Consider the following 72,089-nt stretch of genomic DNA (forward strand, 5'->3'; position numbering starts at 1 on the left):
TCTCACCCGTTTAACCCTTCAGATGCGGTGCACAATAGTGCGCACCGCATCTGAGTGGTTTTGGAGAGAGGGAGGGAGCTCCCTCTCATCCCACCGACACCCGGCGATACGATTGCCGAGTGTCTGTGTCTCCAATGGCAGCTGGGGGCCTAATAAAGGCCCCAGGTCTGCCTGGAGCGAATGCCTGCTAGATCATGCCGGAGGCATGACCTAGCAGATGCCTGTCCGTTTTAAACGGACAGGCAGTAATAGACTGCAATACAAAAGTATTGCAGTGTATTATAATAGCGATCGGAGAATCGCATATTAAAGTCCCCTAGTGGGACTAGTAAAAAAGTTTAATAAAGTTAATTTAAAAAAAATGTGAACAAAAATGAAAAACCCACCTTTTCCCCTTACAAAATGCTTTACTATTAAAAAACCAAAACAAAGTAAAAAAGTTACACATATTTGGTATCGCCGCGTTCATAACAACCCCGACTATAAATCTATTACATTATTTAATCCGCACCGTGAACGGCGTAAATTTTTTTTAATAAAAACTATGGAAAAATTGCTGTTTTCTGTGAATTCTGACTTAAAAAAAATGTGATAAAAAGTGATCAAAAAGTTGGCCCCGATACCCCTGAGGACGCTACATCGTAGCGAAACATGTCGGGGGGCTTCTACCTTTATTTTAATAATTGTCCTATTGACACCTTTGAATCTAACTAATAACTAACTGCATGTAGCGCTCTGTGGTTGTGGTACTTAACCCTTTCTAGACAGAGCTCTTACGTCTGGCACTGTGCTAATTGCTGTCAGAAATGGACATTAACTTTTACATTTCATGTAGTCTGTCCTTGTTGCAAATTGAATAAAAACTTTTTTATTTTTACTCTTTAATAATGGTTGGAAAACAGGGCTTATTTCTGCCGGCAGGCAGCCTTTTTTGAATTCAAAAAGTCGCATCTACTCCAAAATGGTACCAATAAAAACTACAAGTCTTCCCGCAAAAAAAAGCCCTCATACAACCGCATCGGCGAAAAAATAAAAACGTTATGGCTCTTCAAATATGGAGACACAAAAACAAATAATTTTGAAAAAAAAGCGTTTTTACTGTGTAAAAGTAGTAAAACATACAAAAACTATACAAATTTGGTATCGTTGCAATCGTAACATAAATAAAATAAAGTTATTGTGTTATTTATATCACACGGTAAACGGCGTTGATTTAAGACGCGAAAAAGCGTGGCAAAATTTCAGGTTTTTTTCTATTCCCCCCCCCAAAAAAAGTTAATAAAAGTTAATCAATAAATAATATGTCCCCAAAATGGTGCTATTAAAAAATACAACTTGTCCCGCAAAAAACAAGACCTTATACAGCTATGTCGTCGCAAAAAGAAAAAGGTTATAGCTCTTGGAATGCGACGATGGAAAAACGTAAAAAATGGCTTGGTCATTAAGGTTTAAATAGGCTGGTCATTAAGAGATTAATGTCGATAAATGTAAAGTAATGCACCCAGGACGCAAAAATAGTATTAATTCATATACATTTAATAGAATAAAGCTGGGGATAACAGAACAAGAGAAGGACCTGGGTATTCTGGTTACAAATAAGGTAAGCAGCAGTACTCAATGTCAAGCAGCAGCTGCACAAGCAAATAGGATTTTAAGATGTATAAAACGAGAGATAAAATCCAGTGATTCAAATGTAATATTATATTCTATAAATCCCTTGTAAGGCCACATCTTGAATGTGAAATTCAGTTTTGCACTCCATATTGCAAAAAGGATATAGGAGAACTAGAGAGGGTTCAAAGGTGGGGGACTAGATTATTATATGGGATTGGAGGTGTCGCTTACAATGAAAGACTAGAGAAATTGGGCTTGTTCAGCTTGGAAAAAAGACGTCTTTGAAGTGATCTTATTAATATGTCTAAATATATGTGTGGTCAATACAAAGAACTAGGACATAATATGTTTTTTTCAAGGACTTTACAAAGGACCAGGGGACATTAAATGCGTGTGGAAGAAAGTCATTTCAGACATCAATATAGGAAAGGGTTCTTTACAGTTAGAGTAGTCAAACTATGGAATGCCTTTCCCCAAGAGGTAGTGATGGCAGACACTATGTCAGCATTTAAAAAAAGGCTACATGATTATTTACTGACAAATTGCATTGGGGGTTATTATTAATCAAGCAATGGATGACGTGTCATTTATTGAGAAAGTATGAACTTGATGGACCTGTGTCTTTTTTCAACCTATGTAACTATTTTTGTTTATGAACAAATCCAATGTTGTAAAAGGTATATCATTGTTCTATAACTTATTTACAAACTGATATTTTCCTAATACCCTCTTATTTACTTAGATGAAAGGCATTTGGGTATCTCATATTCCTTATAACAATGGTTTGAATCCATAGCATTAGTTAAACTGAACTTTAAATTTGGAGATGTCCAAAAGAAAAAAATTTTTGTTGCCACCTTACACCCAGGGGCGTAGCTAGGTGAGGGCAGGCGGGGCATGTGCCCAGGGCGCAGCTTAGAGGGGGGCGCCAGCGCCACCTCCTCCTGCACTATAATTGTACCTGTGTCTATAGGACACAGGTACAATTAGAAGCAATGAATAACCGGGCACGTTCCGTGCCCAGCCGTTCAGCGCCTTTCTACAAGTGAAACAACTGGTACCTTTTGTACCAGTGAAGCTTCCGTCGATGAAAGGCGCTGACTGACAGGGAAAGTCATCCTGCCCAGTCAATCAGCGCCTTTCAAAGACGCTGCGTTCAACCCCCAGGAGACCTGCGCAGAAGAGAGCAGGTCTCCATTGCTGCCGGCCGGCACGGGAGCGGGATTAAGTTGAGTTTAAATTATTTTTTTTTTTAATTGTAATGAAAGTGTGGATGTATCTACATGGGGGACTTTATCTACGGGGGGACTTTATCTACGGGGGGGGGACTTTGTCTACACGGGGGGGGATTTTGTCTACACGGGGGGGACTTTGTCTACACGGGGGGGACTTTGCCTACACGGGGGGGACTTTGTCTACACGGGGGGGGACTTTGTCTACACGGGGGGGCCTTTATCTACAAGGGGGACTTTATCTACGGGGGGACTTTATCTACACGGGTGGGGGCTTTATCTACGGGGGGTGTCTATCTACAGGGGGGGCTATCTATGGAGCACCATATACAGGGGTGGGCTATAGCTACAGGGGGGCTATATAGTATATAGCCCCTTGTAGATATAGCCCACCCCTGTAGATATAGCACACCCCTGTAGATATAGCACACCCCTTTAGATATAGTCCCCCTGTAGATATAGTCCCCCTGTAGATATAGCCCACCCCTGGATATAGCCCACCCCTGGATATTGCCCACTCCTGGATATAGCACCCCTGTAGATATAGCCCCCCTGTAGATATAGTCCCCCTGTAGATATAGTCCCCCTGAAGATATAGTCCGCCTGTAGATATAGCCCACCCCTGTATATAGTCCCCCTGTAGATATAGCCCACCCCTGTATATAGTATCCCACAAATAGCTCCCCCTATAGTGCTCCACAGAAAGCCCACCCCTGTATATAGCCCCCGTGTACATATAGTCCACCCCTGTATATAGTGCTCCACAGATAGCCCACCCCTGTATACAGGGGTGGGCTATCTGTGGAGCACTATATACAGGGGTGGACTATCTAGTGGAGCACTATATACAGGGGTGGACTATATGTACAGGGGGGCTATATACAGTGGTGGGCTATCTGTGAAACACTATATACAGGGGTGGACTATATGTGGAGCACTATATACAGGGGTGGACTATATGTGGAGCACTATATACAGGGGTGGGCTATATCTACAGGGGGGCTACATACAGGGGTGGGCTATATTTACAGGAGGGCTATATACAGGGGTGGGCTATCTGTGGAGCACTATATACAGGGGTGGGATATATCTACAGGGGGGCTATATACAGGGGTGGGCTATCTGTAGAGCACTATATACAGGGGTGGGCTATATCTACAGGGGGCTATATACAAGGTTGGGCTATACGTGGAGCACTATATACAGGGCTGGGCTATATCTACAGGGGGGCTATATACAGGGGTGGGGTATCTGTAGAGCACAATAGGGGGAGTTATTTGTGGGACATTATATACAGGGGTGGGCTATATGGGCGCACTATCTACAGGGTGCACAGTGTGTGTGTGGGACACGGTGTATGGTGCTATTATAATTAGAGGTGCAGTGTATGTCACTATTATATTTAGGGGCGTAGTGTGTGGTATAATGAGAACTTTATATTTATTTATAGGTGCAGAAATGTTGGAAAAGTGAGAAGCTGAAGACATGTGAGCGGCAAACTGCAGAAATGGTCTATGACCGGGAGAAGTCATCATAGAGGTCTGGACCGGATGGAGAAAAATCACTAGAATCTGAGACGTCACCAGTGAGTCACTTAATGTAAATGTTTATTCTGCCTCTAATCAGCACTGTAGTCACTATATGATCTGCAGCGAGATGATGGGTGGTATGATTATGATATGATTTATTTTTTGTGAAACAGCATCTCCCAGCATATCCTAAGGCTGGGTTCACACGACCTATTTTCAGGCGTAAACGAGGCGTATTATGCCTAGTTTTACGCCTGAAAATAGTGCTACAATACGTCGGCAAACATCTGCCCATTCATTTGAATGGGTTTGCCGACGTATTGTGCAGACGACCTGTAATTTACGCGTCGTCGTTTGACAGCTGTCAAACGACGACGCGTAAATGGACTGCCTCGGCAAAGAAGTGCAGGGCACTTCTTTGCCACGTAATTTGAGCTGTTCTTCATTGAACTCAATGAAGCACAGCTCAAGATTTACGAGCGTCTCAGACGGCTCGCAAAATGCGAGGAGGAGCATTTACGTGTGAAACGAGGCAGCTGTTAACAGTCTGTCTTTTCACACGTAAATGCCTCTCATCGTGTGAACATACCCTTACCATTGTTCGGGCCATGCTGGAAGCTGTAGTTTTACGCCGTACACACCTATACGGCAGGGGTTGCACTAAATTGAGCTGTATTTGTGCTGGTGTTGTATTTATGTACTGAGCTTGGTTCTGGTGTTGTGTATAGAACTATATTGCTTGTAAAATGTACAAATGTTTTTATGCTCGCGTTACATAAAAAGAAATGTGGAAAAGAAATGACACGTCGATTGGTAGAGAAAACAAACACAGCGAGGGGGAAGGAGATGTCGGGAAAGAGGTTGGGGGGGGGAATCTTTGACCCGGGTGCTGGAGAACCTAGCTACGCCTCTGCTTACACCTGTACATATTGCTATGATGAGTCCTTCCTCTCCTGTCTTATGTTGGAGAGGTTGTGGCACCTGATGGGAATGTCCCTTTTTTTTTTTAAATCATTATGGACTGTAGTCCTAAATGAGATTGAACTGGTAACAGGCCTGAACTTATCTACCGACCTGGGTCTGGCTCTAAGCTTTATGGACTTAAAATAAGTATCGATGTTCGGCAGATCTATTCTAGATCACTTTCAAGTCTGGCCCTTGCACTTCCTGATTGCCAGACTATTGAGCTTCCTGTATGTGGTCTAGTTACTATCTGCTTCATGTTACTACAAATTGCCGTTTATCTGTGGAATAAACTTGGACTGTTTCCTGACCACGTCTCTGCCTCACCTAACAACCTATTGTTGTTTGTGTACCAAATTTGTAGGGTTTCCTGACCCCATCTCAAAGTCATGTAACTACATGTCGCTGATATCAGTGTACCGAACCTGGATTGTTACTTAACTACTATTGCTGTTTTCACCATCCTGTCTCATTATTTCAACCACTAGACTCCGAATCTATCCCAGTTTCCTGACACACATGGGACAAAATGTCAGCCAGGAGGCGAGGTCATTGCAGACTAGCTTGGGGAGTGTAGTCTTATTTTTAAATTTTATTTTAAAAGTAAATTTTTCTGTGAGGAAATTTTCTGAAGTGTGTAGATGAGATTTGTTATATTGCACCAACTTTTCTGCTAATGTACGGATATAGCCATCTTTATCTTGACTCTGATAACTTGCTGCAGCGTGTTATCACACAACAAAAGCCATTGAAAAAGTCCAGAAAAAGTTTCTTGACACTGTGTATTCAATGTGTCACATCTGTAATACGCTGCAGATTTTCTGCAGCAGCAATCACGTGACATGTGAACATAGCCTTATAACTGGGAACTTGTGTACTTTTAGATTGATACTGGCATTCATAACTTCACTGTTCCATTCCCGTATTCTGTATTTATTGAACGCTCAGAACATTTGTATATTTTTAAAATAATACAAAATTTAAATCTAAAAAGAAGAAAGATTTATCTATATTTGCTTATATCTACGTAATAGTGGACACTGTTTTAGAGACATTTTATATATATATATATATATATATATATATATATATATATGTATATATATATATATATATATATATATATATATATATAGTACTGTGCAAAAGTTTTAGGCAATTGTGGAAAAAATGCTGCAATGTAAGTGTGCTTTCAAAAATAGAATTGTTCATATTTTTTTAATAATTAACAAAATACAAGTGAATGAACAGAAGAAAATTCTAAATGAAATCAATATTTGGTGTGACCACCCTTTGCCTTCAAAACAGCATCAATTTTTCCAGGTACGCTTGCACAAAGACATAGATTTTGTAGGTTTATAGTCAGGTGTATGATTAACCAATTATACCAAACAGGTGATAATGATCATCATTTTCATATGTAGGTTGAAACACAGTAATTAACTGTAACAAAGACAACTGTGTAGGAGGCTTAAAACTGGGTGAGGAACATCCAAACTCTGCTACAAAGGTAAGATTGTGGAAGATAGTTTCATGTCAAAGGTCCACCATGGCAAGAATGAGCACAGCAACAGGACACAAGGTAGTTATACTGTATCAGCAAGGTCTCTACCAGGCGAAGATTTCAAAGCAGACTGGGTTTTTAAGATGTGCTGTTCAAGCTCTTTTCAAGAAGCACAAAGAAATGGGCAACGTTGATGATCATAGACGCAGTTGTCGGTCAAGGAAACTTAGTGCAGCAGATCAAAGACACATCATGCTTACTTCCCTTTGAAATCGGAAGATGACCAGCAGTGGCATCAGCTCAGAACTGTCAGAAACCAGTGGCACACAGATAAACCCATCTTCTTTTACGAGAACTCTGGCAAAAAGTGGACTTCATTGAAGATTCACAGCCAAAAAGCCATACTTTTAATGTGGAAACAAGGCCAAGCGATTCAACTATGCACGAAAACATAGGAACTGGGGTGCAAAAAAAGGGCAGCAGGTGCACTGGACTGATAAAAATGTTAAATATTTGGCTGTAACAAAAGGCAGTTTGTTCGCCTAAGTGCTGGAGAGCGATACAATAATGAGTGTCTGCAGGCAACAGTGAAGCATGGTGGAGGTTCCTTGCAAGTTTGGGGCTGCATTTCAGCAAATAAAGTTGGGGATTTGGTCAGGATTAATGCTGTCCTCAATTTTACATGGTTACTTGAAATGAAAGAATTTACAAATTTTAGACACAGGAAGAGATTTTAAATTCCCCAATGCATATAATGAAACAGCATATTGGATGAACAGACTTAAGAATGGCAGTTCAGTAAAAAAAAAAAATTAGAGCAGAGTCTACATCCATAATCAAGTATAGTTATTCTAAACGACAGACTACAGGAATTGCAGAAGTTAAAGGACACACACACACACACACACACACACACACACACACACACACACACACACACACACACATACACACACACACACACTCAGACACACACACAATTATAATAGTAAGAAATGTTTATTTAAGGCCACACAAATACTAACTTTATAACAGGCTTCAGGTCCATATAAACAGCAGTGGAGCTCTGCATCAGTCTTTGCCTAAGGAAACTACCAACGCCTGCTGTGGTCGCGAATCTGTTACATCTTGCTACCTCTGAATTGAGCTCCACCAGATATGACTCAGAGCACAATATTTATATATTTATGTTGGTATACAATAGTATAAAGGTACATAATTCGATTAAATTACTACAATAAATTAACATAATACATGTGTCACGGACCGCGACCTTAACTTATCTGCCTCCCGCAGTTCCACCTCGTTCCGTCGACGTCTTCCTCCCCAGAGACGTCGGCACATGTGTCTGCTCTGTGCCGTAGTGCTCACTAGAGGTATATCATGTAAATTTCTTGCCCGGGTAATAAGTATATAAAAAAAAAAGGTTGAATTTACTCTAATATATTATACTGTATTATCACATATAGCTTGAGTCTCCCCATAGTGTTCTTTTCGTTTCTAAAAAGGTAGACTGGTAGATAGATGTGATATGCTGAATACTGGATTTTAAATTGTTATTAATTTTTGTGATGTGATACATGTAGCAAAAGAATACATTTTTAAATGCTACAGAGTCTACACGTATAATTATATGAAATTATGGCTTTCATATTTACATTATTCACAATAACATTACTTAAAAAAAAATACATGAATTGGGGATTAGTCAACAGTTCATACTTCAATAAAATGTGAACATACCAATAAGTATAAGAGGTACTGTGCTTGCAGTCCTGTGTAATTTTGCAAGGCTTAAAGGCTATGCACACTTTTGAAATAAGTTTTTTTCTTTTAATAAATCAATGTTTTAATGTGATTTTAAACAAATATTTAAATTGACTCTTATTAAAAATGTTTTTTACATTTCTATGCTTCTATGTAAGAAGTATTCTGTATACATAAAAGCTGTATCGTTCTGTCAAAGCCGTGACCATCAGTTGTTCAGCTAACGGCTCGGTTGAAAGACTTTCCTGTGTGTCTCTGACACACAGGATCCAGCTCTTAACGATCACATCTAAGTTTGTAACATAGATGTGATTGTCATTAGCTGGTTCCTGTGTGTCAGACACGCAGGACCAGTTTTCAGCTGAGCCGTCAATTTAGCTCAACCTACACAATTAGCCCCACAACATAACAGTATGTTGCAGTGAGCGGTCATCACTACAAACTGCCATATTGTGCCATATTGTGCCCACGTCATCACTGGCGGGTGCCAGCTGAAATTACAGCCGACATCCCACTATAATGGCCGTTCATACCCTCTGGTCACTTAATCCCTATCAATAGTGACCGTGGCACCTGAAAAGGTCTGCCATTTGCCTATTACATTGACAGACACTGACAGGCAATAATATGCTGCAATATAAGAATATTACAGTGTATTATAGAAGTGATCTAAGGATTGCATATTCAAGTCCCCTAATAGGACTAAAATACATAAATAAAAAAAATAATGAAAGTTTATTTAACCCCTTAATCACAGCCTGTTTTCGCCTAATGGACCAGTGCATTTTTTTTTCAAATCTGACATGCCATTTATGTGGTAATAACTTTGGAATGCTTTTATTTTTTCAAGCGATTCTGAGATTATTTTCTCTTGACACATTGTACTTTAAGCTAGTGGTAAAATTTGGTCGATACATTTAATGTTTATTTGTAGAAAAACACCAAAATGTATAGAAATATTTGCAAACATTTTAAAATTTTAAATAGTTACTAGTTCACATATCCCATATGTCTACTTTATGTTGGCATCATTTTTTGAACATTCTGGTTTTTTTTCCAGGAAGTTACAAGTCTTAGAATTTTAGAAGCAATTTCTCACATTTGAATTTTTTTTTCGAAAGCCTTTTTTTTTTTTTACTAATTACATTTTGCAGAAAATCTGTTTTAATTCATTTTTGTCTGTAACACAGCAGGTTCTTACACGAGAAACACAATCAATATGTATTATATAGAAATATCCCACATGTGGCCTTAGTGTTGTAATAGACTAAAGCACCAGCCTCAGAAGCAAAGAAGCACCTGGTGAATTTTGGGTCCTTCTTTTTATTAGAATATATTTTAGGCACCATATCAGGTTTGAAGAGGTCTTGTGGTGCCAAAACAGAGGAAACATCGCCAAAAAGACACCGTTTGATAAACTAAACTCCTCAAGGAATATATCAAGGGTTATAGTAAACATTTTAACCCCACAGTTTTTTTGCTGAATTGAGTGGAATTAGGACGAAAAATAAAATCTACAGTTTTTCCAATAACATAGACATAAAGGAGAAAATGCACCCCAACATTTGAAAAGCAATTTCTCCCAATTACGGCAATACCCTATATGTGCTAATAAACTGCTGCTTAGATGCATGGCGGGGCTCAGAAGTAAGGAGCACCATTTAGCTTTTTTAGCTCAAGTTTTGCTGGCATGTTTTAAATGTAGCTTTAGCTCCGATTTTTCCACTTTCACAATAGATAAAGGACAAAAAATCACCCCAACATTTGTAACATGAACTCTTCTGAGCATGGAAATACCCCATATGTGGTGATAAACTGCAGTTTGGACCAATGGCAGGGCTTAAAAGGAAAGAAGCACCATTTGGCTTTTGGAGCTCAAGTTTTGCTATAATGTTTTTTCAGGTGTCATGTCGCATTTGCAAAGCCCCTGAGGGACCAAAACAGTAGAATCCCTATAAAAGTGACCCCATTTTGGAAACTACATCCCTGAAGGAATTTATTGAGAGGTATAGTGAACATTTTTACCCCACAGTTGTTTTGCTGAATTTAGTGGAATTAGGCCGTGAAAATGAAAATCTACCTTTTTCTAATAAAATGTAGTTTTAGCTCCAATTTTTCCATTTTCACAATAGATAAAGGAGAAAAAAGCACCCCAACATTTGTAACATGAACACTTCTGAGCACGGCAATACCCCATATGTGGTGATAAACCTCTGTTTGGACCCCCTGTGGGACCAAATCAATGGAAACCACCCAAAAGTTACCCCATTTGGGAAACTACACCCCTGAAGGAATTTATCGAGAGGTATAGTGAGCATTTTTACCACACAGTTTTTTTGCTGAAATTAGTGGAATTATGCTGTGAAATTGAAAATTAATGTTTTTTTTTCTGATAAAACGTGGAAATTATTATTTTTTTTTACAAGGAATAAAGGAGAAAAAGCACCCAAACATTTGAAAAGCAATTTCTCCCGATTATAGCAATACTCCATATGTGGTAAAAAAAAACTGCTGTTTGGGCACACGGCAGGGCCCAGTAGGGGAAGAAGCACCATTTGGCTTTCGGAGCTCAAGTTTTGCTGGAATGGTTTTCAGTGCCATGTCACATTTGCAAATCCGCTGAGGGACCAAAATAGTGGAAACCCTGCAAAAGTGACCTCATTTGGGAAACTACAGCCCTCAAACAATTTATTGAGGTATATAAGGAGCAGGTTTTGTTTTGCTGAATTTAGTGGTGTTAGGCCATGAAAATAAATATCACAATTTTTCCACTAAAATGTTGAAATTTTTCATTTCTACAAGGCTAAAGGAGAAACCCCCCCCCCCCAACATTAGTAAAGCAATCTCTTCCGAGTATGGCAATACCCCACATGTGGTCATAAAACTGCTGTTTGGACACATTGCAGGGCTCAGAAGACAGGAGTGCTACTTGGCATGAAGATTTTGCTGGAATGGTTTTTGGGTGCCATGTCGCATTTGCAAAACCCCTGCGTGACCAAATTAGTGGCAACCCCCCAAAAGTGACCCCATTTGGGAAACTACACCCTGAAGGAATTTATCGAGGGGTATAGTGAGCATTTTGACCCCACAGGCTTTTTACTGAATTTAGTGGAATTATGCCGTGAAGTTAAAACATTTTTTTTTTCTGTTAAAACTTGAAAATTTTTAAATGTTACAAGGAATAAATGAGAAAAGCACCCCAACATTTGAAAATCTATTTCTGCCAAGTACGGAAATACCCCACATGTGGTCATAAACTGCTATTTGGACACCCTGCAGGCCTCAGAAAGGCAGGAGCGCTATTTGGTATGCAGATTTTGCTGGATTGTTTTTTGGGCACCATGTTGCATTTGCAAAACCCTGAGGTACCAGAGTACAGTGGAAGGCCTCAAGAAGTGACCACATTTTAGAAACTATACCCCTCAAGGCATTTATCATTTGCCTGGACATATGACAGGGCTCAGAATTGAAGAGCACCATGCACATTTGATGCCTATTTTGGTGATTTTCACAGCATTCGCCCACAATTTCAAGGCTCTGAGGTCAAATAGTAATACAGCGATAGCAAATGTATATAGTTTATTTTTGTTTTGCAGTGTTTGCACAATAAAATTACTTTTTTTTAATTATTTATTTTTGTGTCATTATATTCTGAGAGCCATACATTTTTTATTGTTCAGTCAAAAAAGCTGTGTAAGGGCTTGTTTATTGCGGGACAGGTTGTAGTACATGTGACTTTTTTATTACTTTTCATGCCATGTTTTTGGAGGGGTGGTGACCAAAAAATACTGATACTGACATTTTTTTTTTTTTTTTTTGCGGTGTTCCCCATGTTGGAAAAATAACACTGTAGTCTTATAGTTTGGGTCGTTACAGACGCGGTGAAACCAAATATGTGTACTTTTTTATGGTTTTTTTTTTTTCTTATAGTAAAAGACTTATTATAGGAAAAAAAGGCAGTTTTTGTTTTTATTAACTTGAAACTTTTATTTTTATACTTTTATTCAACATTTTTATGAACTTTTTGCCATGCTTCAAACCACTAAGATGCCGTGATCACTTTTGATTGCGACATCTAAGGGTTTAATGGAAGGGATCAGAGCTAGCTCCATTCCCTGCTATTATTGCAGGGTGAGAGCTGTAACATACAGCTGACACCTGCGGCTGATGTTGCAGGCTCAGTTTCTGAGCCTGCACCATCTTCGTTTTGCGGCTGGAAGCCTTTTAGGCCCCGTCTCTGGGCGGGACCTAACAGGCTTTCGTACTTGGCAGACGGGAGGCCATTGTTCGGTCTACAGTCTGCCAGTGCAGCCATAGAAACCCTGCAATTGCATTGCAGGGTTCCAATTTGCTAGTAAACCCCATAGATGCAGTGCTCGCTTTTGAGCGCTGCATCTAAGGGGTTAATTGGCCATATTGGAGACTAGCTCCAGTCCTGGCCATTCAGCAGAGTGTCAGCTGTAATATACAGCTGACACCCGCTGGTGATGGTACGGATTCAGCTTCTGAGCACGCACTGGTGACACAACGTACCTATATGTTGTGTTGTGTTTGAGTACTAAATGACAACAATGTACTAGTATGTTGGAGGTTAACCAGGGGTTAAAAAAAATTAACATGAAAAGAAAGCATTTTTTTTCCATTAAAGATTTACTTATAAGGCAAAGCTCCAAAAAATTATAAAAGTTGATCAATTAGTTAAATGTATCTCAAAATGGTGCAACTGAAAATTATAACTGATTCCACCAAAAATAAGCCCTCATAAAGCTATAATGATGCAAAAAAAATGTTTTTTTGTTTTTCAAAAATGCTGAAATTGAAAAAGTAGTAAAGTATATTTAAAAAAACTACAATCTGATATTGGCGTTAACAAAATGACTAGAATAAAGTAAGAATAATATTTATACTTAAAAATATAACAAAAAAAACAATTGCTGTTTTTTCTCCCCCACCCTAAAAAATTTATAAAATTTAATCTGTTATATGTATATGTATATGTATAAGTAAGAGGTACTATACAAAAATATAACTTGTCCCACAAAAAAAAAAAAAAATGAAAAAACTTGCTGTGTCCGGAAGGCTAAAATTGGCCACATCCAAAGGCATTAAAAATAAAAATGTTAAAATATAAATTAAAATTGTAGACTCCTTATTAGAGGAGGTGACAAAATTGGGGTATATGGAGAATCAATCCAGTAGAAATAACATTTTATTTCATAACACATTTAAATCTGTAACTCCTGACAAACTGCATGAATTCTTAATTGTTCTTTTTTAATTGCAGCTATCTGATGACAATCCTCTGGATTTCACTTTAGACTGTTTCTTGTATACTGAAACCTTATTTTTTGCCATGGTTTCCATGGACACAATTGGAAGAATACTCTTTCATATACACATTCTCATAAATAAAAACATGAACGATTGAAGGGCCTTCTGACTTGTGGACCCTCCAGACCAAAAGAAGAGAATGTTCTTCTATGCATCCACTAGATTTAATAGGTGTACCCTACCAAACTACTCATATCAAAGAATGGCACAAAATCCATCCACCAAATTCCTTAGGAAGCTAAGAACTTTTTTACTGACCCAGAACTTCCAACACCTCACTTAACCAACCAAAACCCTATTCTGCGCTGATGAGAGCAACAACTCCAAACAGTGCTGTTTACAAATGGTTGTCTCTAATTTGGCTCAACCAAAATAATATGAGTCTGGATTCTGAGTCTGCTAGAATTAGCTGAGAAGAAAGCTTATATATAGCTATGTAAATCTTCTCAGACTTCTTTAAAAAATAAAGTGTTAACAGGTGCCAATTGATGTCTAAGAGAAAGCAATATTCCTTATAAACAGGTGTACCTAGTCTGCCTAAAGATGGTTTTACACGGGCAGATATTCGCTCATCTTTAAACACCTTAATGAGTGTCGATCGGCAAAACAGTTTGTCCAATGACGCTCGTTTACTTCATTTATATGAAGCAATGATCAGATATATGGGGACAAAGGATTTATACTGCAATTGTTTGTCTCCATTCATTTGCATTTTGTCTTTTTACACATTCAGATGAGCTGCTGACAAGTGACCATTTTTATGGCCGCATAAAAGATCCAATCAGCCGACAAAACAAGTGTTTGCTCGTTCATCAGCTGTTCCCTGCCCTATTTGCACAGGGTAATGATTGGGAAAGAGCATTCGTACCAATGAACGCTTGTTCACCAGATCATTAGCCAATGTCAAAGGCCCTTAAGGCTGGTAAACTGTTGCACACAATTTTTCACAAAAAAAAAGACAAACATTGATCACACTTTTGTTTACCAGCCACAGGTCCACTATTAACCCCTTCCCGCACCTTGACGTTAATAAACGTCAATGTGTGCAGTAACTTCGCGCACCTTGACGTTCATTAACGTCAGTGCTTTGACAGTTAACCGCCGCGCGGCGCTACACCGCAGCGGCGGTTAACTGTGCAGGGTGTCAGCCCTGCTCTCCCTGTTGCCGATCAGCGGCCTGTCGCCGCTGAAATCGGCAATTAACCCCTTCGATGCGGTGGTCGATTGCGATCCCCACATTGAAGAGGTTTACAGCGGATCGGCAGCCCCCCACATGTATTTGCGGGGGCTGGCGATCCTTATCATGGCAACCAGAGGCCAGACAATGACCTCCGGGTTGCCATGTACGGAAGCCTCGGAGGATCAGCCTCCGGCCGTTCCTCCGATGCTTCATGTCAGTGTGACAGTTACGTCACAATGACAGTTACAACACATTACACTACGTGTGTAGTGTAATGTGTTCCAGCAGCGATCAGAGCTGCAAGTCTAAGTGTCCCCTAGTGGGACAAGTAAAAAAAGTAAAAAAAAGATAATAAAAATGTTTTGAAAAAGTGTAAAAATAAAAGTTAGAAGTGATATAAACAAAGAATGCTTTTTTTCCTATAATAAGTCTTTTATTATAGGAAAAAAATTAACACGATAAAAAAAGTACACATATTTGGTATCACCGCGTTCGTAACGATCCCGACTATAAAACTGTAATATTATTTTTCCCGCACGGTGAACACCGCGAAAAAAATAAACGAAAAACAGTGCCCGAATCACAATTTTTTGGTTACCACCCCTCCCAAAATCGACAATAAAAAGTGATCAAAAAGTCGCATGTACGCCAAAATGGTACCAATACAAACTACAACCCGTCCCGCAAAAAACAAGCCCTTACACCGCATTTTTGACTGAAAAATAAAAAAAGTTGTCGCTCTCAGAATATGGTGACACAAAAAAGAATTTATTTTATAAATAAGTGATTTTATTGCACAAACGCTGCAAAACATCAAAAAGTTATATACGTATGGTATCGCTGTAATCGTATCGACCCGCAGTATAAAATATAATGGTAATTTATAGCCCAGGGTGAACGCCATAAAAAACAGTTTCAGAATTGATGGTTTTTGGTCACCTTGCTTGCCAAAAAATTGAATAAAACGTGATCAAAAAAATTTCTAGTACCCCAAAATGGTACCAATGAAAACTACAGATTGTCCCGCAAAGAATAAACCCTCACCCAGCTCCGGTGGAAAAAAAATAAAACCGTTCTGGCTCTCAGAATATGGCGATGCAAAATGTGCAGTGTTCCAAAAGCAGATAAGATCGGGCGCCTTTTATCAGTGCGACACCGGCCACATATCTGCGGATTATTATTTATTTACTGCATTATTATACCCTCTTATTATACCCTGATGTACCCCGCACAGATAACATGTACCCTGATGTACTCCGCACAGATAACATGTACCCTGATGTACCCCGCACAGATTACATATGCCCCCACATTATATATTGAGACACCAGTAAAACCCCAAACAGAACTACTACCAAGCTACATCTGCGCCCCAAAAGCCAAATGCTGCTCCCTCCCTTCTGAGCCCTGCAGCGTGCCCAAACACCAGTTTACGCCCATAGATATGGCATCGCCATACCCAGGAGAACCCCCTTAATATTTTATGAGGTATTCGTCTTCAGTGGCACAAACTGGGCATAACATGTAGTGCACTAAAATGGCATATGAGTGGAAAATTGTAATTTTTACTCTGCACCATCCGCTGCACATTAACCCCTGCGCGCACCACAACATAGCATGTCGTAGTGTGGGGGGGGGGTGATGCATGGAGCGTCTCACGTGAAAAATAAAGCATTTAAAACGGCAAAATCACTGTTTTTTGGTCACCTTGGCTCTACCTAAAAATGTAATAAAAAGTGCTCAAAAAGTTGTATGTACCAAAAAATGGTACCAATAAAAACGACCGCTCGTCCCTCAATAAATAAGCCCTCAAACCGCTCTATTGACTGAAAAATAAAAAAGTTGTGGCTCTTGGAACGCGGGGAGGAAAAAACTAAAAAGGAAAAGAAAAAAATGGATCAGTCCAGAAAGGGTTAATTACTTTCTAATGAAAAACCATTTATGACCACACGTGGGGTATTGCCGTACTCGGGAGAAATTGCTTTACAAATGTTGGGCAGCATTTTCTCCTTTATCCTTTGTGAAATTGAAAAAATACAACATTTTAGTGGAAGAAATGTTGATATTCATTTTCACGGCCTAATTCTAATAAATCCTGCAAAAGACTTGTGGGGTCTAAATGCCCACTATATCCCTAGATAGATTCTTTAAGTGGTGTAATTTCCACTTTTGGGGGGTTCCACTGTTTTGGCCTCTCAGGGGCTTTGCAAATGCAACATGGCACCCAAAAACCATTTCAGCTAAATTTGATCTCCAAAAGACAAATAGCGCTCCTTCCCTTCTAAGCTCTGCTGTGGGTCCAAACAGCCGTTTATTACCACATATGGCATATTTCCGTAATCGGGAGAAATTGTTTTACAAATGTTGGGGTGCTTTTTCTCCTTTATTCCTTGTAAAAATTAAAAATGGCTACCTTTTTTCAGAAAAAAAGTAGATTTTTACCTTTACAGAATAATTCCAATGAATTCAGCAAAACAACTGTGGCATCAAAATGCTAACTTTACCCCTAGAAAAATTCCTTGATGAGTGTAGTTTCCAAAATGGGGTCACTTTCCGGGGGTTTCCACTATTTTGTTCCCTCCAGTGCAATTCAAACGCGACACGGCACTGAAAACTATTCCAGCAAAATCAGAATTTCAAAATCCAAATGGTGCTCCTTTCCTTCTGAGTCCTGCTGTGGGTCCAAACTGCAGTTTATTACCACATATGGGGTATTGCTGTAATCGGGAGAAATTGCTTTACATATGTTGGGGTGTTTTTTCTCTTTTATTCCTTGAAAAAATAAAAAAATTCTACGTTTTTTTCAGAAAAAAAGTAGATTTTCATCTTCACATACTAATTCAAATACATTTTGCAAAAAAACTGTGGGTTCAAAATGCTAACTATACCCATAGATAAATTCCTTGAGGGGTGTAGTTTCCAAAATGAGGTCACTTTTGGGGTTTTTTATTGTTTTGGCCCCACAAGACCTCTTCAAACCTGACATGATACCTAAAATATATGCTAAAAAAAAGGAGGCCCCAAAATCCACTAGGTGCTTCTTTGCTTCTGAGGCCTGTATTTCAGTAAATTAGCGCACTAGGGCCACATGTGGGATATTTCTAAAAACTGCAGAATCTGGGCAATAAATAATAAGTTCCATTTCTCGGGTAAAAACTTCTGTGGTATAGAATTTTTTTTATTACAAATGAATTTTGTAAAAAAAAAATGACATTTGTAACTTTCACCTCTACTTTGCTTTAATTCCTGTGAAACGCCTAAAGGGTTAAAACACTTTCTGAATGCTGTTTTGAATACTTTGAGGGGTGCAGTTTTCAAAATGGGGTGATTTATGGGGACTTTCTAATAAATAAGACCCTCAAAGCCACTTCAGAACTGAACTGGCCCCTGTAAAAATCGGCTTTTGAAATTTTCTTCAAAATATGAGAAATCGCTGCTAAAGTTCTAAGTCTTGTAACGTCCTAGAAAAATAAAATAATGTTCAAAAAACGATGCCAAACTAAAGTAGACATATGGGGGATGTTAACTAGTAACTATTTTGTGTGGTATTACTATCTGTTTTACAAGCAGATACATTTAAATTTAGAAAAATGCTAATTTTTGCAAATTTTCTTCAAATTTTGGTGTTTTTTACAAATAAATATTGAATTTATCGACCAAATTTTTTCCGTAACATAAAGTACAATATGTCACGAGAAAACAATCTCAGAATCACTTTGATAGGCAAAAGCATTCCGGAGTTATCACCACATAAAGGGACACATGTCAGATTTGAAAAATCGGCTTCGTCCTGAAGGCCAAAACAGGCTCAGTCCTGAAGGGGTTAACAGCAATAATGTATCAGGCTACATCAGGTATGGGCTTAGGTGAGGTTTAACTGTGTGAGGTTAGGAATTACACAAAAAATCCAGCCATGATAAATGACCATCCGAATACAATTCTAAAAAGATGGCAATGATAAACAGCCTTAGCGTTAAAATGAATAAAGTTGTGTAAGTTATGAACCTTGATGTGTTGTTTATACCAATCATTTTGTTACCCTCGAGTAGCGCTTACTTCGTTTTTATTCCTGAAATATATTAAATTTTGAAACCATTATATAAATTAGGTGTATACAATACATATCACCTAGATTGGTCATATGCTCCGTTATTTACAACCTTTAAACTAAAGCTCTCGTCTTAGAGAAAAGTGGAAAATTTTCTTCCTTCAGACCATTTATTATGACTTTATATATGGCATATATAAATATAGTAACGAACATGCATTCATGTTCAACGTCTGCAGGCATATATGACATTGTGATAATGTTACCATCTGTTAGTATAAGCATCATTTACTGGACATACTGTAATGATTTCTGTCAATGTCATTATTACAAGTATGATCTCTAGCTTACAGTTATACAAGATGCCTCAAACCTCCAGCTTCGTCAGAAGACAATTGGAGCACAATAATTTCTTAGAATTGACCTAATGAAAGTGCCTAAGAACTGGCCAGAAACATCGCTAAAATGATATCTGACTCCAAATTGCCTTTCGTCAACTGGTTCCCTAGAAATAGATAAACAACTACCCTGACTAATGTATCCAAATACAAATAGCAATGTTAAATAACATGAGAACATTTGATTTAAAATTGTATCACAACTTCAAATACAATGATAAAGTTATAAGATATAGTTAGATATGGACATAGTTAGCTTGAAAAAAAGACACATGTCCATCACATTGAATCTTACTCAGATTAATTATACATAGTTCATTGCTACATTATTTATAACCCTCAATGCGTTTTGTCATTAGATAAGCATCTAAACCAGGGGTGTCAAACTCGGCCGGGTAAGTGGGCCACATATAGAAAAAATGGGAAGTTGATGGGCCGCATTACTTTCAAATTTGATACAATACAAAATTATTGTTAATCAATTAGTTATTTGAACTACTATAAGACTATATTACTATAATACTACATTACTATAATAATACCACTAGGTTTAAAATTTGAGAGATTTCTCCACGTGCTTATTTCAACAATCCAGTTTTCCAGTTTAAGTGTTGCTATATGTAGTCCGGCGGCTCAGTTAGCAGCGTTTGGCAGACACACATGTCAAGATTGGGCAGCACCTTTTTAGATAGTGCCACAGTGCCCTCTGTGGATGCTGCCACAGTGCCCTCTGTGGATGCTGCCACAGTACCTTCTGTAGATGCTGCCACAGTGCCCTCTGCAGATAATGTCACAGTGCCCTCTGTAGATAATGCCACAGCGCCCTCTGTAGATAATGCCACAGTGCCCTCTGTAGATAATGCAACACACCACTAGATAATGCCACAGTGTCCTCTGTAGATGCTACCACAGTGCCCTCTGTAGATGCTGTCACAGTGCCCCCTGCAGATGCTGCCACAGTGCCCTCTGTAGATGCTGCCACAGTGCCCTCCGTATGTGCTGCCACAGTGCCCTCCGTAGATGCTGCCACAGTGTCCTCCATAGATGCTTCAACAGTGCCCTCCGCAGATGCTGCCACAGTGCCCTCCGCAGATGCTGCCACAGTGCCCTCTACAGATAATGTCACACACACCCCAAGTAGATAGCACCATTGGGGCTCCCTCTAGGAGTGGAATCCCCAGCCAGAGCGTTGCCGACGATTTGGCTGGGGATTCCTCTACTGTTCGAGCCCCTGACGTCACTGTCCATACACAGTGACGTCAGGGGATTCTCCTGGACCGGAATGTGATATCAGGAACAAACACAGAGCCGAAGTCCCGGAGCAGAGCACTAGCACTAGTATGGAGCTAAATTAAAATTTTTCTCCATTTGTCTGACCATTGACCTCCAGTGGGTCTTTTTAAAAATATACAGGGTGGGCCATTTATATGGATACACCTAAATAAAATGGGAATGGTTGGTGATATTAACTTCCTGTTTGTGGCACATTAGTATATGGGAGGGGGGAAACTTTTCAAGCTGGGTGTTAACCATGGCGGCCATTTTGAAGTCGGCCATTTTGTATCCAACTTTCGTTTTTTCAATGGGAAGAGGGTCATGTGACACATCAAACTTATCGAGAATTTCACAAGAAAAACAATGGTGTGCTTGGTTTTAAAGTTACTTTATTCTTTCATGAGTTATTTACAAGTTTCTAACCACTTATAAAATGTGTTCAAAGTGCTGCCCATTGTGTTGGATTGTCAATGCAACCCTCTTCTCCCACTCTTCACACACTGATAGCAACACCGCAGAAGAAATGCCTCCCGATCTGACCCCCTTAGACTTTTATCTTTGGGTTCATCTGAAGGCAATTGTCTATGCTGTGAAGATACGAGATGTGCAGCAACTGAAACTACGGATACTGGAAGCCTGTGCTAGCATTTCTTCTGCGGTGTTGCTATCAGTGTGTGAAGAGTGGGAGAAGAGGGTTGCATTGACAATCCAACAAGTCCCAGGATTTTGGGAAGCATGTCCAAAGATGATAGAATAACAATAAATACTAAACCAGAACAATAGAGAGGACAATTTTGCTAGTTAGGACATGTATAATCATATGGCTAATCATGAAGTATTAATTATGATCACTATCAGGTACTATGAGACTTTTATATTGAGGGATTTAAGTACTATTAGGACTAAGAAATAGACCTAGAAATTTACGTTTAGAATTATTTTCCGAAGCAAACTGTCATGTCCATGGCCGTCAGGCTCACTCACCACCTGACGGCCGCAGCCATAGGTCTGCAAACGCTGGCACCAGCCTCCTCCACAGGAGATGCCAGCGCTCACTTCCGCTTACCTCGTGCCTGCTCTTAAAGGGCCAGCGCGCGCGCCTGTAGTTAATGTCAAAATTAGCCCATGAGTACCCTCGTCTGTGAGAAGGGCCCAGCCCCTTCCTCCCATGCCTGAGCGTTGTTGTCATAGCCAAAGTTTGTCTAAGCAAATGGTCTCCTAGTGTTTCCCAGTTCCCAGTGTTCCCCGTTCCTGTATCTGTATCCCGTGCTATCCTGGTTAAGTGCCGTGCTGAGCTGAAGTCGTGCTGTGATATATACCACGCCTGTCCTGCTACACAATGCCTAACGTCTGCCTGCTGTCTAGTTCCAGCCGAGCCTGTCTCGCTACTGTGCGAGCTGCCACAGGTACACATGAACTACATGAACTACAGACTGTGACCTGTGTCCTGTTGGCCAGCTGCCATACCGTCAAGGCGGTACGGCCCAGTGGGTCCACGTACCCTACGTGACAGCAAGCTCAGGTTGAACTAAAGTGTATTCATCTTTCTTACTCAAATTTTCTAAGGTGGAGACAGGAGAAAGAGAATTATGTTTATTTTCCATTTGTCTCCTTAATCTGCTATCCAGGGCAATGCATTCCCCTCTTATAACAGATTTTTGGGCTTCCTATCAGAAAGGTTTAGACAACTTGGGACTGTCAATCAATTGGAAAAATTGAGTAATGGCTTTGGCGAATTACTCTTTCAGTTTTCAGTCTCCTTGGCAGAAAGTAAAGGGAGACTGTTATAGAAGCAGGGGCGTGATCTGGTATAAATATAGAGCCTATTTTCGAGAGTAAAACAGTCTGCAAGCGTCTTTCAGAAATAAAGCTATAATCTAAACAATGGCAAGTAAAGTGAGTAGATTAGAACAAAGGTAAAAATTCTTCACGATAGAGTTATACAGTCTCCAGATGTCATATAGGTGAGTGGAGGCTAGAATCTTCCTCAATTTTCTCTCTTAAACTAAATTAAATGAATTTTTTTTTAAATTAATATAATATCAGTATTTTGTTTATTTAAGATGGTAAATATTTGACTTAGCCCACGAACAATAAAGGACATGATTTAAGTGTACTGTACCTATACATGTCTGGATATCAACTTGTATACAGCAAATCAGAGTTGTCCAATATAAGTAAATAAGAACCAAATATGTAATATGGGATAAGAATAAGCATTATTGTCAAAATAACACTACCAAAAAATTCATACTGAAAACTATATATAAAAAAGATAAAAAGGACAGGGAAAAACCAGGCAGGCAATGCATGGTACTTGCATAGCTTGAGTGCGGCAATATTAAGAGCATATAGGTATACAATGATTGAGACCTGATAAAGGCAAAATAAATATAATCATTTTGTCGATATACCAAGACATGTTTTTAAGGAAACAAACCTAGGAAGACAGCAAAGAACTACAATATCGGTAGCAATTTATGGTATACGACCTGAGAGTCCTTCAGACGGCGTAAGTCAAGTAGCTTTCTCAGAACCAGAACTGTGAACATCCCTCAACAACAGCTTATTGGGGTTAAACTTCATGGTTTTTTTTCCGCAGCTTTGGGGAATTGTGGATTTATTTATACTTGCTTACATTTCCTGTAACTGGTTGCTATTGCTTGAAGAGTATTGTTGTCATGAGCGGCAGGTCATTGCCGCATCAGGACGAGAATACTTGTACTGCTAATTGCTGGGCAATGCTGTAATTTTCACCTCTGATCTCTGCTGTTAACTCTTTGACTCAATGCTGATCACAGCATTTAAAGGGAAAGAGTAAGGGCGAATCCCTGGGATGCGATCGAGGCTTATAACTTATAACAGACAGTCCAGGAAGGTCATCAGCGCTGTCTGACTATATTTCCTGTTGTTAGGGAATACTTAGGTATCCCCTAGCAACCGCCTGTGTACTATCAGTACAGGCATATAGATAAATGCCAGTACACTATAGTTAAAAAATAAAGATTTAATAAAAAATACCCCTATGGGATTTGAAAAAAAGTTAAATGAATAAAAACAGTAATGCTAAATATAAAAAACAGTCATTTTTTTTTTTACATAATTGCATCTTTTTTACAATGAATAGACTTTATATGAGTTCCAAAACATAAAATAATATACACATATTTGGTATCGTCATGAATGTAACAGCCTGCAAAATAAATTTATAGCATCATTTATGGTGAACGGTGTATTCTGTAAAAAATAAATAAACAGAACAGCTTTTTTTCTGCATTTTTGCCCAAATAAAATATTATATAAATGAATCATTAATGTATATGTACATTAGGGGGTCTGTGTTAGTTTGGGGGTCTGGTCTCTGGCCTTTATTTAGGGGTCTGAGTTATGTATTAGGTTAGGGTGTCAGGTCTAGGGTCAGTATTAGTTTAGGGGGTCAGGTCTGGGATCTGTATTTAGGGTGTCTGGTCTTGGGTCTGTATTTATTTAGGGTGCTTGTTCTGGGGTCTGTATTTGTTTAGGGGGTCTGGTCTGGGCATTGCAATAGTTTAGAAGATCTGGGGTCTGTAGCTATTCTAGAGTCTGAATATATTGGTCTGAATAAAAGGGGTTGTCGGAGCACGTGGATAGGTCATCAGTATGAAAAACCGGTCCAAGCACGGACAACCCCTTAAATGTATGGCATTGGTTTCTGAAAGTTTCTATAGAGGCTAGAAGTGGCTGCATAAGTGAGGGGCAAATATGTCTCATCAGGAAACTCTGCAGTCATCAGGAGACGTCACCATAACGGTCTGTGTCAGATGGAGAAGAAAAGAGAACAACACCCATTAGAGAAGACATTATTTGTGAGTCATTGGATTTAGAGAGGAACTGTCACCTCTCCTTACATGTCTGTTGAAGGAAATGCTTTGATTCCACATAAAGTCTTTGCGTACCCAGGACTAATAGACAAATGTGTGATACCATTCCCATTGTCAACATGATGTGTCCCTACACAGTGTTATACTGTCAGCGATGGCTGTAGACTGTCAGTATGTAGAGAGACAGCCCTTTGATAATTGGAAACGTAACACCCATTTGTCAATACTCGCACAGAAAGGTGGTGTTCACTATAGACATGGCAGAGCGGCGGTGAGGAAAGGGGGCCTAAGTTTGGGTACCACCCAGGGCCTATGGTCTACTTAATCAGCCACTGGACACAGCTTCCTTCCCAATTATATATGCACGGGTCACAGAGCATGCCTAAAAAAATTCTCCCATAGAAGTCAATAGCTCCCCTTCTGAACATAGAGTCCTATATTATGGTCCATGTGGCTGCAGAAAAGCACATATCTAAATGGTGTTCAAAGCAGCTCAGGTATGACGGTTGCTAACATAATTATGCAAAGTAAATAGAATTTAAAAAAAATTTAAATTAGAAAAAAAAAGATTATGTTTCACTATCTGGTTTTAATTAGGAAAAACAATCTAGGTAAAACATTCCCTTTAGGTTCACCTCAAAAACAAGGGTACACTCCCTCTAACCTAAAGAAAAAAGGATAAATCTTCAATGATGTAAAGGGTTCTTTACTATAAGGGGAAAAAAACACATGAGGCAGCAGCTTCAAGCGACCAAAACCATGCGCCCCATAATGGCAAAATCCTGCAGCCATTTGCCACTGCAAGTTCTTTAATTTTAGGACATTCCCTTATACTTTGCCTTTGTCTGGATCTCCAAAGACAAACAAGATTTTTTCTTAATTTTTCTATTCCACACCATGTTTCCTCTGCTTGACAGAACTTTTTAAAACCATACAATGCAAGAGTTAATAACATTTACACCACATCCCCAAATTTTTGGATCTTGTCCTCTTAATTCTCCTAATTTAATGGTTCTTATTAATAGTAGTAGTAGGACAATAGTAAATATTACAGCTTAAAAAAATTCTAGCATTAAAAGGTATAAACAATTGCAACAATGAAAAACGAATACAATACAGCATGATATTTATTCCTAAATTTATATTTGCTTTATAGACAATTTTCTTGTGTACCTGAAAGAAAATGTAATGTTATTTGTAATAAAGTTATTTTGCTGACAGTCAGCAGTCCCCGAATGCATAATGTTTGCTTCATGGGACCCATACAAATTAATTAAAATTATTAAATCTAATTTACAGATAAGCAACTTTAATACAATGTAATTAAAATTCTCAGTATGTGTTTGGTTAATGTCATTTGTACGGGGATATTTTTAGACCTGTGAAAGCTAATAAATTTAGACAAAATAAATAAAGACGCATGCCTAAAGAAAATGTTATCCTCTCTCCTTGTTTTTATTCACTAAAATAACTTAAAGATTGGAAACGAAAAAATAGCAAATAGAATACTTTAGAGTATTTTGTAACGTTTAGACATTTATCACTTTATATAGATTAATATTATAAAAAATGCCTCAGATATTTAAATAAAAATGCATTCAAACGGAGCAAATGTACTACTGTGTAAAAGTTTCCCACATTTTGGTGCAAATTGTCACAGTTTTGTGCTATCTTGATGTTTGCACCCCACTTGCCACTTGTTCATGAAAGGGGCATGGCTTAAAATGCACCAATGTGTGCCAAAATGCGGCATAAATAGGGGCACAAAATTTAGGTGCAAAAAAAGCGAAATCAGAAGTGGTATAAGGAAGAGAAACAGGTCAAATTAGAAGTGGTATAAGGAAGAGAAACAGGTCATGCAAAATGCACCAAAATTATTATGCAGCCTGGTCTGGTCTTTGTTTATGCTGCCTAACTAGTAGATATAATTAGGCCCTTTTCACACGGCAGGGATTGTAAAAAATGGAACATGACCTATTTTGGGCTGTTCTCATAGCCATACGGCTCACATGGAACTCTATGGGGCTGTGTAAAACACGACCGTCACTTGGATGTGATCCGAGTGACGGCCGTATTTTCTATCGCTTACTGTCTCCTCCTCACAGAGCAGAGTGCATGTGAGGAGGAGGAGGTATTTTTGCCAGTAGTGTCAGACATAGGACTTGCAGAGGTTGGTAGGGGGCTGTGTGGTGCTTCTGTATATACATGAGACTGTGTTGTTCCATCTATAGGGGGGCTGTGTGACACTTTACATACTGAGTTGTGTGGTCTGCCAGGGGCTGGGGTGTGGTGTGCCAGGGGCTGTGTGGCACTGTACAGGGGGCTGTGTGGCACTTTTCATACTGGGCTGTGTGGCACTATTTATGGACTATGTGGTATTATGATGCATTATCTACAGGGGCACTGAGGCATAATCTACAGAAGGCAATGTGTGGCACTATCTACAGAGGGCACTGTGGCATTATCTACTACATATATCGCCTTACTCTAGTGATAAAGTGAGACAATACCTGCCTGACTTACAGAGCCTCATTTTTTTCCTGCAGTTATGCCTCTCTACATCGACGTTGAGTATCTCATTCCGCTGGTGCACGATCATGTTGCCATATGGGACAGTCAGATTAATCTCTACCATGATCGTTACCATAAGGAAGCGGCGTGGGAGGAGATTGCCCGGTACATGTATCCGGAGGAGTGCACAAGTAGAATTAAGGCAAGGGATGAAGTCGGTAAGTACAGCAAGCTTTGCTAGTTGCCCATTTTCCCACTATTGCACCTACACATATTCGGCATGTGGCACATGTTGTCACTACTTTATTTAGCTCTTGACCCCTTGCGACACATAATTTTTGTTTCCACACCCTATTATGTAAAAAGATATTGAGTTCCTAAATTTGTTTTTATCCTTTTTTTTATAGTGATAGGGAAGGCACGATGGTCAAACACTCGTGACCAATTCAGGAAAGATTTGCACAAGTAAGGAAGAGTGGAGATGCGCCTTCAAGTAAGCGTCCAACCCTGTTTTCATTACAGCTCAAATTTATGGGTCATGGATCTGTGTCCGTAAGTATTTATATTATTATATTTTTATGAATTTTGATAATTTGCAAAGGCCACTTTGGTCATTAGCATAGTGCAGGTACTGGTTGAGATTGCGTTATGGTAACACCAAATGCCAATTAGGTTGTTAGCATAGTGCAGGTAGCGGTTTAGATTGCATTATGGTGACACCAAATGCCAATTTGGTTGTTAGCATAGTGCAGGTAGTGGTTTAGGTTGTGTTATGGTAACACCAAATGCCAATTTGGTCATTAGCATAGAGCAGGTAGTGGTTTAGATTGCGTTATGGTAACACCAAATGCCAATTTGGTCATTAGCATAGTGCAGGTAGTGGTTTAGATTGCGCTATAGTAACACCAAATGCCAATTTTGTTGTTAGCATAGTACAGGTAGTGGTTTAGAGCTTAGTGTTGGGTGAAATTCAGATATATGTCTACTAATTTGTAAAGAATTGTATTTTTAACATTTTCTTTATTTATTTTTTAACTAAAAAAAGATCAATGAATAATCTCATAGATGAGCCTAAAGTCAATCATCTGCTGAAGAGGCTCCTGATTCAGATGTCACAATCATTGAGTAGAGTGAGGATGTCCTGGAGGTCACTGTAACACCAGAGAATGAAGAAAGGTCAAGCAGATAATCTACAGAATCTGTCAGGAGGGGATCAAGACATAGACATCGCCAGCCTGTCCCTGATGCCACCTCTGCTCCAGCAATGAAGGCGCTTATAGTTACCAACGTGCTGGAGCACCTAAACCATATGTCAACAGAGGGGGAAGAAGAGATATTTTTAAAATCGATTGCCCCTGTTGTGAGGTGGATCCCACAGGAGAGACGCAACAGACTGCATTTGTCAATGTTGTCGCTAATTGATTCATTCACTGCACCAAATAACCCTGGTACCATTGTGAGGGCATTACAGGCCTGGAACATCTAGGCTGACTAAACAATATTTGGCTTAGCACCTGCAAAGCATCTGCCCAATGGGACTTCTCCCAAAGTCAGGACTTCCCCCAAAGCCAGGACTGCTACTTTCCCTCTTCTACTCCTGTCTGTCCGGGCTATGCAGCAGGCCATTCTTATGGCCAGCATGGCCCTGTTCACTACAGTTGCCATTACAGTGGAGCTTCAACCAGTCATTCTTTTATTGCTACCTCCACCAGGCCTGCATTTACTCAGGTGGGGCCATTGTCTGGCTCTGACTTTACCGAATCTACTCCATCAACCGGGACATCCAGAACTTTTACTAACCTTATGAGACAGGACATGAATGATGGAGATCCCTCACAAGGCCGGTTTGTTGTCTAATGTTACATTTTGTCTTTGTTATATTTCAGTATTGCGCCATTTTGGCGCATTTGCACTTTATTTTTTGTTAATCTATTTATTAAAAACAGTTTTAATACCATAAACGTTGTCAGTGTTTTTTTTATTAGTGAGTGAGAGGTTTCTTGTAAGCAGGGGCGTAGCTAGGGGAGGGCAGGCGGGACATGTGCCCCAGGCGCAACTTCGAGGGGGGCGCCAGCGCCACCTCCTCCTGCACTATAATTGTACCTGTGTCTATAGGACACAGGTACAATTAGAAGCATGAATGGCCGGGTACGTTCCATGCCCATCTATTCAGCTCTTTTGTACGAGTCAAGTTTCCGTCTCTGAAAGGCGCTGAATGACAGGCAAAGTCATCCTGCCCAGCCAATCAGCACCTTTCATAGATGCTTCGTTCAACCCCCAGGAGACCTGCGCTGAAGAGAGCAGGTCTTCATTGCTGCCGGCCGGCATGGGAACGGGATTAAGTTTGAATAGTTGTTTGGCTGTATCTACAGGGGGGGCTTTATCTACAAGGGGGACTTTATCTACACGGGGGGGGGGCTTTATGTACAAGGGGGACTTTATCTACGGGGGGACTTTATCTACGGGGGGGCTTTATCTACACGGGGGGGCTTTATCTACAAGGGGGACTTTGTCTACGGGGGACATTTTATCTACGGGGGACACTTTATCTACGGGGGTGTGCGCTATATCTACAGCGGGCTATATACAGGGGTGGGCTATCTGTGGAACACTATAGGGGGAGCTATTTGTGGGATACTATATACAGGGGTGGGCTATATCTACAGGGGGACTATATACAGTGGTGGGCTATATCTACAGGGGGGCTATATACAGGGCTGGGCGATCTATGGAGCACTATATACAGGGGTGGGCTATATCTACAGGGGGGCTATATACAGGGGTGGACTATATGTGGAGCACTATATACAGGGGTGGACTATATGTGGAGCACTATATACAGGGGTGGGCTATATCTAAAGGGGGCTATATACAGGGGTGGGCTATCTGTGGAGCACTTTATACAGGGGTGGGCTATATCTTCAGGGGGCTATATACAGGGTTGGGCTATACGTGGAGCACTATATACAGGGCTGGGCTATATCTACAGGGGGCTATATACAGGGGTGGGCTATCTGTAGAGCACTATAGGGGGAGCTATTTGTGGGACACTATATACAGGGGTCGGCTATATGGGGGCACTACCTACAGGGGGCTCTATGGGGGCACTATCTACAGGGGGCTCTATGGCAGACACTATCTACAGGAGGCACAGTGTGTGTGTGTGTGTGTGTGTGTGGGACACGGTGTATGGTGCTATTATAATTAGAGGTACAGTGTATGGCGCTATTATATTTAGGGGCATATTGTGTGGTATAATGATAACTTTATCTTTATTTATAGGTATAGAAATGTTGGAAAAGTGAGAAGCTGAAGACATCTGAGCGGCAAACTGCAGAAATGGTCTGTAACCGGGAGAAGTCATCACAGAGGTCTGGACCGGATGGAGAAAAAGAACTAGAATCTGAGACGTCACCGGTGTCACTTAATGTAAATGTTCATTCTGCCTCTAATCAGCACTGTAGTCACTGTATGATCTGCAGCGAGATGATGGGTGGTATGATTATGATATGATTTATTTTTTGTGAAACTCCCAGCATATCCTTATCATTGTTCGGGCAATGCTGGGAGCTGTAGTTTTACGCCGTACAAACCTGTACAGCAGGGGTTGCACTAAATTGAGCTGTATTTGTTTTGGTGCTGTATATATGTATTGAGCTTGGTTCTGGGGCTGTATTTATGTACTGAGCTTGGTTCTGGTGTTTTTTATAGAACTATATTGCTTGTAAAATGTACAAATGTTTTTATGCTCGAGTTAGATAAAAAGACATGTGGAACAGAAGTGACATGTCATTGATTGGTAGAGAAAACAAACACGGCGAGGGGGAAGGAGATGTTGGGAAAGAGGTTGGGGGGGCGCCAAACTGAATCTTTGCCCCGGGTGCTGGAGAACCTAGCTACGCCTCTGCTTGTAAGGTATCTTCACACTCACCGCATACTCTCCAAATTCCTCTGTGTCAAGATAACCTAGAAGTAGCAACCCACAGGTTTGTGTATTCAAAAAAACTAATTGTAATCATTGAGTGTTATTTCTAAAGTATTTTGAGGCAGAAGGACTCCTCAAAATCCGCTAAAAAAACCATCATAGGAATAGAAATTGTTATTTATGGTTACATAGACGTTTCTACAGAGGATTCTGAGGCAATGTGGCTGTAAATCCTGACAATCTATGACAAGCTTTGGAACACACAGTTTAGTCATTAAGTGAACACACACAGACACTTTAACAATTTTATTTCTATGCACACAATCCTGATAATGAGGTTTTGGTATATCTTTGCCAAAATTGTTGATATTAATAATGTAAAAAAATAATTTTTAATTAAAATCTAGTCTATTATGCATTAAAATTAAAATATTTCTAAAATAAAAAATAAACAAATTTTTTTTTTACATAAATAATTAAGCTCACAAGCCTACCTCAAGGGTCCTCATTGTATTGTGAGTCCCTAAACTAGCTAATAAAGAAAAACAAACTAACTAAACATACAGCAGAAAAGATAACGTCCCAAAAATAACACAACCTAATCGGATTTGATCCTGCTGCCAGGAAACAGACCCCTCCGGGGTCAAGAAATATTCCGCATACAAGTCCCGAATTGCCAGGTCAGACGATCAAGGTCTTCCATCAGACATGTGGTCCAAAGGTACAGTAGAAGGGGAAAACTGACGTTCCACGTCGATGTCAAAGGTGACATTGTGAATGTGGACGAAGTTGTGGAATAACTTGGATGATATTCTCTGGATTCATCTGAATAGGAGAAAGAAACACCCTCCACTTTTTGGCAAGGATCCAAAAGCGCACTCCATGTACCGACTGGCCTTGATTAGACGGTAATTGGAGACACGTCTCTGTGTGTCCAATCCTCATCTGGGAAAAGGACGCATCACATGCCGTAAAAGTCCAAATCACTCGTCTGTCACAATGACGAAGGGGGTCGGTGGCCAGAAGAGCCGGGAAGGGGACGGGCTTCAGGTAGGAACAACTGGTTGTTAAGAAGCTGCTGACTCATTCTGGAAGCCCTGAAGATGCCAACGTCCGCAGTTCTCCCATAGGCTCCAATATCCACAATCATACACCACAGAGAAAAACTGCTTATAATTGTAGAAACAGGAGCCAGAATTCGACGGCTTCTTAACACGGATGGGGTGGGGTGCAGGCATCACAATGTCCTTGAGGGTACTTCAGATAAGCCGGCAGGTGGAACGGATGATCCCTGGTGGAATCCCCAAAAGGAATTTAGAGTGCAGGGAAGCAAATGTGTTGCCGGTTGAAAGGAATCTGTTAAAATGAAAAAAAGAAAATATTAAAACAATAGTACCTGTATATAATCCACTACAAAATACACTATGCTTTCCTCTTAGCTCCCCGGCGTCAAAGCTCCTTCACTTTTCTTTAGACAACGGTGCACACAAGACATAAGAGCCGGCACCTGGAGCAGAGAAGGTGCACAGAGTCAGATGAGCTAGAAAGGTATAGTAATGATCTACCCAGCACATACTTCCCGGGCCCTAAGGCCCTTTTAGACAGGCTAATGATTAGGCAAACGAGCGTTCATATGAACGCTTGGTCAAAATCATTGACTGATGTAAACAGGGCAACGATCAACCGATGAAGGAGCAAACGCTCGTTCATCTGCTGATCTGATCATTTATGCAGCTGAAAATATTCTCATCGTCAGCAGCACATCTCTCTGTAAACAGGGAGATGTGCTCCCAACATGATGGAAATGTATGTGGACGAGTAATCATAGTGGATTGTTCATCCCCATACATTACCATTTATAGCTCCTTGTGAAAGGAGCCAGGCCTGGCCTTTGTGGTGAGCGACCTGTGCGATCGCGCTGCACTGGCTCCCTCCCCTTGAGTTTCGAAGCCCCCTGGACCGGTAACTCTATAGCTGCCTTTCGGCTGGGCACTTGTTCTCTACTTCGGTACCAGCTTTTCACTGAAACTGACAGTGCAGCGCCGGCGCCTAAGCAGAGAAGGAGCGGTGAGTGAGAGCTAACCACCGCTCACTCCCCGGGCCTCCTGGTACAAAGACTTTATTTATACTCTGTGGGGGCACTTGGGAGATATTATACTGGGTGGGGTGGCACTAAAGGGGACATTATACTGTGGATGAGGGCAATAAGGAGCATTATACTGTGTGGGCACTAAAAGTGCCATTATAATGCGTGGTGGACACTAAAATAGACAATATACTGTGTGGTGAGCACTAAAGGGGGCATTATACTGCATGATGGGCACTAAAGGGGGCAACATACAGTGTGTGGGCACTAAAGGGGGGCATTATACGGTATGGTGGCAGTAAAGATGGAATTATACTGTGTGTGGAGTAGTAAAGGGGCATTATACTGTGGAAACACGTGGGGGATATTATACTGTGTGGGCAGTAAAGGAGGCATTATACTGAGTGGGGGGCACTAAAGGGAGCATTATACTGTGTGAGGAAGCTATGGGAACATTATACTGTTTAAGGGAATCTATGGGGGCATTATAGTGTATGGGGGAAAGAAAGGGACATTATACTGTGTGGGGGGCACTAAAGGAGCATTATACTCTGTGGGGGCACTAAAAAGGGGCATTACACTGTGTGGGGGCATTATACTGTTTTATGGGGAATTTCTTTTATGATGGTGGTGGGGCGCCAAAAGAAAATTTCACACGGGGTGCCATCTATCCTAAGTCCGGCCATGAGCAAACGAGCCACGACCACTATTAGCCCAGTGTGGACACTTTTAGTGCATTATTAATTTTGTTTGCTTACCTCAATGTCACGATGACCTGTTCTTCTGAAGAAATAGAACACCTCATGTTGGTCTCCTTGAGGGTGAGACCAGCCCACAGCAATTCCAGCAGCCTGTTAAAGGTCAGGATGGACATCCGGGAGAATGCATTCAATTTCTTTGGGTGCTGTCGCAGGTCCTGGTAGAGAGTGTGGAAGTGTCCCTTTCAGCAATGCCGCTGAGACACAATGGGGTGAACCAAGTACCGCCGAAGCTATGTCGACGCAAAAATAAAAAAATTGTAGATCTTTGAATGCGACGATAGAAAAATGTAAAAAATTGCTCGGTTATTAAGGTTTAAAATACCTTCGGTATTAAGGGGTTAAAATTGGAGTTTGTCTGTAAGCATTGGCTTTATTGGAACAATTAGGGCACGGCCAGACGTGGCGGAATTGCTGTGGCCGTTTTTTACAGTTGTTTCAATACATTTTTAGGCAAGTTAGTTCAGAAGTTGTGGAAAACTCAGCTGCGGACCATAGGCTGCAGTGCAGAATTTCCCCCAGCATGCACTGACTGTTGCGGAGAAGAAGCGCAATTTCACTGTGGATTTCAGCCTTTGCAATGCAAAAACTGAAATATGTAGCAAGCCCGTTGTCTTGTCTGAATTACCTGTCAAATATGCAAATGTTGGCGCAGATTCGTTGCATAATTGACCCAAATCTGCACCAACATTTGCAGCAGAAAAACTCTGCCACATCTGGCCGTGCCCTTATTGGTAACAAATCTCTGGATCAATAAATCCTTCCAGAAAGACATCCACACCCATTATTTTTGCATGTCTGGGTACAATAAGGCTGGATTCACACGAGCATGTTCGGTCCTTAAAGGAAGGAACGTATTTCGGCCGCAAGTCCCGGACTGAACACACTGAAGGAAAACGGGCTCCTAGCATCATAGTTATGTACGACGCTAGGAGTCCCTGCCTCTCCGTGGAACTACTGCCCCGTACTGAAAAAATGATTACAGTATGGGACAGTTGTCCTGCAGCGAAGCAAGGACTCCTAGCGTCGTACATAACTATATATCTAGGCGCCCGCCTCCCTGCAGTGTGTTCGGTCCGGGACTTGCGGCCGAAATACGTTCCGTCCAGTGGCGTAGCTATAGGGGTCGCAGCGGTCGCAGCCCGCAGGCCCCCCTCGCCACACTAACACCGACTGCAGGGCCAGGCTGCCTATCTGGCAAATGCCAGATGCCGATGTATGTAGTGGGCTGCTGCTGCTACCCGCCCACCGCTTTATCCCCAGCGGCGGGCCCTGCTCTGTAGTGTGACACATTTCCCCTCCCTGAGCAGCTCACAGCCCACTTGCTGGACGCTATACTACGCAGCCTGCTGAAGTCCAGCCAATTAGTGTGGGTCATACTGATTGGCTGGGCTGCACTAGGCTGTGTACTACAGCAGCCAGCATGTAGACTGTGCACTGCATAGGGGGGAATTGTCGTGGTCCTAGCAGCAGCAGGAGGTGAATCATGAGTCGTGGTGGACTTAACTTTTCAACCCCCCCTCCCCCGGTCCCATCATATTGCATCACGGCTCACAGAGCTGAGCAGAGAAATAGTCAGACTCAAAGGTAAGAGCCAGGGAGCACTGCAGCAGCTTATGAGAAAAAAGTGTACCCAGTACTTTGCAAAGAAACTACTGTCTGTTATGCCCTTCCCCTGCATGGGGAACTATAACTCCAAGCATGCCATGATACCTGTAGGTTTTCAGGACCTGCTGTGAGTTGTAGTTCTCCTCACCAATTGTATTCAACAAGTATTTTATTACTTTCTTAAAGAGGTATTCCTATTTACAGTATATGCCATAAGTACCACCCACTGGCGTAGCTATAGGGGTCGCAGCGGTCGCAATTGCGACCGGGCCCCGAAGCCAGGGGGGCCACAGCCCCCCGCACCACATCAATAAAAAGTTACTATAGTAACTCGGGCCGCGGGCCCCTGTTACTATAGTAACAGACTGTACTTAACTTCCTGGTTCTGGTTCGCAGCGGGGTCCTGACGTCACAGCCTTATGCGCCGCGCACAACATCGAGAGGACAGGACTTCTGCCGCGGCTGAAGAGGAAGGTAAGATTAGTAGCCCTGACTTCAGGGGTCCGACTCCCTGGACCCGCCAATCAGCTGTTTTGAAGGGGCCGCAGCACTCATACGAGAGCTGCTTCCCCTTCATTCCGGTCACAATGTGAATCGGTGTCGGCGATTCACAGTGTGAGCGAGTAGTGAAATGAAGGTGAAGCAGCTCTCGTACGAGCGCTGCGGCCCCTTCAAAACAGCTGATTTGCGGGTCCCGGGAGTCGGACCCCGACACATCAGCTATTGATGGCCTATCCTGAGGATAGGCCATCAATGTTTAGGGACTACACAACCCCTTTAAGCCTACGATGTAGGAGGCTTAGAGGGCCCATGAGACAGGATCACAGATTGTGTGATCCTGTCTGCTGGGCCCTGTATCTAAGCCAATCACATGGTAGGCTTAGATACATGGCCCATGTGTGATCCTGTCTGCTGGGCCCTGTATATAAGCCTACCACACTGTAGGTTTAGATACAGGGTCCAAGATTACTGTCTGCTGGACCCTGTATCTAAGCCTACCTTGTGGTAGGCTTAGATACAGGGTCCCACAGACAGTATCACACATGGGCCCTGTATCTAAGCCTAACACATGTGTTACTAATTGTTTTTTTTGTGTGTTTTCTTACAGGTTCGGTCATTGGACTACGTCGGATTCCAGGACTACTTCAATGACGGCCTTTTTTTTTATTATCAATAAAATGGTTAATGAGGGTTGTGTCGTTTTTTTTATTTCAATAAAATATGTTTTCTATGTCTTTGTGTTTTTTTTTAAACTATATTACTACCGCCTTAGTAATGGCCGCCGGCTGATTGACAGCATCCATTGCTAAGGCGGGGCTTAGTGTTAGGTGGTGCAGAGGCTAACACTAACCCCCTTTATTACCCCGGTACCCACCGCCACCAGTGGTACTGGGAAGAGCCGGGTACCATCCAGTACTTGACCATCTGTAGTGATGGTCGGCCACTGGGGTGGCCGCAGGCTGGTATTATCAGGAGGGGAAAGGCCAAAAACAGTGGCCCTTCCCACCCTGGTGATGCTAGGATGCTGCTGCTTTATTGTATCTGGCTGGTTATGAAAAATGGGGGGGACCCCCCGTCATTTAAAAAAAAAAAAAAGAAAAAAAGAATTGGAAAGAACGATGTGGGGTCCCCCCCCAATTTTCATAACCAGCCAAATACAACACAACAGCAGCAGGCAGCATTACCATGGTGGTAGGTGCCACTGTTTTTGGCCTTCCACAGCCTAATACTACCAGCCTGCGGCCACCCCGGTGCCTGACCGTCACTGCAGATAGTCGGGTACTGGTTCGTACCCGGCTCTTCCCAGCACCCCTGGTGGCGGTGGGTACCGGGGTAATAATGGGGTTTAGTGTTGGCCTCTGCACCTGCTAACATTAAGCCCCGCCTTAGTAATGGAGGTTGTCAATCCGCCAGCGGCCATTACTAAGGCGGTGATAATAAAGTTTAAAAAGATACAAGCACATAGAAAAACTATTTTATTGAAATAAAAAAGCACAACCCTCATTAATCATTTTATTGAGAATAAAAAAACGCCGTCATTGAAGTCCTCGTATCCGAAGTCCAACAACCGAACCTGTAAAAAAACACAAACACACAAAAATAATCAGTAACACATAAAGAAGCAAAATTATTAATCTTACCTTTCCTGGGTCCAGCGCTGGAGCCACAATGTCAGCGAGCTGAGTCCTGTATCTAATCCTATCATGTGTGATACTGTCTGCTGGGCCCTATATCTAATCCAATCATGTGTGATACTGTCTGCTGAGCCACTGTATCTAATCCTATCATGTGTGATACTGTCTGCTGAGCCACTGTATCTAATCCTATCATGTGTGATACTGCCTTCTGAGCCGCTGTATCTAATCCTATCATGTGTGATACTGTCTGCTGAGCCACTGTATCTAATCCTATCATGTGTGATACTGTCTGCTGAGCCACTGTATCTAATCCTATCATGTGTGATACTGTCTGCTGGGCCCTATCTCTAATCGGATCATGTGTGACACTGTCTGCTGAGTCATTGTATCTAATCTTATCATGTGTGATACTGTCTACTCAACCACTGTATCTAATCCTATCATGTGTGATATGGTCTGCTGAGCCAATGTATCTAATCCTACCAGGTTCTCCCAATGTACAGATGCACAACAATGCCACTGCCCCCTACGCAAAATTCCCTCACTTCACCCGACCCTACGCGTTTCTATACTTATCATCAGGGGTCTGTCAGTCTGGCCAGGATGCCAGCGATATATCTTCAGCAGCAGGTATTCTACTGCACAACACGGAAGCATGCACGAATAGATGTCAGCGGCATGCTTCACTCTGGGACTCTGAGTCACTATGAACTGAATACTCCGCCCCCTGGCTCCGGCAGCATACATCAAACAGCCAATCACACTGGCCCAGCACATCCATGATGCTCAACCATGTGACTCCCGGCTGTCAGCTGACATACCCGGAAGTAACAATGTAAACAACACAGAGCATGCTGACTCAATGGGAGGCTGTAGAAGTATCTGTTTTCTACACAAAGCCTCATGCTATTCAAGGATGGAGTATAACACTATTAGGTTGGATATATGTTGCGGATCAGCTCAGGACCGCAATTGGACTACCACGATAGGAGCACCTACCCTGAAAATACATAATATATGGATGGAAGAACGACGTAATTGTAAACCTCACATAAAACATATGACACACTCCTGGACTCAATTGCCATACCTGCTACTTATTGATTGATATATTACAAGTGACTACACTGGGACTAGGAATGCACTACCATACCCCCACCCAGAGGACCAAAAAAGCCCTATGACTTGATATGGATTGTATATTAAATTAAACCTTCAGGATGTATGCAAGTCAGTCTGTAGATCCATTGGGCCTCTTTACGCAGAATGAGGTTATCCCAATCCCCTCCCCGTTTAGGAGGACGTACCAATTCAATTGCCTGAAATTTTAAACATTCTGCCCTGCCTTGATGTTTTGCATGCACATGTTTTGATATGGAAGTATCTCTTTCATTTGTAACATCTCCAACATGTTCCCTAATCCGGCGCCGAAACTGCCGTATCGTCTTGCCCACGTAATTCAGTGGGCACGGACATGTGATTAAATAGACAACTCCAGCCTTTTTGCAGTTCACAAAATCTCACGGATATCATACTCAACCTTGGTGGTAACACTTTTGAATTTTTTTTTCCACTTGGAATGAAATCACAGGCTCTACAACTACCACATCTGTGTGTACCCGGTATCTGCCTGTCTAACCAAGTACCCTTTTGGATTATTGGATCAAAACAACTCTGCATCACCCTATCCCTGATGTTTTTACCTCTACGGAACGTGACTGAAGGCCATTGTGTTATCTGATCCGCCAAGTCCGCATCGGCTCCTAGGATACGCCAATACCTCTTGAGGATTTCCATGATCTCAGATTGTTTGGAGTCAAAAGTACCTATGAGCCTAGTGACCCTTTCCTCTTGACGTTGTTTAGGGACTAAAAGGCTCTGCCTATCTGCATCCCTCGCTCCCTCATAGGCCTTTCTAATTACCCCCTTAGGGAAGCCCCTCTCCTTCAATCTGTTTGTGAGGTCATGTGCCTGTGACTCAAAATCGTCCATTGAACTACAATTTCGGCGTACTCTCATGAATTGGCCTCTGGGAATCCCACGTTGGAGGGGATAAGGGTGACAACTGTTCCATTGTAGGAAACTATTGGTTGCTGTCTCCTTTCGGTGTACTTTAGTACGTATTGTGCCTTCCTTAGTTTTAATTATCTTAAGATCTAAAAAAGATAATTCCTGATCACTGATTTCACATGTGAACCTGAGCCCTAAATCGTTTGTATTAAGGGCTGCCACAAAATTATTGAATTCCTCCACTGTGGAATTCCAGAGCAACAACACGTCATCAATATATCTAATCCAGATACCTATTGATGAAGTCCACTTGACAAATTTATCCCCAAAGACCACTGTCTCTTCCCACCAACCAAGAAACAAGTTTGCATACGTGGGAGCAGTGGGACTCCCCATTGCTGTACCACGTTGCTGATGAAAAATACGGTCTTCAAAGATAAAAACATTCCTTTCTAACACAAAGTGTAATAATTGCAAAACAAGCTGGTTATGAGCCACATAGTGAGTGCCCCTAGATTTTAGAAAGTATTCCACTGCTTCACAGCCAAGTCTATGTGGAATGGAGGAATACAAAGCCTCCACATCCAAACTCGCCAGAAATGTATTTTGTTCCAAAGTGATACCCTCAATTTGTTTTAAAACATCCATGGTATCACGTACATATGATGTGAGACCTAGCACAAACGAACGCAGCACCTGGTCTATATATGTACTCACATTCTGGGTTAGATTATTAATACCTGATACAATGGGTCTACCACGTAGGGGAGGATAGCCCTTGTGGATTTTTGGCAGGCTATAAAAGCATGTCATAATAGGAAATTGAGGAAATAGAAAGTTGAATTCGCTAGCACTGATCAAAGACCTGCTCTTTGCATCCCGCAGGATAGCTAAAAGCTCCTTCTTGAACACTGCTGTGGGGTTATCTTTTAGAATGGTGTAACAGTCAGGATTGAGCAATATGTCCTCACACATTTTCTTATAGTCTTCTCGACTCATAACCACAATGTTCCCACCCTTATCGGATGCTTTTAGAATGATATTACGTCTTTTTTCCAAAGTGGTAAGAGCTACACGTTCAGACCAAGACAGATTGTTATCAATGCCCCTCATATCCTGACTCAAAGCTTTGATCTCTTCACCCACCAAATCTACGAACAGATCTACGTTGGTAAAATCTCCCAATGGCGGCAACTTCCTACTTCTAGTTCTTAGATTAGTAAAAGGACCCAGTCCTGGGGTTCTACTTGATTCTTCAAGTAACCCTTCCAGTGCTTCTAGTCCTTCTAAATCAGATTCCTCTAGACCCATTTCCAGACATTTTTTCCTGTTGTAATGTTTGAAAAACTTAATCCATTTTAATTTACGAGCAAACAAATTCAAATCCTTGATCCAGGTAAATGAATCAAATTTTACTGTGGGGAGAAATGAAAGTCCCTTCTCTAAAAGCATGATCTCAGATGGACTCAGATTATGTTCCGATAAATTAATTATTTGTAACTTATCCGTTCCTATTCCCTTTATAAATCCTTTTGTCCCCTCAGCATGTAGCGGGAAATGGGGGGATTGTTGGATAAAAAATTATTACTGCCACTGTTGGAAGAAGCTCTGGCTCGGCCTCTATTCCTACCTCTGGCACCTCCCCTAAATTTTTGTCTACCACCACCAGTCCCAGAGAATGGGCCTACTCTTTCAGAGTCTGTTGTTTCACTCCCAGATGTAGAGGGGTCAGATTCTCTTTGACCCCTATTTCCCTGCTGATGTTGTTGTTGTTGCTGATTAACAAAATCATAAGCTTTTTTCTCCCTAATTTCCTGCAGATCTCTCTGGAACTGGAAGTGCTTACGCTCTTTTAGATGACAAGTAAACCTCTCTAAGGATTGTTGCAAGGTTTTATCTTTTTTATCAAAACCTGGGGTATCAACCAGAGTCTTGACTGTCTCAATCTCTTTTTTCAGTTCCACACTGATGTGATCAAACTGAATAATCTTTTCCTCAACCAAAATTTGCATAAATCTCAGTGAACTCCCTGTAATCTCCTGCTCCCACCTCTCTTTAATGTTAGGTGTCTTTAATCTGGGGGCTGGGGTAATAGGGACTCTGAGGGCTCTAGGCACTATTTTGTTCTTAAGATAGTTCTCTAGACTCTGGATTTCCCACCAACTTCTTGTATAATCCTTGTGTAATCTAGTGAGGTTTTTAAAAGTGGATTTAAGGGACACACCCTGCGTTGTATACGCCAGTTCACACTCAGAGAAGACACTTTTTGCCTCACTCATCCATCCTTCTGTATTTAGGTCAGAGAGTGCAAAGGCTGCCATACCAAGATATATTAAATTGTATAATGAACTGTACTAATTCGTAATAATTCACTGTATTTTAACGATATATATTGTGCTCCCACAAATATGAACATTTGAAAATTCACTGAAGTGATAAATGAGTAAAATGTATAATTTTTATTTCATAGCTATCTAAAAACAGGGGTACAATCACCACTGTGAAAAGCCCAACCGTGTATTTAAAAACGTATTAAACACAATACTCCCAGTCCTAGTTCGTTTGCGAACCCTTTGTGACTGGGTATGTAAACAGAGATATCAAAATATGGAATCAGCGTATAACATTGGTAAAGCAGTGGTTTGGACCCTCGTTCACACAGGAGCCTGCGTTAACCGCACCAGATTCTCAAAATGTACAGATGCACAACAATGCCACTGCCCCCTACGCAAAATTCCCTCACTTCACCCGACCCTACGCGTTTCTATACTTATCATCAGGGGTCTGTCAGTCTGGCCAGGATGCCAGCGATATATCTTCAGCAGCAGGTATTCTACTGCACAACACGGAAGCATGCACGCATAGATGTCAGCGGCATGCTTCACTCTGGGACTCTTAGTCACTATTTGTGACTATGTGTCACTATGTGTAAGGACATATTGCTCAATCCTGACTGTTACACCATTCTAAAAGATAACCCCACAGCAGTGTTCAAGAAGGAGCTTTTAGGTATCCTGCGGGATGCAAAGAGCAGGTCTTTGATCAGTGCTAGCGAATTCAACTTTCTATTTCCTCAATTTCCTATTATGGCATGCTTTTATAGCCTGCCAAAAATCCACAAGGGCTATCCTCCCCTACGTGGTAGACCCATTGTATCAGGTATTAATAATCTAACCCAGAATGTGAGTACATATATAGACCAGGTGCTGCGTCCGTTTGTGCTAGGTCTCACATCATATGTACGTGATACCATGGATGTTTTAAAACAAATTGAGGGTATCACTTTGGAACAAAATACATTTCTGGCGAGTTTGGATGTGGAGGCTTTGTATTCCTCCATTCCACATAGACTTGGCTGTGAAGCAGTGGAACACTTTCTAAAATCTAGGGGCACTCAATATGTGGCTCATAACCAGCTTGTTTTGCAATTATTACACTTTGTGTTAGAAAGGAATGTTTTTATCTTTGAAGACCGTATTTTTCATCAGCAACGTGGTACAGCAATGGGGAGTCCCACTGCTCCCACGTATGCAAACTTGTTTCTTGGTTGGTGGGAAGAGACAGTGGTCTTTGGGGATAAATTTGTCAAGTGGACTTCATCAATAGGTATCTGGATTAGATATATTGATGACGTGTTGTTGCTCTGGAATTCCACAGTGGAGGAATTCAATAATTTTGTGGCAGCCCTTAATACAAACGATTTAGGGCTCAGGTTCACATGTGAAATCAGTGATCAGGAATTATCTTTTTTAGATCTTAAGATAATTAAAACTAAAGAAGGCACAATACGTACTAAAGTACACCGAAAGGAGACAGCAACCAATAGTTTCCTACAATGGAACAGTTGTCACCCTTATCCCCTCCAACGTGGGATTCCCAGAGGCCAATTCATGAGAGTACGCCGAAATTGTAGTTCAATGGACGATTTTGAGTCACAGGCACATGACCTCACAAACAGATTGAAGGAGAGGGGCTTCCCTAAGGGGGTAATTAGAAAGGCCTATGAGGGAGCGAGGGATGCAGATAGGCAGAGCCTTTTAGTCCCTAGACAACGTCAAGAGGAAAGGGTCACTAGGCTCATAGGTACTTTTGACTCCAAACAATCTGAGATCATGGAAATCCTCAAGAGGTATTGGCGTATCCTAGGAGCCGATGCGGACTTGGCGGATCAGATAACACAATGGCCTTCAGTCACGTTCCGTAGAGGTAAAAACATCAGGGATAGGGTGATGCAGAGTTGTTTTGATCCAATAATCCAAAAGGGTACTTGGTTAGACAGGCAGATACCGGGTACACACAGATGTGGTAGTTGTAGAGCCTGTGATTTCATTCAAAGTGGAAAAAAATTCAAAAGTGTTACCACCAAGGTTGAGTATGATATCCGAGATTTTGTGAACTGCAAAACGGCTGGAGTTGTCTATTTAATCACATGTCCGTGCCCACTGAATTACGTGGGCAAGACGATACGGCAGTTTCGGCGCCGGATTAGGGAACATGTTGGAGATGTTACAAATGAAAGAGATACTTCCATATCAAAACATGTGCATGCAAAACATCAAGGCAGGGCAGAATGTTTAAAATTTCAGGCAATTGAATTGGTACGTCCTCCTAAACGGGGAGGGGATTGGGATAACCTCATTCTGCGTAAAGAGGCCCAATGGATCTACAGACTGGCTTGCGTACATCCTGAAGGTTTAAACGAGCAAACAAATTATACCTGTTTTATTTAATATACAATCCATATCAAGTCATAGGGCTTTTTTGGTCCTCTGGGTGGGGGTATGGTAATGCATTCCTAGTCCCAGTGTAGTCACTTGTAATATATCAATCAATAAGTAGCAGGTATGGCAATTGAGTCCAGGAGTGTGTCATATGTTTTATGTGAGGTTTACAATTACGTCGTTCTTCCATCCATATATTATGTATTTTCAGCGTAGGTGCTCCTATCGTGGTAGTCCAATTGCGGTCCTGAGCTGATCCGCAACATATATCCAACCTAATAGTGTTATACTCCATCCTTGAATAGCATGAGGCTTTGTGTAGCAAACAGATACTTCTACAGCCTCCCATTGAGTCAGCATGCTCTGTGTTGTTTACATTGTTACTTCCGGGTATGTCAGCTGACAGCCGGGAGTCACATGGTTGAGCATCATGGATGTGCTGGGCCAGTGTGATTGGCTGTTTGATGTATGCTTCCGGAGCCAGGGGGCGGAGTATTCAGTTCATAGTGACTCAGAGTCCCAGAGTGAAGCATGCCGCTGACATCTATGCGTGCATGCTTCCGTGTTGTGCAGTAGAATACCTGCTGCTGAAGATATATCGCTGGCATCCTGGCCAGACTGACAGACCCCTGATGATAAGTATAGAAACGCGTAGGGTCGGGTGAAGTGAGGGAATTTTGCGTAGGGGGCAGTGGCATTGTTGTGCATCTGTACATTTTGAGAATCTGGTGCGGTTAACGCAGGCTCCTGTGTGAACGAGGGTCCAAACCACTGCTTTACCAATGTTATACGCTGATTCCATATTTTGATATCTCTGTTTACATACCCAGTCACAAAGGGTTCGCAAACGAACTAGGACTGGGAGTATTGTGTTTAATACGTTTTTAAATACACGGTTGGGCTTTTCACAGTGGTGATTGTACCCCTGTTTTTAGATAGCTATGAAATAAAAATTATACATTTTACTCATTTATCACTTCAGTGAATTTTCAAATGTTCATATTTGTGGGAGCACAATATATATCGTTAAAATACAGTGAATTATAATGTATCTAATCCTATCCATAGTTTATAGGGTTGTAGTGCTATAGAAATGCTATGCTGTCTCCTATACATACACACACACATAAAAAAAATTGGGGGCGGACACATATGTATTGGGGCTATTTCCCCTGACATTTTAAGTCCTTAGTGACGCCCCCGGCTGCTAGTGCTGCATTGTTGGGTCACTTAAGAGATCCAGCGATGCAGCTGAAAGCTGCGGACCATCGGCCATGAGAAGTTTGCGTGGGGGGGGCAATAAGAACTTTTGCATCGGGGCCCATGAGCCTTTAGCTACGCCCCTGGTTCCGTCCTTTACGGACCAAACATGCTCGTGTGAATCCAGCCTTACATTGTTAGACAGGTCTCTATATTATCTGCTGATAATTGTGTACATAGTGATTAGGTGGCTGAAGAGCTGTTTTTTCCCCCCAAACTAAATATGTTTAATTTTCTTGTATTCCATCAGTTTAATAACTTTCCTCTCAGCCAATTCCAGTGCTTTTTCTTTATTTAACAATCTTCCCATTAATTGTATACAATAATCTGTTCGTAGTCTGTTATATTTGGATCTTGGCTCCTTTCTATGCAACCCATGATCTTAGGGCCTGTTCACATCACCGTCGGGTTCCGTTTGGGGTTTCTGTTCATCCATTCCATCAGAGGAGCAGATGATTGGAAAGCCAAATGGGAACTATAGCTTCTGTTTGCATTACCATTGATTTCAATGGTAATGCTGCTGTTGTAGTTGGTTTTCCATTTGTTTCAGTTCCATAAAGTTTCAATTTTTTTTCACGGAAATAGTAGTGTAGTCGACTACCCGACGGTGATGTGACCTGGCACGAATATGGCTTGGCAGCAGCTGCCTGATATTGGTTGCTAAAGTTCAATTTGCCATCTACTAACATTAACATTTATTTTCCATGCCTGTTTTACCAATTATTAAGTGTGAGCACTGCAATGAATGAAACTGTGAGAGAAATTTAAATGTAAATATATATATATATATATATATATATATATATATATATATATATATATGTGTGTGTGTGTATGTATATATATATATATATATATATATATATATATATATATATATATATTGAAGAAAGTCCCACAGCACTTCGTGTTAATGAAAAAGATGGTGGTTTATTAAGCCAGCACAAGCTGCAACGTTTCCGTCCTGCTATAGGACCTTTATCAATGCTGTGGGACTTTCTTCAATATTGATCTATATCCCCTGGATCGGGATTACCTGCTTGCACCTGAGACCATCTTGGAATTGCATTATGAGTGCTGCTGCTTTTCCATTGTATATATATATATATATATATATATATATATATATATATATATATATATATATATATATATATATATATGAGTAGCTACTTTAAATATGTAAAACATTCCAACATCATGTAATGATTTATTACATACAATAATATACATATACAATATATAAAAAACTCAACAAGGTTCTAAAAAATTCGAGTCTATTTGTGGATCAGTCACAAACAACCATAACAAAAAATGGGCAAGGTAACACTCATCTTCAGTACAATTTTCACTGTAATTTAACCCAAAATAATTTTGACAAACACAGTATACGTAAGATAGTAATAAGTAACAGACCATCATACACTGTAACCATCAAGCCTTATGATGTAATGTACATATTCAATCATTTTTAGTCCTCTGCATAATCATGGACATAGATCAGAAAAAAAGGCAATACCCTGAGGCAATAAAAAATTATATCCACCAGGTAACACCCAGGTAATCAATAAAGTCAGTCTTACCCATGAAGTCTGGGAATGAGAGTGGTCCACACGGTAGTTTTAGGCACCCCGACGCGCGTTTCGCCGGTATCGCTTCCTCAGGGGGTGGCGATTACTACAAAACACTTATGTTCCTTCCCAGTGAAAGGAATTCAACACTCTAATCTTCAACTGTTATGTATCTGTGTTAACAGTTAATTTTTAGTTTCCTAGCATAAGGTAAATACATCTGTGTGTGATTTTTAAAGTGACATATGGTGTACAATAAAATAAAAACTGTTAAAGCATGAATACAGTGTTTATTTTGTAGTCATTATATGCCATAACAGTATTTGCATGTACTGTACATGATTATGAGCAGGGAAAAGTGCTATAATTATAGTTGCCAAGTTTATAGTACACTTGTGTGAATTGTATGTTATTAGTATCCCCAGAATTTCTACTGCGCAATTCCGCTGCATTCTAATACGGGGTTTGCCACTGAAGTTTGTAAAAGTTAGGCTACATTCACACAACAGTGAAAAACTTCCGTGTGTCGGCCGGTTTCAGAACAATGATGTTCTATGGGTGTATTCACACGGCCTATTTTTAGCCGTTCTCATGGGTAGACGCCCCCCATAGAAGTTAATGGATCCATTTTTAATGGCCGTCAATACATGTAACAACCGTTAAAAACGGATCTGTGACATGGGGATTCAAGAGGCATGGCAACTCTTGGTTCCCTTGCTGGCTGTCGTCGGTGCGATGACGCTCAATGCCCTACACACTCACCGATGCAGCGCCGTCTTCTTCAGGTGTGGTCTCTAGTCTTTACGGGTTCTGCGAAGGCGATGCGATGACGTCAGACCACACCTGAAGAAGACGGTGCTGCATCGCTGAGTGTGTAGGGCTGCGTGGCATCATCTACAGGGGGTTTGTGTCGCAACATCTACATCGGAGCTATGTGGCATCATCTATAGGGAGGCTGTGTGGCATAATCTACATCGGAGGTGTGTGGCATCATCAACAGTGAGGCTGTGTGGCATCATCTACATTGGGGCTGTGTAGCATCATCTACATGGAGGCTGTGTGGCATCATCTACAAGGAGGCGGTGTGGCATCATCAACAGGGAGGCTGTGTGGCATCATCGACAGGGTGGCTGTGGGGCATTATCCACAGGGAGGCTGTGTGGCATCATCTACAGGGAGGCTGTGTGGCATCAACTACAGGGAGGCTGTTTGGCATCATCTACAGTGGGGGCTGTGTGGCATAATCTACAGGGAGGCTGTGTGGCATCATCTACAGAGAGGCTGTGTGGCATCATCTATGGAGGGTCTGTGTGGCATCATCTACAGGGGGGCTGTGTGGCATCATCTACAGGGAGGCTGTGTGGCATCATCTACAGGGGGACTGTGTGGCATCTACAGGGAGGCTGTGTGGCATCTACAGGGAGGCTGTAAATAGTGTCTAGGTGAACATGTGACCTTGGGTGTTTTCAGGGGGTTGGGACAAACAATTCCTGACCAATTAAATTCATCAGTTTTTTTAACGGCCATGAAAAATGGATGCAAAAAAGATGTCAAATGGCCATTAAAAATGGACAGATGGACTGGAAATGGATGAAAATTTGGAGACACACTGATGCAAAATGGCCATGAAAAACTGTCAATTAATCCGTTTTTAATAGCCATTTTTTTTCACTCTCGTGTGAATGTAGCAATTAAAAACTGATCAACTGTCCATTTTTCATGGCCATTTTACATCAGTGTGTCTCCAAATTTCAATCTATTATCAGTCCGTCTGTCCATTTTTAATGGCCGTTTGTCATCCGTTTGCCATCCTTTTTTCATGGCCGTTAAAAAAAACAAAAAAAAAACAGATGGATTTCATTTGTCAGGGTTTTTTTTGTCCCAACCCCCTGAAAACACCACAGTGCCAATGCAGATAGTGCCGCACTGTCCCTGTGGATAGTGCCACAGTGTGCACTGTAGAGAGTACCCACATAGTGCCAGTGCCCACATAGTACCACTGTGCCACAGTGCCCAAATAGAAAGTTACATAGTGCCATAGTGCCCACATATAAAGTTCCAGTGCCCACATAGTGCCATAGTGCCCACTGTAGATAGTGCCACAGTGTCCACATACTACCACAGAGCCCACATATAAAGTGACATAGTGCCATAGTGATCACATATAATGTGCCAGTCCCCATATAGTGCCACAGTGCCCACTGTAGATAGTACCAGTGTCAACATATAAAGGGACATAGTGCCCACATACAAAAGTGCCAGAGCCCACATAGATAGTGCTACAGTGCCCATGTAGATAGTGCCACGGTGTCCCCTGTAGATAGTGCCACACCCCATATAGTGCCACAGTGCCTGTGTTGATAGCACCATACCCCCTGTAGATAGCACCCCCCCTGTAGATAGCATCCCCCTAGATAGCAACACCCCCTGTAGATTGCCTCACCCCCTGTAGATAGCACCACCCCCTGTAGATAACACACCCCTGTAGATAGCATCCACCTGTAGATAGCACCCCCTGTAGATAGCACACCCGTAGATAGCGTCACTGTAAACTCCCTGTAGGAGCGGAATCCCATATATGGACAGTGACATCAGGGGCTCCCTCTAATAGCGGAATCCCTAGCCAGAGAGCCGGCAACGTGGCTACAGTTTTTATAGGTACCATTTTTGGATATATGTGACTTTTTTATCACTTTTTATTCAAAATTTTGGAAGGCAAGGTGACCAAAAAACAGCAATTCTGGCATTGTTTTTTAGGTTGTTTATTTACGGCATTCACCGCGCGAGATAACTAACATAATATTTTTATAGTTCACACCATTACGGACGTGACGATACCAAATATGTATGGTTTATTTTTTTCAATAATAAAGACTTGATAAGCAATATAGGGTGACTGTTTTATTTTATTACTTGAAACTTTTATTTTATTTTTTACAGCTTTTTTTTCACTGTTTTTACACAATTTTTTTTTATAGTCCGAATAGGGGAATTGAAGGCCCAACTGTCTGATTTCTGTTCTAATACATAGCACTACCTATGTCGTGAAATGTACTAGAATTGCCCGGGTGGGGCATAATCGGCTTCCGTATTTGGCAGATCAGGAGGCCATTGTTAGGCCTCCTGTTGACATAGCAGCAGTCGGCACCCCTGCGATCGCATCACTAAGAAGCATCGATCGCTTTTGATCGCTGCATCTAAGGGGTTAATGGCAGGCATCGGAACTAGCACCATATTCCCGTCGGTACTGGAAGCCATTTAGGCCTGGTCTCCAGGCGGGGCCTAGGAGGCTTCCGTACTAGGCAGACCGGAGATGCCGGTATTAGGCCTCAAGTTCCTTCGGTCAAGGATATCAGCGACTATTCCTTCTGTCAAGGATATCAGCGACTATTCCGTCTGTCAATGATATAACCCAAAAGGTTAATACCAATTATCAATATAAGTTCATTCTGCAACAGACAAAGAGATGGCAAATTTTTAGAGCTCTGGGAGGCACGGTCATCCTCAGGCTTGGCAGACCCTCTTCCCTGACCCCTCTGACTGCCTACTACCTATTGTTAATTCTCCAAGTGGATCTGAAGTAGCATGATTTGTTCTGGTTCCTTAAATTTATGTATGTACAACTGTTCCTTGTTTGTTTTTATGTACTTAAAGAGGACCTGTCATATAGGGAGCCAACACAACAGTTGCCCATATCTCTGGAACGGAGCTCTAGGAAGTAAAAAATAAACAGCACTGGAATCAGGGAGACAGCGCTCCTCAGGTTGGTTAACTTATATGACCTAGTGGTAGAGAGAATTGTATTCGGCCCACTCTTAGAAAGGTAAAGTGAATTTTATTTAACTTTTTTTTTATCGTAATGCCAGTGGCTATATTTGCAACGTTTCGGTCGTTAGACCTTCATCGGGCACTAGATAAAGATATACATGTAATTTAGTATAATGTAAAGATACCATAAACAAATACAGGATGTATAATATTTAACATTGAAATACATTGCAAAGAGTTTGTACAAAACAGAGATATGTTTAACATTGGGTAATATAAAAAAGGAAAGAACAGTGTCTAGCATCATGTGACAGTGTAGGGCATCAAATAGCTGGGGGATATTATCTTAACAGTATCTAAGTTGTAGTTAAAGAGGCTCTGTCACCACATTATAAGTGGCCTATATTGTACATGATGTGATCGGCGCTGTAATGTAGATTACAGCAGTGTTTTTTATTTAGAAAAATGATAATTTTTGACGGAGTTATGACCTATATTAGCTTTATGCTAATGAGTTTCTTAATGAATAACTGGGCGTGTTTTACTTTTTGGCCAAGTGGGTGACCAATCAGCGTCATATACTTCTCTCCATTCATTTACACAGCGCATAGCGATATAGCTATATCGCTATGTGCAGCCACATAAACACACTATAACGTTACTGCAGTGTCCTGACAATGAATATACATCACCTCCAGCCAGGACATCATGTCTATTCACAATCCTGACACTTCGCTAATACAATCCCGACACGTAGGTTATTACCACATATGGGGTATTGCTATAATTGGAAGAAATTGCTTTATATATGTTGGGGTGTTTTTTCTACTTTATTCCTTGTAAAAATTAAAAATGTATACGTTTTTTCAGAAAAAAAAGTAGATTTTCCTCTTCACATACTAATTCAAATAAATTTACCAAAAAAAACTGTGGGTTCAAAATGCTAACTATACCACTAGATAAATTCCTTGAGGGGTGTAGTTTCCAAAACGGGGTCAATTTTTGGGGGTCTTTACTGTTTTGGCACCACAAGACCTATTCAAACCTGACATGGTGCCTAAAATATATTCTAAAAAAGGAGGCCCCAAAATCCACTCGGTGCTTCTGAGGCTTGTGTTTCAGTCCATTACCATACTAGGGCCACATGTAAGATATTTCTAAAAACTGCAGAATCTGGGAAATGAATATTGAGTTGCATTTCTTGGGTAAAACCTTCTGTGGTACAGAAAAAAATGTATGACATCTGAATTTTGGCAAAAAGAAATGAAATTTGTAAATTTCACCTACACTTTGCTTTAATTCCTGTGAAATGCCTAAAGAGTTAAAATACTTTCTGAATGCTGTTTTGAATACTTTGAGGGGTGCAGTTTTCAAAATGGGGTGATTTATCGTGACTTTCTAATATATAAGGCCCTCAAAGCCACTTCAGAACTGAACTGGTCCCTGAAAAAATAGGATTTTGAGATTTTTTTTAAAATATGAGAAATTGCTGCTAAAGTTCTAAGGGTATGTGCACACGATAGCAGGCATTTACGTCTGAAAAGACAGACTGTTTTCAGGAGAAAACAGCTGCCTCATTTCAGACGTAAATGCTCCTCCTCGCATTTTGCGAGGCTTCTCTGACAGCCGTAAATTTTGAGCTGTGCTTCATTGAGTTCAATGAAGAACGGCTCAAATGACGTCTGAAAGAAGTGTCCTGCACTTCTTTTGCCGAGGCTGTATTTTTACGCGTCGTCGTTTGACAGCTGTCAAACGACGACGCGTAAATGACAGGTTGTCTGCACAGTACGTCGGCAAACCCATTCAAATGAATGGGCAGATGTTTGCCGATGTATTGTAGCCTTATTTTCAGACGTAAAACGAGGCATAATACGCCTCGTTTACGTCTGAAAATAGGTCGTGTGAACCCAGCCTAAGCCTTGTAACGTCCTAGAAAAATATAAGGATGTTCAAATAATGATGCAAACATAAAGTAGACATATGGGAAATGTTAACTAGTAAGTATTTTGTGTGGTATTACTATGTGTTTTACAAGTAGATACATTTAAATTTAGAAAAATTTACATTTTTGCTAATGTTCTCTAAATCTTGGTGTTTTTTTACAAATAAATATTGAATTTATTGACCAAATTTTTTCACTAATATAAAGTACAATATGTCACGAGAAAAGAGTCTCAGAATCACTTGGATAGGTAAAAGGATTCTGAAGTTATTACCACATAAAGTGACACATGTCAGATTTGAAAAAATCGGCTTTGTACTGAAGGCAAAAACAGGCTCAGTCCTGAAGGGGTTAAATACAAATTAAACACCCCCGCCTTTTGGGATTTATACAATGGGCATATTTTAGAAAGAAAATGAAAATAAAAACTACCACCTTTAAAAAAATGGAATGTGTAGAACCGGTGGAGGGAAATCTAAGATTGGGATGTAGCAGTGGTGGCAGAGGAGATGGTGGTGGTGGAAGTAGTGACTGTGTAGGTTGGTGGAGCCTGATAGGTATGGAGGGATTGTAAGAAAGAAAGATTAGATGAAGTAGAAGGTAAAGAAGAGTGTAATGAGGGATGATAAGAGGAATGAATATACAAGAGGTGGTATACTATTGACCATAGCTGAGCATTGTGACCAGTGGGACTGGTCGCGGTGGTGGAGCAGAAAATCCAGCCTGAGCACAACTCGCATGCCTCTGGATTGAGGGAATCAGTTCCTCTGTCTCAGCTTGTGACTTGGGGACACAAAGAGATCCATGACCGCAAGGACTACTGGGACAGATGACCATTGACCATTGTTTGTCCCATGGCAGCTCACATAAGCGAGCTGACAGGGCAATTCTAAGGTGGTCCCAGTGGTCTTCTTGTCCACCCTCCGAAACATGGACAGAGCCTCCCTCTTCACATGCAGCTCTCCATGGTCCAGAGGGTTCTTCTCGCCCCCATTTTGGGAGGAGTTGTGCAGAAAGGGAGGCTGTGCCTTAAGCTTAGGGACCACTGATTGTCTTGATGAGGAAGTATTTGTTAATAGCCCACGCTGATGGTCCTGCTTGTTCTTCACCCCCCCCTGTGGTTATGCAGTTGGTTCCAAGGTTTGAGGTGGGTCACTCTCCCCAAGCCGCAGTTCCTCATGAGTAGGGGAGAACTCTGGTGGGCGAGCTGGTATTTTTCCTGACAACTTGTAGAGTAATTTCAAAAAACAAAAAGGGAGAGATAAAAAAACCTGGACCACATATCCACTTGTTATACATTGGTCTATTGCGGCTAAGGAAAATTTATAAATATGAACATTCTTAGTAAACATTTTGGTCAAACTGTATAAGCCCACTTGCCACTCCACAGCGACTTTTACTAAGTGGGTCCCTCTTCCATTAGGTGCAGAATCGCATGGCAACCAATGCCGCTGCAGCACATCACTTACAGGGTGAGCACCCAAGAAACCCACATCCCCCCACAGGTACAGCACCACTGCAACAAAAACCACTACACAACACCACAACCAAGTGACAATATCAAAAAAGCTCACCTCTCCGTGTGATCTCAGTGGACAAACTAAGGGCAAATAGACTGAAACCTTTATGCAGTCTCCTGCTTTTTAAAAACACCTGGGCCAAATGGGTGGAGTGCTGGCACCAAGGAAAAGCAAAAAAACAAGGAAGCAACTCTATATATATCCAACAAGTTTTATAGAAAACCCTGGTCCACATATTTACTTGTTATTCATTGATCTATTGTCACTAAGCACAATTTTTAAATATGAACATAAGTGTGTTCTTAGCAAACATTGTGATCAAACTGTATAAGCCCACTTGCCACTTCACCGCGACCTATTTTAAGTGGGTCTCTACACTATTAGGTGCATTATCGCATGGTAACCACTGGTGCTGCATTGGTTGTTCCCCACCAGGTACTGTGTTGCGGCAGCAGAGGTTCCCATACGATGCTGCACTTTCTCTACATTTCTTTCAAAGGATATCATGTTATCCATGTACATTTTATTCCCTATACAACCAGGCCTATTTTTGGCCTTAATGACCAAGAACTATTTTTGTTTTTTTCATTGTCGCATTCCGTGTCATAACGATTTTAAAATGACACCTTTTTGGGTGCATATAATATAATGCTTAACCTTCATAAACTTTTTTTTTTGGAGGGAATTAAAAAATAAAAACAGCTATTCCAGCATTGTTTTTTTGCATTTTAAATTTACGCCGCTCACTATGCGTAAATAACATGTTACCATTATTCAATGGGTTGGTAAGATTATGGCAATACCAACTATGTATAGTTTTTTTATGTTTTAGTATGTTTGCACAAAAAAAACTCTATTAAAAAAAAAAAATTGTATTTGTAATTTCCAAGAGCCGTAACTTTTTTAATGTTCTGTCATTTTTTTTTGTGTGAGACAATGTGTAGTTTTTTTTCATTGGTACTATTTTGGTGTACATGGGACATATGGATTAACTTTTATTTTTTGGGCGGAATGGAAAAAAAAATTGTTGACATTGTATTTTTTGCGGTTTTTTTTGTATGCCATTTGCCTGGTGGTTTTATTAATGTGTTAACTTCATTGATTGATTCTTTACGATCACGGCAATACGATACATGTGTATTTATTTATACATATATTTATTTATTTTTTACACTTTTAATAAATAAAACCACCTTTTATGGAAAAAGTTTTATTTTTACTGTAATCTTTTTTTCATTTTCAATAAAATTAATGAAACAGTTTTTTTTTTTTTTTTTTTTAATGTAGCATACCAAAGTATTATTGCCTGTCAGTGTAAATCTAACAGGCTATCTATTAGACCATACCTCTGGCATGGCCTAATAGGCAGTTATTGATCGCAGACCTGGAAGCCTTTGTTAGGACCCGCAGTGGCGGATTATCATATGGGCGATTCAGGCGGCCGCCCGGGGCCCGAGGCTCCCAGGGGGCCCATGGCAGCCCGAACCGCACATCTTCCAAACCTATTCAGCGCGCTAGCGCTGCTAACTTCCGAAGATGAGGAGGGGAGGAGCAGGGAATTGGCCGGGAAAGGGGTAGGACACGCCTCCCTGACAAGTGCGCCATTGAGTAACAGAACAGCGACGGACGGCTGTTCTGTTACTCCAAAGCTGCAAGAGAAGAGAAGAGCCGGGCGGTCACCGGCGCTGAGGTTAGTTATCCTCCTACCCAACTGGTTCCCGACCGCTGGCTGTATTTTTACGGCCAGCGGTCAGGGATGGGTCCTTAAAACCCGAGCCATAGACTTTCTACGGCTCGGGTTTTAACTTGCTGCCCGCGCGATCGGGCAGCTGAATGTCGGGTCTCCGGCTGTCAGTGACTGCCGGGGACCCTGAGGAGAGGATAGAAGCAGCTTTCGCTGCTTCTGTCTTCTCCGATGTCTTCTTACACAGCGTTCAATGAACGCTGTGTATAGGAATAGAGACAGCAGCAGCGGCGCTGTCTCTATTCCTCCCGGTGATCATGTGACTGGTCACATGATCACCGGGTGCCGTTAGTGACAGACTGTTGCTGGGTCTAACTAGACCCAGCACAGCCCTATTAGTGACAATCGTCACTATGAGAGGGCTGATTTCCCCTGTAACTGGGGCTGCTGTGCAGCCCCAGTTACAGTGGAAAAACCTGGTGTAAAATAAAGAAAAAATATATATAAAGTTCCCCAAAGGTCTTCTTTGACCTTTGGGGGACAGACCATAGTAATAAAAAAATAGTAAAGTAAAGTGCAAAAAAAAAAGAAATAATAAATACACATAAAATACCCACCCCAAAATAAAAACGTCCCCCCCCCCGCCAAACATTGTTGTAACGCTAGCGCTGACCCAATTACCCTAATATAGACATGTAATATATTAAAATTTACGGTAAACAATGACGATTACAAATAACAGGTCTATTTTAGGGTAAAACTGTGTTATTACCAAAAAAAATAGCTGAAACGTAAAAAAGCTTATTTTTTTACTATTATTTTCAAACTTTATGAATAAAAATTCTAAAATAGCAATTGTCTACGGAAAAAACGTCGCAAAAATCACTTCGTTTTTATTTATTTTTTATAAAAATGTGTGTTTGGTGCAACTTGTAATTCCGTTTTATTAAAAAATATTTTCACTTTTTGAGATACAGCTGCTTTGTATCCTTTATCCGTCAGGTCAGCAGGACTGACGGGATCAGTGAAACGGGCCCTGCGCTAAATTATAATCTTAGATGTGATAGATTTGAGGTGGATCCTGCGTGTCACTGATCCTGTCAGTCCTGCTGACCTGACGGATACAGGATACAAAGCAGCCGTATCTCAAAAAGTGAAAATATTTTTTAATGAAATCAATCAATCACACACATACTTTTATATATATATATATATATATATATATATATATATATATATAATATAAAGTTTTTAAATGTGTACATAACCTTGTGGCACTATATACAAGGGGGAGCGCTGTGTGACACTATATACAAGGGGGAGCGCTGTGTGCCACTATATACAAGGGGGAGCGCTGTGTGCCACTATATACAAGTGGGAGCGCTGTGTGCCACTATATACAAGGGGGAGCGCTGTGTGCCACTATATACAAGGGGGAGCGCTGTGTGCCACTATATACAAGGGGGAGCGCTGTGTGCCACTATATACAAGGGGGAGCGCTGTGTGCCACTATATACAAGGGGGAGCGCTGTGTGCCACTATATACAAGGGGGAGCGCTGTGTGCCACTATATACAAGGGGGAGCGCTGTGTGCCACTATATACAAGGGGGGGGGGCTGTGTAGTGCTATCCACAGTGGTATGTGTGTGGCGCTCTTTATAGGGGGGGCTTTTTGGTGCTATTTACAAGGGGGAGGGCTGTGTGGCGCTCTCTACAGGGGGGCTGTATGGCACTATCTATAGGGGGCTGTGTGTAACGCTCTCTATGGGGGGGATGTGTGATATATAGAGGGGGCTGTGTATGGCGATATCTATGGGGGTGTGTAATATCTACAGGGTTCTCTATGTGGCGCTATCTATGGGATTGTGTAATATCTACAGGGCTGTGTGTGGCACTATGTACAGGGGGCTGTGTGTATGTGGTGTTTTACAGTGTGTGGTATTATTATATTCAGGCGCGCAGTGTTTGGTGCTATTATATTTAGGGGTACAGTATGTGGCACCATGATAACTTTATTTTCGTTTATAGGTGTGGAAATGTTGGAAAAGTGAGGAGACGTCTGAGTGGCAAATTCTGCAGAAATGAGTCATGGCCGGGAGAAGTCGTCATGAGCGCTGGACCGGATGGAGAAGAAAAGAGGAAAAAAACTACTAGAATCTGAGACGTCGTCACCTGTGAGTCACTAGATTTATAGAGAATCTGTCACCTCTCCTGACATGTTTATTATAGGAATCCTTGTATTTCACAAAAAGTCTTTCTGCAGTCCAGGACTGATAGACAATTCCCCTTGTCAGGAGGTTGTGTCCCTGCACAGTGTGATACTGTCAGTATGTAGGGACACCACGCTGTGACAAGGGAAATCGTAACACTGTTAATGCTTGCCCAAAAAGGTAGTGTTAAAAATAGTTACGGCGCGGCAGGGTGGCGGTGAGGAAGGGGGGCCCAAGTTTGGGTAACAGCCCAGGGCCCATGGTCTACTTAATCCGCCACTAAGGACCCGGCTGTCATGTTAAACTATTGGCGCCCCACGATCGTGTCGTGGGTGTGCCGATAAAGTGACTGAGGGTCGCTTGTTGTTAAGCGGTTAAAGGCTATGTAAATCTTTGAAAGTAATTTTTTTTTTCATAAAAATGTCAGTCAGTGTGATTGGTGCAACTTTCAAATCAGTTTTTATGAGTTTTTTTGCAGATACAGCTTCTTTGTATCCTATATACAGAGCAGCTGTATCGTTTGCTGAATCATGTACCATCAGGTCCACGGGACTGATGGGTTCAGTGACAGCGGGTCCTGTGTGTCTCTGACATGCAGGATCCACCTGTTCATAACTTAGATGTGATATATTACAGGTGGTCCACGGGACTGACAGATTCCGGTCATAGCACAAGATATAGCTGCTCTGTATACAGGGTAAAAATCAGCTGTATCACAAAAACTAAGAATAATTTTTAATAAAAATAAATTTGAAAGTTGCACCAATCACACGGACTGACAAATAAAAAAATCACTTTTAAAGGTTTACATAGCTTTTAAATAATATTTAAATAATATTTTCAACAAAAGTATGTGGGAGTTGTTGTAAGCATTAACAAGGGGATTATGTGTAATACAGGCTACAAGCACAAGTGATAACGCATACAGATGTAGCCGTCTTTATCTTGAGTTGCAAGATCCTTTATCTTGACTTTTTCAATGACTTTTCAATGCCTTTTGTTGTGTGATATCACGCTGCAGCAAGTTATCAGAGTCAAGATAAAGATGGCTACATCCATATATAGCTGCAAGCCACCTCATAACCAAGAATATGTTATTTGGTGCCATATTAAGCATGGAATAGGTTATAATTACAACATGGACTGCCATTAAGTTTTCTTTTGGACTCCCTCTTACCTGTATACGTAATTATACTACAACAAAATCGCTATGAATTCTTGTTCTACATTACAATATTGCATACCATGGTATGCCCTAAAAATATAGACATGGATAAAATAGGGAACAATAGCCTATGTGTGATGGATGGCAGTGTATGTGATACGTCACAGGCTGCCATTTAAAGGATATCTCAATGTTGAAGAATAATGTTTACAATTTTAAAATAAATACTGTTATATTCCAGAATATTCCACTGGTGATGTGTAAAATAGTGCAAAAATGTAAAGCAGGCAAAGTGTCATGCACAAATCCCATGCAGATCTACTTGTCTTTGCTTGCCAGGTTACCCGCAGCTCTTGGTGCATCCTTGGCACTCTGCACACAGCGTTGTGACAGTTTTGGCAAATCACAGGCTGTCGACAGTCAGTGTTTTGCTTAAAAAGTCACATAGCCTTTAAGGTGAGGTGCATCGGACGAGCATTGCAACTGCAGCGGTAGGGGATCCAGGAATGTCACTTTATGAGAAATAATTTGAAACTAACCGTGGGGCCAGTTTTAGATAACGTTTTACACAGTATGCCTTTACAGTGGGATACATTGTCATTTTACTTTCAAGGTATATTTATGGAGTACATAAAAATTAAACATACGCCATAAGGAACAAATGTGATGTGCACAGGGCATAAAAATGAAAAGCACATGTTTAGTATGTGTTATATTTAGTACATAATTTAATGTTTTGTCATAGTTACATGATAAATAAAGTGTGAATTTAAGCTAAAATATATATTCTTACTCCAATAGCTCTCGACTAGTCAGGAGGAACTGTAGGTCATTGTATAGTTTTAGCCAAGTTTATCTTGCTGCAGTGTGATATCATACAAAAGCCATTGAAAAGCCTTTGAAAAAGTCAAGTTAAAGTCTCTTGACACTGTCTATTTAATGCGTTAAAGGTCTGGCTAGAAATGGCTACATCTCTAATAAGCACACATCCTCCTTGGGGAAGGACCCACTCTTCTACCAATTCTTAAGGAACCTCCACCAACTTTTCACGTCCCATTCTTAGAATCAAAACATACAAATTTTTTTTTATAATACTATCCACGTCTTCACAAACATAACCATGAACCAATGCTATGTACCAGTACTGCAGCTTTTTGAAGGCCAGTGAAGCTCCAGTGCCATGTAAGGACTGTAATGTCACTGGAGCTTACACGCAGGCCCATAAAAAACATCCAAACTCCACAGACACAACATCTTTATACTTCCATACTGTACTACGCAATTCAACAAATTCTGATGTATAAGGACCAGACTGTAACGTCTATGGCCGCGGACCGTCGTCCTGACATACACTCTGACGGCCGCGGCCATGGACGAGCGAGTTCCCAGCGGCATCTCCCTCCTGGGAGACGCCGTCTCTCACTTCCTGGTCTGGACACTATCTCCCGCAGGGCGCGCTCGCCCGCGCGTGCACGGCCTTAAAGGGCCAGTACGCGCACATTTGCAGAATAACTGCAATTAACCCACAATGTTTATGGACTATAAAAGGGGCTCTGCCCTCTCGATCTTTGCCTGAGCGTTGTTGTGTTACCTTAAGTTTGTCCTTGCAAATGGTCTAGTGTTTTCCAGTTCCCAGTGTTTCCTGTTCCTGCTGCCTCTGCCCTGTATCCCATGCTACCGTGCCTTCAAGAGTTGGAGTCGTGTTGTGCCTTCCGCTGCATCTATTGTGTTGCACCACTACTGTCGGAGCCTCATCTTAGCATGGATCCACTGCTACTGTCTACATTGCATATACCTGTTTGGCCAGCTGCTATCCCGCTACGCGGTACGGCCCAGTGGGTCCACACCCCATGTCGTGACAGTGACAAAGGGAAAATGGATACTCTTTGACCCTCCGACTGGCAATGGAGCATTATGGATATGTTTTGCCTGTACGTATGTAGCCACGTTTATCTTGACTGTGATAACTTGCTGTAGTGTGATATCACACAACAAAAGCCATTAAAATGTCATTAAAAAAGTTGAGGTAAAGTTTCTTATTAATGTGTATTTAATGTGTTAAAAGTCAAGATAAACATGGTTACATCTGTACATTGAGAGCTTTCCCCAATGTGTTAACTTGATTGTGTTGTTCGTTACAAATGGGAGTCTAATACATATGATCATTTTCATTATTCTCAAAAGTCCTAATGAAAATGCAAAACAAATGAAGGTTCAGCAGAATTTTGTCTGCAGATCACAGCAAACAACCAGTGTAGATAGGCTAGGGAAAAAGCAGCCAAAAAACGACCGACAAATCGGAAGCAGAACACCTCCAAACATCTGCCCATTAATTTTAATGGGAAAAACGGCGTTGTGTTCCGACGGGGCGTTTTTTTACGTGGCCATTTTGAAAGACGGCTGCGTAAAAAAGCACCCGCGAAAGAGAAGTGCATGTCATTTCTTGAGCCATTTTTGGAGCCGTATTTCATTGACTCAACAGAAAAACAACTCCAAAAAACATTGCGAAAAACGCTAGTTAATTAAAAAACTTCTGAAAATCAGGAGCTGTTTTCCCTTGAAAACAGCTCCGTATTTTCAGAAGTTTTTTGCTAAGCGTGTGAACAAACCCTTAGGGTGTGTACAAACTTGGGGTTTACGCCAGGTTTTGTAAAGGATCTGCCAGACACAACTTCTGTGTCGACGCCCATAGGTAATCAGTCTGCACCTGCTTCTATGTCTGTGAGACTGACTCCATCTTCCACCACCCAGGATGGCAGGCTTAGGAGTGGGAGAGCCTATCACAGCCTGGCCAGACGGAGCTAGCTCCCGCCCTCTGTCTATTTATATCTGCCTTTCCTGTTCCCCCTTTGCTTGTGACTCTTCTCTGTTGGTTTCCTGGCCCTGCTGCAGCTTCTTGAACTACTGATCCTCTGCTTGTGATTGACCTTGGCTTTTCTGACCACTCTTCTGCTCTGCGTTTTTGTACCTCGCTCATCTCCTGGTTTGACTCGGCTCGTTCACCTCGCTTGTTGCTCACGGTGTTCCCGTGGGCAACTTCCCCATTTCCCTGGCTTCTTTGTACCCTTGTCTGTTTGTCTGTCGTGCACCTATTGAGTGTAGGGACCGTCGTCCAGTTGTACCCCGTCGCCTAGGGCGGGTCGTTGCAAGTAGGCAGGGACTGAGTGGCGGGTAGATTAGGGCTCACTTGTCTGTTTCCCTACCCCGACATTACAGGTTTTATGTTATTTAAGAAAAAAAATCACAAAATAATGCGGTAAATAACCCTTAGGGGTGTAAGCGCCTCGAAATACACCTGAAAAAAATGATAGCTAAACGCTTACAAGCATCTGACTATTGAATTCAGTTGGGAAAAACAGCGCTTCGTTCAGACGGGGCGTTTTTTACGCGGCGGTTTTAAATAAATGGCCCCGTAATAAGAAGGTGCATGTCACTTCTTGAGCCGTATTTGGAGCTGTTTTTCATTGTGTAAGGCTGGGTTCACACGACCTATTTTCAGGCGTAAACGAGGCGTATTATACCTCGTTTTACGGCTGAAAATAGGGCTACAATACGTCGGCAAACATCTGCCCATTCATTTGAATGGCTTTGCCGACGTACTGTGCAGACGACCTGTAATTTACGCGTCGTCGTTTGACAGCTGTCAAACGACGACGCGTAAATGGACTGCCTCGGCAAAGAAGTGCAGGGCACTTCTTTGCCACGTAATTTGAGCTGTTCTTCATTGAACTCAATGAAGCACAGCTCAAGATTTACGAGCGTCTCAGCCGCCTCGCAAAATGCGAGGAGGAGCATTTACGTGTGAAACGAGGCAGCTGTTTTCTCTTGAAAACAGTCTGTCTTTTCACACGTAAATGACAGCTACCATGTGCACATACCCTGAATGGAAAAACAGCTCCAAAAACGGCTCCAAAACATGCCTCAAAAAAGGCTGAAAATCAGAGGCTGTTTTCTCTGAAAACAGCTCTGTTTTTTTAAGCTGTGTTTGTCTCAGCGTGTGAACATATCTTAAGTGTCGCTGGTGGCATTATTGGTGTTTAGTATACTTGGTCAATAAATGAAGTTGAGATATAAGGGGCCCACTGTGACTGTTTATTGCACAATGGCCCACATTAACCTGAAGCCAGCCCTGGACACAGGCTGTTACAATAGCCTACAGTTGTAATTGAATGAAGAAAAAGAAGGCTGGCACTGCCCTGATTCAGGCACAATATAATCTCTGCATGAAGATCCTTACTGGCTAAAACACGTGGTGTTCAGCTGTCAACTTGTTGCCCACGGGGTGCTCATCGATAGAAAACAGCATGTATAAAACTTAATATAGAAGGTAGAAACTGGAGGCACTCACCGTTTGTCGCAATAAAGGGATTTATTGAAAGTGATCTCGGTCTGTCTGATGTGGAAAAGCCTAACAAGGCTAACAGGAGACAGGTCAAAGTCTATAGTTCAAATAGGTGTACATGTGGCAAGATCAGACAGCAGCAAGACAGGCTCGCATGAGACTTTGGCAGCAGGCAGACACCAGGCGTGGTGTAACAGGACAGTCGTAGTACTTAGCGCAGTTTGACTCCAACTCTATACGGCACTAGGTTCTGGATAGCACAGGACATAGGATACAGGTAGCAGGAATGGGAACACTGGGAACTAGGAAACACTAAGGGACCATTTGCAGAGACAAACATAGGTAAATGACAACAATGCTCAGGCAATACAGAAGGGGGCTGGGCCCCTCTTATAGTCCAGGGTGCTCATGGGCAAATTTGGTCTTTAATTCAGGTGTGCGCGCTGGCCCTTTAAGAGCGGGCACGAGCATGCATGCGCACCCTATGGGACACAGCATAGTAAAGCAGAAGTGAGCTATGGCGTCTCCGGAGCAGGAGATGGGGACCAGTGCTCACTGATTCATGGCTAAAGCCGTCAGGAGGTAAGTAAATCTGGTGGCCGCGGCCATGGACATTACAGGAGGTAGCCTACACTGTGAAGAAAACTAACTAGGAGGCTAGAGGAACAACGCAAAGAAGATTTTCGATATGCTAAAAAGTGAAGAGTGAGTCTGCATTGTCCAGCCACACGAAAATGACTTATAAATAGCTGGTTCTCATACAATAGGTCCTATAGGGGCCTTCTTATTTATTGTCCAGCCACTACTAAAGGGGGGATAGGCCTAAATAACTTGGACGCAGCCACCATCTTGCGCCGTACTGGGTTGCATCAAGGGAGGGGTGCCCTTGGCTCTTGCTCTGCCAGTCACAGAGAAACAATTGGTCCAAAATCAGTGATATATAGGTATACGTTTAAATTTATTGATATACACTTGTTCTACCTGTATAAACGTTTAAAATAATTCTTTAACCCCTTCGCGCTCAGCGACGTAATAATCCGTCGCGCTAACTATATCGTTAGCGCTCAGCGACGGATTATTACGTCGCGGGGATAACGGCCATTTCGGCCGTCCTCCCGACACATACAGGAGCTGTGACGCTGCTGTCTTGTTCAGCAGCTGTCACAGCTCCTACAGCGGGGACCGATCGCTGTGTCCCCGCTGATTAACCCCTTAAAAGCCGTGTTCAATAGTGATCACGGCTTTTTAGGGGTTAAGCTACAATCGCCAGCCTGCTACGCGATAGCGGCTGGCGATGGTGGCTATGGCAACCGGACACCAAACAATGGCGTCCGGCTCTGCCATCGACGGAAGCCTAGTGGGTCCTGACAACGTCAGGACCCACTATGCTTGCTGTCAGTGAGTAGCTGACAGTTCTAATACACTGCACTACGCATGTAGTGCAGTGTATTAGAATAGCGATCAGGGCCTCCTGCCCTCATGTCCCCTAATGGGACAAAGTAATAAAGTTAAAAAAAAGTTAAAAAAAGATGTGTAAAAATAAGAAAATAAAAGTTTTAAAAGTATTAAAAGTAAAAATCCCCCTTTTTCCCTTATCAGTCCTTTATTATTAATAAAAATATATAAACAAACAAATAAACTATACATAATTGGTATCGCCGCGTCCGTAACGGCCTGAACTACAAAATTATTTCGTTATTTATCCCGCGCGGTTAACGCCGTAAAATAAAATAATAATAAACCGTACCACAATCACAATTCTTTGGTCACTTCACTTCCCAAAAAATTGAATAAAAAGAGATCAAAAAGTCGCATGTACCTAAAAATGGTACTGATGGAAACTACAGTTCGTTACGCAAAAAATAAGTCCTCGCACGGCTTTATTGATTGAAAAATAAAACCGTTCTGGCTCTTAGAATAAGGTAACACAAAAAGTGAATGATTGTTTACAAAACGTATTTTATTGTGCAAACGCCATAAGACATAAAAAAACTATAAACATCTGGTATCGCCGTAATCGTATCGCCCCGCAGAATAAAGTGAATATGTCATTTAAAGCGCACGGTGAACGCAGTAAAAAAAATAGATTAAAAAAACAATAGTAGAATTGCGGTTTTTTAGTCACCACGCCACCTAAAAATAGAATAAAAACTGATCAAAAAGCTGCATGCACCCCAAGAAAACTACAATGAATTCCTCAAGGGGTCTAGTTTTCAAAATGGGGTCACTTTTGGGGGGGTCCACTGTTTTGGCACCACAAGACCTCTTCAAAGCGGACATGGTGCCTAATAAAAAGGAGGGCTCAAAATCCACTAGGTGCTCCTATGCTTCGGAGGCCGGTGCTTCAGTCCATTACCGCACTAGGGCCACACGTGGGATATTTATCTAAACTGCAGAATCTGGGCAATACGTATTAAGTTGCGTTTCTCTGATAAATCCTTTTGTGTTATAAAAAAAATGGTATAAAGAGGATTTTCTGACAAAAATTTTTTTTTAATTTCACCTCTACTTTGCTCTAAATTCCTGTGAAACACCTAAAGGGTTCATAAACTTTCTAAATGCTGTTGTGAATACTTTGAGGGGTCTAGTTTCTAAAATGGGGTGTTTGATATGGGGTTTCTAATATATAGGTCCATCAAAGCAACTTCAGAACTGAACTGGAACCTAAAAAAAAATAAAAAATCAGGCAATACTTGGCTTCTTACATCATACTGATAATGAGCCATGCCCACCCCGAGATGACCCCAGTTTTGACCGTTTGTATAAACGGAGACCCCTATTAGACCGTTTCAGTGCCCGGTTTTCCCTAGCATTCACCCCCGAGAAGTGTATTTCTATTGATGAGTCCTTGGTGGATTTTAAAGGGAGGGTTCAATTCCGCGAGTACCTGCCGGGTAAGAAGGCAAGGTATGGCGTGAAGATGTCTAAGCTGTGCGAGAGTGCATCCGGGTATACCTACAGGTTTAGGATATATGAAGAGAAGGACACCAGTGCTCAGGCCCCAGAATGCCCCCCCTTACTGGGAGTTAATGCAAAAATTGTGTGGGATTTGGTACACCCACTGCTGGACCAGGGTTACCACCTCTACCTGGATAATTTTTATACCGGCGTCCCACTCTTCAACTACCTCGCTTCCAGTCCTGTGGCATGCGGCACTGCTAGAAGAAATCTGAGAGGCCTCCCTAAGACTCTGCAGGGCAAACAAGAAGGGGTGAGCGCAGGGCACATTCTAGCAGCAACATATTGTGTGTCAAGTACAAGGACAAGAGAGATGTCACACCAGTACCCATGTACCTGTACGAGGTAACAGTACAGAGACCCCTAAACCAGACTGCATCCTGTACTACTATAGGTACATGGGAGGGGTGGACTTGTCAGATCAAGTCCCGAAGCCCTACAGCGCCATGCGGTGTGGTATAAGAAGCTGGCCGGGCACATCATACAGATGGCATTGTACAATGTGTACGTGCTACGTCGATGTACAGGCCAGACGGGAACTTTCCTGGAATTTCAAGAGGTGATTATCAAGAACCTAATCTTTAGGGACCAGGAACGGGGGGGGGGGGGCACCCAGTACTTCTGGAAGCGAGGCCACACGCATCGTACCAGGGCAACACTTTCCAGGAGAAGTTCCCCAAACTGGCAAGAAGGGAAAAAGTCAAAAGAGGTGCAAAGTCTGCTATAAGAGGGGGATAAGGGAGGACACAATATATCAATGTAACGCGTGTCCCGAAAAACCAGGGCTCTGTATGAAAGAGTGTTTTAACATTTATCATACATCCCTTGTTTTATAATTTACCCCAATTCTACTTACCCTGATGCACTCCGCACAGCTTATCCCCCTTATCTTTCCCTTCTGAGCCCTGCTGTGTGCCCAAGCAGCTGATAACAGCCACATTGAGGGTGTTGCCATACCCGGGAGAACCCACATTACAGTTTATGGGGTGTATCTCTCCGGTCAAAATGCTCACTACACCTCTAGATGAATGCCTTAAGGGTGTAGTTTTTAAAACGGGGTGACTTCTTGCGGGTTTCAACTGTACTGGTACCTCGGGGGCTTCTGCACACATGACTTTGCACGAGAAAATCCCCAGTAGGCCAAAAGGTGGTCCTTTCGTTCTGAGCCCTCCCATGGGCCCAAACGGCAGTTTATCACCACAAATGGGGTATTGCTGCACTCAGGACAAATTGCGCAACAGAATGGGGTATTTTATTTCTTGTGAAAATAAGAAATTTTCAGCCAAAACTACATATTATTGGAAAAAATTAATTTTGTTTTAATTCCAAGCCCAATTCAAATAAGTTCTGTGAAAAAACTATGGGGTCAAAATGGTCACAACACCCATAAATGAATTCCTTGAGGGGTGTAGTTTCCAAAATAGGGTCACTTCTGGTGGGTTTCCATTGCTTTGATACCTATGGGGCTCTGCAAATGCGACATGGCACCCGAAAACCAAACCAGCAAAATCTGTACTCCAACAAACACATAGCGCTCCTTTCCTTCTGAGCCCTCCCATGGGCCCAAACAGCAGTTTATCGTCACAAATGGGGTATTGCCGCACTCAGGACAAATTGGGCAACAAAATGTAGTATTTTATTTATGGAGACAATAAGAATTTTTGAGCTAAAACGACATATTATTGGAAAAAATATTTTTTTTTTTAATTCCCAGCCCAATTCAAATAAGTTCTGTGAAGAAACTATGGGGTCTAAATGGTCACAACACCCATAAATGAATTCCTTGAGGGGTGTAGTTTCCAAAATGGGGTCAGTTCTAGTGGGTTTCCATTGCTTTGATACCTCTGGGGCTCTGCAAATGCGACATGGCACCCGAAAACCAAACCAGCAAAATCTGCACTCCAAAGAACACACAGCGCTACTTCACTTCTGAGGCCTCCCATGGGCCCAAACTGCAGTTTATCGCCACAAATGGGGTATTGCTGCACTCAGGAGAAATTGGGCAACAAAATGGGGTATTTTGTTCCCTGTGAAAATAAGAAATTTTGATAAAAAATGACATCTTATTGGAAAAAATGACATTTTTTTTAATTTCACAGCCCAATTCAAATAGGTGCTGTGTAAAAACTGTGCGGTCAAAATGGTAACAACAACCATAAATGAATTCCTTGAGGGGTGTAGTTTCCAAAATGGGGTCACTATTCGGGGATTCCTACTGTTTTGGCACCTCAACACCTCTTCAAATCTGGCATGCTGCCTAAAATATATTCTAATAAAAAAGAGGACTCAAAATGCACTAGGTGCTTCTTTGCTTCTAGGGCTTGTGTTTTAGTCCACGAGTGCAGTAGAGCCACATGTGGGACATTTCTAAAAACTGCAGAATCTGGACAATACATATTTAGTAGTGTTTCTCTGTTAAAACCTTCTGTGTTACAGAAAAAAAATGAATAAAATTGAAATTCAGCAAGAAAAATGAAATTTGCAAATTTCACCTCCACTTTGCTTCAATTCTTGTGAAATGCCTGAAGGGTTAAAAAACTTTCTAAATGCTGTTTTGAATACTTTGAGGGGTCTAGTTTTTAAAATGGGGTGTTTTATCAGGGTTTCTAATACATAGGCCCCTCAAAGCCTCTTCAGAACTCAAGAGGTACCTTAAAAAAAAGGATTTTGAAATGTTCTTAAAAATATGAGAAATTGCTGTTTATGTTCTAAGCCTTGTAACGTCCAAGAAAAATAAAATAATGTTCAAAAAACGATGCCAATCTAAAGTAGACATATGGGAAGTGTGAAATAGTAACTATTTTGGGTGGTATAACCGTCTGTTTTACAAGCAGATGCATTAAAATTCTGAAAAATGCTATTTTTTCCAAATTTTCACTAAATTTTGCAATTTTTCACCAATAAACACTGAATATATCGACCAAATTTTACCACGAACATGAAGCCCAATGTGTCACGAGAAAACAATCTCAGAATCGCTTGGATAGGTTTAAGCATTCCGACGTTATTACCACATAAAGTGAAATATGTCAGATTTGAAAAATGGGCTCTGAGCCTTAAGGCCCAAACTAGGCTGCGTCCTTAAGGGGTTAATGATAATTTATTAAAATGTAGTAGGGCACAGAGTGCCAAAAGATCCAAATACAGGCGTTGGCAGCCACATCAAGAGTGCACAGTAAGAGGAATGTGAAGTAGACAATCAACATGCACTGATTAAACAGTGCCTGACAAGTCTGATGTAATTTTCAACACCTCTTGAGATGTGCTGGCAAATATTGGTAAGATCTGATTGCCACAGATTACAGGCACACTTCCCTACGCGTTTCTGCACCACATTAGGGGAGCGTCCTCAGGGGTATGAATTGCCTGATATTACTCGTATTTGTTCACGAGATGCCGGTCAGCTGATATTCAGCTGTTCAAGTAGTATAACGGCGCATACGAGACACTGATGTCGGTCTAGCGCGCGCCGGGGAAATAAGGAAGCTTTAAAGCCCTGGCCCCACCTCCCAGGCATTGCGTAGCAAAGTGCCGATCCAATGGGAGAGTAAGACGTCGACCAGCGACGCCCACCCACAGGTCGGCTCCCTAGTAACCACGCAGCCAATGGAACAGATGCAAAAAGCATCTATGGTAACAGGGGGGAGCTACAGGCGGCCGAGCATACAATGCCGATGGCAAAAATGAAAACAAACGCCATGTGAATGACAGGGCGATCGGGGAAGCACATAAGCAACCAAGCCACAGTGCAAGAATGTAGCGAAGATGGCCATCGCACATGAAGAGCAATGATTTAGTGAAGGAAACTGACAACTAAAGCACTAGACCATACACGAAGAATAATACAGTGGAGACTAAGTGTCAGTAATTGACAGGAGTAGTTGAAATAAATGACTAAATGTCAATGATTACCAGGAGTAGGAGGAGTGAGACAACCGGACTAGAAACAACTGAACTTCTTATAAGAAAGGAAGATATGAGATAGAATCATTAAGGCCCAGTGGTTTGATGGTTTGCATCCTAAAAATCCACTGGGCCTCCTTTTGTAGAATACGTTTGTCCCAATCTCCTCCCCTAATAGGTGGCTTGATGGATTCCATCCCTTGGAATTTAATGACGGAAGGATCTCCCAGATGGTGGTCCCACACATGCCTAGATACAGAGGTATCAGTTTGATTCTTAATATCGCACATGTGGTCTCGGATTCTCCGTCTAAACTCCCTTTTGGTTTTACCAACGTACTGCATTCCACAATGGCAAGTAATGAGGTACACTACCCCCTTTGTGAGGCAATTGATGAAAGACCTGTTATGAAAAACCGCTCCTGTAACAGTGCTCTTAAAGATTTTACTTTTCAGCACAGAGGAACAGGCTTTACACCTCCCACATTGGTACGAGCCAGTAACGTTGGTAGGGAGCCAAGTCTTGGCACCAGTTGCATCCAAGTGGCTATGCACCAGTCGATCCTTCAAATTGCGGCCTCTTCGAAAGGTGATCTGAGGTCGGTCCCCCACCAAACCACCCACATCGGGGTCAGCTTTAAGGATATCCCAGTAGGAGGTAAGTATTTGTCTAACCTCCCAGTGTGCAGCATCATAGGTGCCTATTATTCTCATGACATTGTCCTCCTGTGTGGGTGTCTTTGGATTTAACAGAGACTCCCTATCCGCTGTAATGGCATGTTGGTAAGCCGATTTCAAAACACCACTGGGGTATCCTTTATGTTCAAATCTCCTCCTCAGGTTATTGGCCGACATTTTAAAATCTGCCAAGGTAGTGCAGTTGCGTCTAGCTCGAATGTACTGACCCTTTGGTATACCCATTTTTAAGGGTGTGGGATGACAGCTATCCCATCTAAGAAGGCTATTAGTGGCCGTACTCTTCCTGTACATTTGTGTCTGGATGTGACCCTGGTCGGTCTTATCTATTTGAATATCAAGAAATGTGATCTGTTTGTCCCTGATTTCAGAGGTAAAATAAAGACCCAGGTCATTGACGTTCAAGATTGAGACGAAATCGCCGAACTCTGCTGTTGTACCAGACCAAAGTATGAAGATATCGTCAATGAATCTTAGCCATAATAAAATGGACGGGATAAACTTCTCCATCTTATCACAGAATACAAACTCTCTCTCCCACCAGCCCAGATAGAGATTGGCATAGGTGGGAGCACAAGGGCTACCCATAGCCACTCCTCTTAGCTGGTGAAAG

This window comes from Rhinoderma darwinii, chromosome 5 (genome assembly GCF_050947455.1).
Source record: "Rhinoderma darwinii isolate aRhiDar2 chromosome 5, aRhiDar2.hap1, whole genome shotgun sequence".
Taxonomy (NCBI): domain Eukaryota; kingdom Metazoa; phylum Chordata; class Amphibia; order Anura; family Rhinodermatidae; genus Rhinoderma; species Rhinoderma darwinii.